The sequence below is a fragment of the Marmota flaviventris genome, chromosome 13, assembly GCF_047511675.1.
Source record: "Marmota flaviventris isolate mMarFla1 chromosome 13, mMarFla1.hap1, whole genome shotgun sequence".
NCBI lineage: Eukaryota > Metazoa > Chordata > Mammalia > Rodentia > Sciuridae > Marmota > Marmota flaviventris.
The window spans coordinates 101,779,678-101,836,967 of NC_092510.1; the positions used below are offsets into that span (position 1 = coordinate 101,779,678).

At 56.7% G+C, this 57,290-nt stretch overlaps 2 protein-coding genes across 4 annotated transcripts; one reads left to right on the forward strand and one right to left on the reverse strand.

Annotated features, from left to right (window-relative positions):
- Positions 1–3,559: 3,559 nt before the first annotated feature.
- Brd3os (BRD3 opposite strand) lies at positions 3,560–5,462 on the forward strand. The gene has a single exon (XM_027942216.2). The coding sequence runs from the start codon at positions 4,301–4,303 to the stop codon at positions 4,553–4,555; it is 255 nt and encodes an 84-aa protein (XP_027798017.1). The 5' UTR covers positions 3,560–4,300; the 3' UTR covers positions 4,556–5,462.
- A 1,420-nt stretch (positions 5,463–6,882) lies between these two features.
- Positions 6,883–37,410, reverse strand: Brd3 (bromodomain containing 3). Of its 3 annotated transcripts, none has more exons than XM_071601132.1 (12): positions 37,324–37,410; positions 25,991–26,316; positions 24,911–25,048; positions 23,636–23,783; positions 22,716–22,930; positions 20,586–20,957; positions 18,487–18,615; positions 16,203–16,394; positions 14,845–15,077; positions 11,802–12,094; positions 10,747–10,872; positions 6,883–9,832 (listed from the first exon to the last, which is right to left on the reverse strand). In XM_071601132.1, the coding sequence occupies exons 2-12, from the start codon at positions 26,201–26,203 to the stop codon at positions 9,717–9,719; spliced, it is 2,175 nt and encodes a 724-aa protein (XP_071457233.1). In that variant the 5' UTR covers positions 26,204–26,316; positions 37,324–37,410; the 3' UTR covers positions 6,883–9,716. The 3 variants fall into 3 exon arrangements, with proteins under 3 accessions (XP_071457233.1, XP_071457234.1, XP_027797970.1); XM_071601133.1 differs by lacking the exon at positions 37,324–37,410 and adding an exon at positions 36,894–36,912; XM_027942169.2 differs by lacking the exon at positions 37,324–37,410 and adding an exon at positions 36,619–36,832.
- Between the last annotated feature and the right edge of the window lie 19,880 nt (positions 37,411–57,290).

The following is a 57,290-nucleotide window of genomic DNA, read 5'->3' on the forward strand; positions in this document are numbered from 1 at the left end:
TTTTCCTCCTGTCCCCCTTTGTGGGAGCTTCCAGATGGAGTGGGGAAGCCATCCTGATACCCAGAAAAAAGTATTTCCATGTCTGTGTGGTCATTTTGTGTCACCTCAAATTCACCCGAGTGATCCCGGTGTAGCCCACGCTGGACAGGGCTCCCATGGGAACACTGTCATGGAGCATCTTCGAGGAGGTTGAGTAAGGGTGTTGCTGGGCCAGGCTGGTTCTGCCCCTGCACAGGCGGCCATGCACTGAAATTAGTTTTGCAAAAGACAGTTTATGTGCAAGTGGCCACATGTGGAGGGGCGTGGAGTCAGGTGGGTTTTTTGTCTTGCAAATTCAAGAATGAGATTTGCAGACAGCAGAAGGTGAGAGAACAGAATGAGTATTTATTAAAGTGGCCTCAAGCTCCTGTGGCTGGAGGGAAGCCTCAAGGTTGCCAGTGGGTGCTGTGGTCTAGGGGTTTCTAGGTCTAGGGTCAGCCTGCCCAATCCCAGGTTAGATCCTTAGCACCGCATAAAAATATAAAATAAAATAAATTAAAGGCATTTTGTCCATCTGCAACTATTTTCAAAAAGATTTTAGAAATCCTGGCATTTGAAACAACAGAGAGGAACCTTGAGACATGCTCATTGAAAAAGCAAAACAAACAGGAAAAAAAGAAGACATTATGCTCAGCCAATCAAACCAGACACAGAAAGACAAACACTGCATGGCTTCGTTGGTATGCAGAACCTAAAAATGTAAGCTCATAGCAACCAGAAGCAGAATGATGGTCATCAGGGGCCAATATTAATCACACCCTATAAGTTTTGATATATGCTGTTATAAATCAATAAAATATTTTGTGGTTGTGGTAGTGTGCACCTGTATTCCCAGCTACCAGGGAGGCTGAATCAGGAGGACCACTTGAGCTCAGGAGTTGGAGACTGGACTGGGCAACATACTGGGACCCTATCTCAAAATCAATAGTCTCATCCGGGCTGAGTGGAGCACGCCTGTGATCCTAGAGGCTCAGAGGCTGAGGCAAGAGGATCCTGAGTTCAAAGCCAGCCTCAGCAACTTAGCCAGACCCTGTCTCTAAATACCTTTCTAATATCTTTATTTTGTTTATTTAGTTTTTTTTTTTTTTTTTTTAATGTGGTGCTGGGGATCTAACCCAGTGTCTCACAGGTGCTAGGCAAGTGCTCTACCACTGAGCCCCAGCCCCAGCCCTAAACAAAATTTCTAAAAAGAGCCGGGATGTGGCTCAGTGGTTAAGTGCCCCTGGGCTCAATTCCCAGTACAAAAAAAAAAAAAAAAAAAAACAACCAACCAACTGTCCCTTCCTCCTTGACATCACATCCTGGGCCGCTTCCCTCTGGAGGCCCTTCCTCCATGATGCTCTGCCTCTCCTTGGGCCCAGAGCCATGGTGTCCACCAGCTATGGCCTGGACCTCTGCACCTGCTGGGAATTCAGCCAGGACTCAGGCAGGTAAGCAAGCACTCTACCTCTCAGCTACCTCCCCAGCCCTCCAGGAACACGAAAACACTGGAATGTGATTCTCAGAAACCTTTGCTCCAGACACAGAAAATAAAAGAAAGACAAAATTACCCAGGTGTACTCTGGATTCAAGACTCAAGAAACAATCTATTTTCCTTCAGATTTAAAAAATGTAAAATATGAACAAAAGTAAGTGAAAATTTAAAAACCACTAAACATTTTCTATTGAGTCTTTGACCCATGAGAGATTGGGAATATCTTTTTTTCCTCTGAGGTTATTGAGGTTTCACTGTCAAAAGAGTATAATGCAATGTTTCCATATATGTATGAATAGTGTGCCACACTCACGCTGACCCCCATACCCCTGCCCCACAGCCTCCGTGTGTGTGTGTGTGTGTGTGAGAGAGAGAGAGAGAGGCAGCGAGCCCCACGCAGACCTCCTCTCAGCCGACTGCAAGCCTAGGGTGTGCTGTTGCCCTGCTTCTGCCAGTTCTTCTTCAGTGCTTACTCAGAGCTGAAGGTGCCAGTCCTCCCGCCAAGCCTCCCAGCACCCGCTCTCTTGCTTGTTCAAGCTTCTGTGTGGTGCATTGCATGGTCAGTTCTGGTCAAGGTCTTGGGTAGTTGTGAAGACGGCCCATTTACAGTTGCGGGTTTGATGTTCTGTGGGCGTCCGCTATGTTTTCTTAATTGGTGTTGGAAATCCTAATAAGCTGGCCACGGTGGCGACGCCTGTAATCTCAGCCGCTCAGGAGGCTGAGGCAGGAGGATCGCGAGTTCAAAGCAGCCTCACCAAAAGCGAGGCACTAAGCAACTCAGTGAGACCCTGTCTCTAAATAAAATACAAAATAGGGCTGGGGATGTGGCTCAGTGGTCGAGTGCCCCTGAGTTCCACCTCCGGTACCAATCAATCAACTGATCTTCAAGAAGGAAAGGAGAGCCTCACCAGGGTCCAACTGGAGGCTCGTGCAAAAGGAACAAGCTGATTTTCAGCAGCACTTCCAACAAGCAGCATGCGGGCGGGCTGGCTGGGTGATGGATGGGTTTGCCACTTTTTTGTGGGTTTTGGTACTGGGTATTGAATCCAGAGGAGCTTAACCACTGAGCCGCATCTCCAGTCTTTTTTATTTATTTAAACACAAAGTCTCTCTAAAAGTTGCTTACGGTCTAAATTGCTGAGGCTGGCTTTGAACTTCTGATCCTCCTGCCTCAGCTCCCGAACGGCTGAGATTACAGGCCTGTGCCTCCGCGCCCGGCTGACACCCTTTTTTGAAACAGTATGCCTCACACATTTAATAAATCAAAAATACCTGAACCATTACTAGGGTGAGAGGATAATAGAAATACAATATTTCTGACAAAAGTAACTACGCGAGCAGCCATACAAAAACACCACCAGAAAAATGACAGGACCTAGGGTGGCGGTGGCTCTGGGCTCCTCCCCAGCTCCTCTAGCTGGACTTTCTGCTCTCTCCCAGCTCCTCCTCTGGCTCTCTCCTCCTCCCCGCCGGCGGCTCCTCTTCTAGTCTTCTCCTCCTGCCTCCAGCCCCTCCTCCTCCCCGGCTCCTCCTCCCCTCCCCAGCCGCTCCTCCTCCCTGGCTCCTCCTCCCCTCCCCAGCTGCTCCTCCTCCCCGGCTCCTCCTCCCCTCCCCAGCCGCTCCTCCTCTGCCTTCCCCTCCCCGTCTGCGGTTCTCCCCAGCTCCTCTTCTTTCTCCTCCATTACTCCTCCTTCCCCAGCTCCTCCTCCCCTCCCCAGCCGCTCCTCCTCTGGCTTCTCCTCCCAGTCCGCTGCTCCTCCCCGGCTCCTCCCCTTCCCTGGTTTCTCCTCCCCCGCATCCGACCCAAATCCTTCTCCCTCCTGTCCGTCCCCTCCTCGTCCCTGGATCCTCCCCAGCCCCTCCTCTAGCCTGGCCCCCTCCTCCGCACCCAGAGGCGCACGCGCGATCTCCTGGCTGGTCCCCGCCCCGTGGAGGGATCGATGGTCCGAGCTCGTGCGCGCCTGCTCGCCCTCGGCGCTCGGCTCGCCGTGCCTGCGCGTTGCCGTGGCGACGCGGTCGCGGCCCCGCCCCCGGCCGCTGCCCGAGCGCAGGAGAGGCGCCGAGGCGTGGGGGGCCAGCCGGGCGCGCGCCTGCCGGGCGGCGTGGGGGTCCCGCCCGGCCGCCCGCCCAGCCCCGCGACCCGGGGAGCGCGAGGTGGTGCGGAGCGTGGCCGGCGGGTTCGGCCCCCGGCCGGGGCGGCCCCGATGCGCGGCCGTGGAGCCTGCCCCTGTGGCCTCGGGCCGGCGGCGCCCACGGCCTCTGGCCTCTAGCCTGGCCGCGCGGGGAGCGGCGCGGCGCGGGGCCCGAACTCCAGCGTATGGGCGCGCGGCGGCTCTTCCCGGGCCTGGAGGACTGGTCAGTGCGCGGCTTGCACACGCCGCCCCTCCCCGCGGGTCTGGCTGCATCGCGCGCTTGTGCCCGGGCCTGGAGTTGTCTCCCGCACAGCTGTCCAGGCCGCGGCGCGGAGGCACGACGCTCCACAGGCCCCAGAGTGGTGCCTAGCCCTGTCCGTGTGGGCACACCACCGTGCCTGGCAGCCGTGACCCGTGGGCCGTCCCGAATGGCGCTGCAGGTGGCTCACCAACTCCCAGAGGCACATCTCCTTTCCTCGTCATGCCGCCCTGCTAAGGATGTGTCCTGCAAACAGTCTGAACCCCTAACCTCCCCCAGTGCGTTGGACAAGGCATCCTCAAACCTGGCTGCTGCGAGAGTTGTTCGTTAGTCCAGAGTGGAGCAGCCCGCAGCCCTCCGCACGCGAGGGCAGCCCGTGCAGGAGCCCGCGCTGGGATGAGTGGCAGAGTCCCGCTGGCAGAGAAGGCCCTGTCGGAAGGCTACGCCCGCCTAAGGTACAGGGACACTTCCTTGCTCATCTGGCAACAGCAGCAGCAGAAGTTGGAATTTGTGCCACCTGGGACATACCTGAGCAGGAGCCGAAGCATGTGGTACTCACAGTATGGAAACGAGGCCATCTTAGTCAGAGATAGAAACAAGCTTGAGGTCTCCCGAGACACTGGGCAATCCAAGTTTTGCATAATTATGTAATTCCAGTGTGGAGAGCTGCACTCAAGTGCCAAGCCTTGAGGAAAAGGAGACTAATCTGTTCCATGGTCCTGTTCATTTCTTGTTGGAGATCTTAAAGACCGCGAAGATTGAGCTCCTGTGTAAGAACCCAAGAAGCCCAGCTCCAAGCCCTTTAGCACAGATCAGTGCAACTGGTACCCAGAGATTGCTGGGGACCTTTGTAGCCCAACATTATGACATGCCGCTGCACCAGGTGCTGCAGGGAATAGAGGGCCTGGGCACTGCTGGTCGCTGTGTTTCTGTTTCCAGACAAGACCACCTTGCAACCCCCCTTCAAGGTTTTCGTTTGCTGGTTTGCTTTGCTGGGATGGAACCAGGCCTCATGTGATAAGCAAGTGCTCTGCCATGGAGCTGTGTCCTCAGCCCTCAAGGTCTTACAGGTTATTTGAGTAGTAACTTCTGCCTGGTGAAGAACAGGTGAGATCCATCAGCGTGCATGTCGTGGCCCGTGGCCAGCCCAGCAGAGGTGGCACCTTAGTAGCCATAGTCCAGCACAATCCTCACTGGCCCAGACCTTGGCTCACAGGCAAGTACATCCTGAACCCCTTAAGGAAACTCCCAAATTTTAAGCCCCACAGGAGTTGCCTACAGGGCTTTCAAACATAGTCCCATGGTTGAGAAAGGCAGGTTCCTCCCTGGATGGAGTATTTTGGTCTTTGTACTCTGAGCTGCAGCTGCCCGACGTTTGACTTGTCATCTCTGCACACGGGCAACAGTGCCCACCTCTGTGGGCAGTTTCCTCAAGTCATTTTGAAAGAACTTGCCCCCTGCTGTCATGACCATTCCCATGGCGGTGCAGATGTCAGGTGTGCTTTGTCTGTGGATTCTCTCATCTAAATAAACATCCTTTAGGATTCTCCTTCCCTCATTTTTTAATGTGTTCTTGATCTTACTTGGCTTTTGGTTTCTTGGTGCTACCTGAGGACTGCTAAAGCCCTAGTGCCCCAGAGAGCATCGCTGTCGCCGTGGGGTGCACGTCTCCACGCTCATACTTGGAGGGCGTCCTCTGCCCATGCATTCCCTCCACTCAGCTGTTCAGACAGGGCCTGTTTCTGCCTGTGACACCTGGCAGGTGGCCAGCGGTAGCGCCCAGCTCGTCCCCATTGCACGCAGCCTGTCCTGAGCACAGCGTGCTCACTGTGCTGGCCCCCTGCAGCCGTGCTGGTGCGCTGGCCAACACCACAGGTCAGCTGCAGCCTGGGCCTTTCTGCTTGGCCCCTGGTCTGCTGGCTGCCTCAAACCAGAAGGCTTAAGGTGAGACTTCCTGAAGTGCCACAGTCCCACAGGGGATGCTCAGGGCTGGTGGACTATCCATCTGCTAGAGGAAGACTTAGCAAAGGCTCACCTATCAAGGGGACCTGGTACTTGGGAACTGTGCCAAGACTACTAGGTAGTTTCTGTCAACGGGTTTTCGGTTCTTGTGTAATCCCTGCTTGGGAAGAAAACAAGCCCACACTTATCTGCAGTACCTGAATGCCACCTGCTCACTGCATCTATGACTAACCTAAGGACAGGTCAAGGTCAGGTCAGTATGGGACAACACTTAAATGGGTTGGGGTCTGAGGATACATCAGCACAGGGAGGATAAGACTCACTGGGCCAGTCTCTGGAGGGGTCAGCGGATGCAGGTGACAAACAGGCCTCCACCCATACATGGGACAGCTGGTGCTAAGCTGCTTAGGCTGCAGGAAGGTGGCATCTGCCTGAGGTGGACAGGCCAGTGCTACGCTGGAGAAGGCTGGTCTGAATGTGAAGATCAGTGTCAGTAGGAGTGACAATCGGCCTGACTCAGCTGGGGTGGGGGTGGACATGCTCCCTGGCCTGTGCTGGGGCCAGTCACTTGAGTACCTCCTCTCCAGGAAGATCTGGGACCACTCTCCATGGCCATCTTGAGCAGTGTTGGGACCTTGTCCAGACCTGTTCTTGGTGCACTCCGATCATGCCTGGCCCGCTGGACCCAGAAAGAGGGCTGGATGCCTGCACCACAGGCAATGGCCTCAGTGTAGCTGAGGCCCGAGGGGCAAGTGCTAGGGGAGGCCCAGCAGGGGGAGTGCCCGCATCTCTGAAGGCAGCCTGGGGTGGGGGCAGGGGCGCAGGAGACGGGAGCCTGGTTCTCCCCCTCACACACAGCAGCCTGTCCCAGAAGCCGGTACTAGGAAGGAGGGCGGAGCTCTCGGGGAGGCCAGGGGGAGGGCGGGAGCTGTGGGATGCTCTGGGTGCTCTGCCAAGAGCTTCACCATGCGGCCCGAGTCGGGGAGCCGCCGCAGAAAGCACAGGACAGCACACAGTTGGCCTTTTTCTTCTTCTTTTTATTATGAAAACAAAACAAATGCCCCAGGAGAAGGGTCCATGATTACCAGAAACATCAGAGTACTCTCTACCATTTTTATTCTGTGGTGTTGAGGCCAGCATTGCAATAAACAAGCTAAACTACTTACACCGGACTCTTTTTCAGTAACTGACATTTACAGGAATATACTAGAAACGGCACTAAAAAGTTAAGAAAAGTTACGGTAAACTTGCATGCACATCATACAGAAAAGTAACATTTTAGATATAAAAAGGAAAATGTCCTGTGTTAGTGTCATCAGGGAACAGCGGTACACAGTGGGTGTGACAGCCTTGAGGCGGCATTGCTTTTCCCAGTGACAGTAAAAGGCTGGACGCTGAAAAGAACAAAACCAAACGAACAAGAAAACGCATCTCGGTCTGTGAGCAAGCCTGTGGGGGGGGCAGGCCAGCAGGAGGGCCTGGGCCCGGGGCCACCCGGGCCTGGCCTCCAAGGCTCCTCCTGCCCTTCCTGCACCCTTGCCAAGGAAGCCTGCCGAGAGCTGCCCTACGGCTCTCCGCAAGGGACAATCTAGTGGAGCCACTGCAGTCCTCCCCACATAGGTGAGTGGGGCACCAGGCGCCCACAGCTCACACCAAGGGTCTCAAGGGAGTCGCTGACCCTCCAAAACTGAAGAGAAACAGTGTTGAGTCTGGACAGAAGGCCTGAAGTTACAGCACCAAGAGCTGTGCGCTCAGTGTGGCCACAGCCCGGGAGCCACCAAGCCAGGAACCTGCGAGAAGGGCGGGTGGCGGTTGCGTCAAACATGGTGGACAGCGGGCCACTGCACCAACTCCAGCTGCTTCTCCCGGGCCAGCTCCCACGGGCGACACCTCACTACCTGCAGCTCCCCCCAGGGACCCTGGCTGGGGCCTGTGCCTCGCCCAAGAGTGCACTCCTGGAACGTCACCACTCAGATCCTGTGCGAAGACCTGTCGATCTCGTGTTAATTCCTTAAAATCACAGTTTAAATATTCTATTAAAGATCTATTTAGAAAATACCTTTGAAAAACAAGGGTAACTTTTAAAAATGGAACTTTAAAATCCATTTATATTTTTACTATAAACAAAACTGACTTAAAAGTTTAACAAGCCAAGTGGCAGAATTGCCAGCAGCCCACCAGGCACTCCCACACCTGCGGAGGGCCAGGGACTGAAACGTCACCTGCCCAGGGATGCCCACGACCAGTCCTATATTCACCCAGGCGTGCCTGTGGGGACCACGGACCACCAGACCAAGCCGCCGAGGCATGGACCCCACAGCCCCTGGGGCCCTCATCTGGGGGTCTGTGAGGACGCCTAGGGCAGGCATTTCTCCAGCAGGCAGCACTGTGTGGACCCCAGGGTGGCCTCCATGCCTGGGCAGACCGGCCAGGCCCCTGGAGGCTTGGGTGAGCAGGGGGCAGGCCGGCCAAAGCCACGGTGCGCAGAGCTCGGCTGGGCAGAGCTCAGCTGGGCCAGACGGCAGCCTCCAAAAAAACAGAACCGAACAGAACCTTCCGTTAAACTCTGTATATTATTACTTTTTACAATAGAAAGTTAAAAAGAGCCTTTGATTTACTATACATTTCTTCTCTCTCAGATTACAAAGCTTATGTTATAGAACTGGGGTTCCCTAAGTTGATTTTAAGTCTTAAAGAGACCGTAAGTGAATATGAGAGAACTGAACCAACGTAAATACCTAAGTGTGCTGTAGCTGAGAGGTGTCCCCCTTAGTAAGTCTCCAATGTTACAAAAACAAAAGCAGAAACAAAGTAACCCACGAGAAGAACCAAAAAAGCCACCGGACTCAGGAGGAGCACACAGATGGATGAGCACCAGCCCGGCAGGCGGGGAGGCCGGGGCCCGGAGGCCGGGGCCCGGAGGCCGGGGCCCGGAGGCCAGCGTCTCTGCGACTTCTCCTAATGCACTTCTTTCACGGTTTTGTTTTTCTTTTCTTTTTTCTTTTTTTTTTTTTTAAAAAAATGACCAATGATGTTAATAAATAAAGTATTTATATATACATAAACTAGGGAAGTGGTTCCAGAGTGTGCGGCAGCAGCCAGGGCAGCACTGACCAGATGGGGACACACGGGCTGGACTTTTATAGAAAACCGCTGAACCTTACAAAAAAGTCTCTCTTTTTTTTAATTTTTTTTTTTTTTTTTTTTAAGTTGAGGTAAAAGTTTCAGTGTTGGAAACCCGGACGCCGCACATGCAGTAGCTGTGTTGGGTCCCGGAAGCTCCTGCTGCTGCCGCTGTGGCCGGAGACCAGACGCCCGCCCGCACACCCGCCCCACGGCACACTCGGCTGTGGAGCTGCACAGCGCCTCACTAGGCCCAGCGGGGCCTCACTGGCAGGCACACCTGTCCTTGGCCCCGGCAGGGGTGACCGCAGTGGCACGAGGGCTGCAGCCCAAATGGCAAAGATACCACACGCTGGCAAAGCTTTCAATACAGTACCCACGTCAGTCTCCCTCCGAGGACAGCCCAGGTTGGGCTGGGAACAGGGACTCTGCAAGGTCCTTCAGATCCTGCCTCGCAGGGGTCCAGGGGTCGCTGTCAGGTTAGCATCTGAGGCCGTCGTCTCCAAGCAACTGAACCGAGTTACGAAGAAAAGACTAGCGGGGCCACACCTTCTGGAGTCCGATGCACGCACGCACAGGGAGGACCTCTGACCTACTGGAGCAGAACTGGAAGATACCGTAACACTGAATCAAAGAAGACCTGCACACCATGGAACAAAGCAGTGTATTGACCACGGGCACCGCAGGGCTCGCTGTGGGCATCCTCCGCCTGCTGCTTCCAGTCCCGTCACTCGGAGTCGCTGCTGTCGGAGCTGGACCCGCTGGAGCTGCTGCTGCCCGACTCCGAGGAGCTGCTGCTGCTGAGCCGCGATGGTCCCCCAGAGGGCGCGGAGCCGGATTTCTCTGTAGGAGACACAGGGCGGGGAGCTGGGGACAGGCACTGCACAGCACGTTGTGTCACAGTTCACCCCCTTCTTGGCCTAGCGGTCAGTAAACACCCGTTGAGATGAATTCACGAGGGCAGTGAGACCACTTCAGCACGCTCCAGACAACGGACAAATGCAGTCTGCTAAGGGGAGCTGGGGAGGGCGCCTCGAGAAGCCTCCCGTCAGGGCGCAGCCACCAGCTGAGGGACAGCGGTGCAGGCCCTCCTGGAGCACCCTTGCTGCCTTCCACAGTGCTGGCAGGAGCGCTGGCCGTCCCAACACGAGGCAGAGGGGCCTCTGCAAGGCTGTGGCTCTCGATGGGTGTCCAAGCAGGCCAGACTAGCCAGGGACTGGGCTCCTGCGATCAGCCCCCAGCCCATACCATCCCCCAGGTGTGTCTCAGCGGCCTGCTCCTGGGGTGTTCAGGGAAAAAGACAGTTGCTCTTTCTTCAAGGCCCCAGAAAAGGGAGGCAAGGACTCAAATACTGGCTCGCCTAGCCACAAGTCTTGGGTGTGCACCAAGCAGAAGGCCCGGCTGGGACAGCCCCCTGCTCTCCCCGTGTAACGCCCCGTGGAGAGCGGGTGCCTAGCTGTGGCGGTCAGGAAACTTGCTACAGAGAGGCTGGGAGGCTGCCCAACAGACTCCAGGCTCTCCCTGCCAGCAGGGCCATCTGCCTCTGCCTCTGGGAACGTGGGGCTTGTACGTATACCTCACACGTGAAACCCCCCGGGGCCTGGGCTGGGGCCACACAAGCCACAAGGACAAGCTGAGGCTTCAGGGGCTGAGTGCCCCATCTCAGAGCAGAGCTCACTGGCGAACCCAACTGCACGCTCGCACCCCTGGTGACCACTGCCCTCCAGACAGAGGGCACGGGGCCACCCCGTGGGTACCTTTCTTGGTGGGCTTCTTGCTGTTTAGCTGCCCACTGACGTCCTGCAGCCGCTTCTCCAGCTCCTTCTTCTTCTCCTGGGCCAGCTCCTCCTTCGACTTGGCCGCCTGCTTCTTCCCGCTTGTTGCTGTGCAGGGACAGATGAGCACTGAGAGCCAACCAGGGGCCGCAGCCAGCCCTCACCTGCTGTGCACCACTGCCTGACCCCAGGCCAGTGCATCCCCTGCACAAAGCTGCGCCCAGACCCCGAGCCACAGAAAGGACCAGATGACATGGAACCACACCCTGAGCCCTCGCCATGTGCAAAGCCTTGTTTTTAAGGCTTTTTTCGAGGATTCTGAAGGGGAATGGGCCCTTTCCACCCACTACTGGGTGCACAGAAGAGGCGTGCCACCCGCTTGTGGGAAGGACAGGGCAGTCCTGAGGCGGAGCCCCAGGCAGCCCTCCCTCATGGCGACACTGCCTATCCCCTGCCTGTGCTGCAAGGCTATTGTGTTCTGAAGTCTGGGCTCCATACCTGACATGTCACTGCCTCCAAGTGGACAGGTGACTTACCTGGTCTAATGTGCTGTGGCCACACAGGCCACATGGATAGGCCATCCAAGGGAAGGAGGCTGCCTATGCAACTGCACGCAGGTCACGTGAGCTGCCACCCTGCACAGCCTACTGTGGGACCACTAGGGTCTGTCCCCAACCTGACTCCAGCACCTGCAGACCCAGTGAAATCACTGACTTTGTAGGAATGTCTGGGGGGAGGGCTGGAGTCCACCCTGTGGACACTGGGCCCCAGGCCAAGGAGGGAAGTCCGCCCCTGCAGCTGCTACACAGCCTCAAAGAGAGCCTCGGGAAGGTGTGTGATGACCCCAGCCAGACGCTGAGTGAGTGGTGGCGGGCCACCTGGGATTCTGCCTTCCCTAGGCAAGGCTGAGGCCTCAGAGCAGGGCAAGAGGGCTGCAGAGGCTCAGCCCCTGCCAGATGCTCTCAGGGCACAGCGTGGGGGGCCGTGAGGACAGAGGAGGGAGGAGGGAAGGGGCTGTGACCCTCCAGGTGACTTACAGAAGGGCTTTCTCTGCTTCTTCTGTAAGCAAGACTTGACATATCTCTCCAGTTCCCTTAAGGTGGTGGGTTTCAGAGTCTCGAAGTCGATCTCGATCTCATCGGGGTTGGAGTCCCTGAGGGAGGGCTCCCGCGACTGGATGATGTGCACCACGCGGCCCAGCTTCTCCCCCGGCAGCCGGTTGATGTCCAGGCTGAGCTGGCGCTTCTCATCGTAGCTCATGGGCAGACCCTCCTCCTCCTCTTCGGAGTCGTAGGACGCCGACGCCTGCTTGCTGCCCTTCTTCAGCTGTCTAAGGCACAAGACGGAGAGCATGGCCTCCAGTTCCCAGCCACCACAGGCTGGATGACCCCTGGGGGCAGAGCTGCTGGGCAGACCCTGCTTCAGGGTCTCGGTCATGGTCAGGGTCAAGACAGCTGGCCTGGCCTACAGCCCGCTCCCCTCAGCACCCCACAGCACTCTCAACCAACACCCAAAGCAGGTGTCCACGGCCAAACCATCCAAAAGAAGGCAGGGAGGGGGACAAGAGGGTTGGGGGCATCCAGACCTGCCACCAACTGCAGGACCACGCATGGCCCAGGCACAGCCTGCAGCAGGGAGAAGGACAAGAGCAGGCCTGTACCGAGTGCCACAGGAGCAGGCTCCGAGGAAACCCACGGCCACACCTGCCTCAGAAGTGGGCTTCAGAATGAGGGAGAGCCTCAGGGAAAGGGTCGTGACCAGCAGTCTGCTGACCGAGGGGTGTCCAGGAGCCAGGCCTCAAGACGTGAAGCCAAGCTGGGCGACAAGGGAGGCAGGCCCCACACGACATCAGACTTGCACAGTTCCCCCAGGCCAGGAGTGACACGGGAGCCAGCCGCCAGCCACCCAGATGGGCACACTGTGCCCGCCTGGAGCTTGGAGACCACCCACCCTAGGAGGACATCTGCCCTCAGAGACACGCCATGTGAAATTAACCCTAGCAAACTCAAAAAGTGTCGGAGTCACAGAGCAGGTCCTGGGACCTAATGGACTTAAACAAGAACCCAATCACAGCAGGAAAAATCCCCAAACGTTCAGAACTTAGACGACCCAACTCCAAATGACCCAGTGGTCAAAGATGGCGTCTTTGACCGAATGATGCAACCAGAGTCCTTCTGTAGCCTGCAGCCAAGCGGACGGCGCTCATGCGAGGTCAGACTGCCAGGAGCGCCCATCAGCAAGGCCCAGGGGAGCACTCTGTGACCGTGTCCTAAGAGCCTGCAAGGAGAGCGGACCAAGTCTAAAAGGCAGAGCAAGAGCAAAGGCTGGAGGTGAGGGCAGGAGAACAGCTGAAGGAACCTCGACGCGAGCAGTGACACCCACAGTGTCCATGCAGACTCCCAACACAGGGATGGAGAGGCGCATCACGCCTGGTCTGCAGGTGCCAGGGGAACATGACACACAGCCTGCGTGCAGACACGTCCCAAAGGGAACATGGGAAGACACACAAGGGCCTAGTGAGCTCACACGATTCATATCCCAGATCATGAAAACACTTGAATTTGTGCTCAGACTATCCAACAATCAGAACCTTTAGGTCCAGACGGTTTTGCTGGTGAATTCTACCAAACGTTTAAGAATTTATACCAATCCTACAAATCTACCCCAGAAAAGAGAAGAGGGGGTGCTCTCGTTTTCGTAGTCCCTGACCACTCTGAGTGTTACAGTCCACTTTTTTCCTTGGGTACTGGGGATTTAACCCACAGGCACTTAACCACTGAGCCACATCCCCAACCGTTTTTATTTTTAGTTTTTTTAAATTTTGAGACAGGGCCTTACTCAGTTGCTAAGGCTGGCCTTGAACTTGGGATCCTCCCGTCTCAGCCTCTGGAGGTGCTGGGATTCCAGGTGCGCAGCACCACGCCTGGCTTTTATGTGTCACCATTTTTGCAGCTGGCATAATACTGGTACCAAACCCAGAAAGCACAAAGAAAGCCAGAATCTGCAACCCCCTCCCGAAGACTGGAAGGGAAGGAGGGAGGGAGGGAGGGAGGGTGTTGAGAGCCACAGCCAGTCGGAATGGCCCCTGGCATTTTGCCAGAAGTAATGGTTAAGAGGCGAGCCATTAAGATGCTGCTGGATTGATTCAACTGTACACAGACCCCTGCTGACCGACTCTGGAGCCCGCTACTTTGGAGTTCTTGCGGGGATTTCCTGGGGAGTTCGTGTTGGTTGGTGAAGTTCCGGTGGAGGGAGTTCCGGTTGGTGTGGTGTAAGGGAGAGGGGCCGTGTGGGTGGCATTCGGGGAGTTTCCAGGGAGTGTGCGTGGAGTGCTGTTGGAGTTCAGGCAATAAAGTCTCCTGTTTGAACACACAAGTGCTTTGTGGCGGCTCGGTGATTTGTGCCCAGCCAGACTGCGGCAGGAGGGGAAGTTGGAGATAGGAAAGCACCCCCCAGACTCTCCCACTCACCAGCTCCATCTCCCCCCAGCCACCAAAGCCTGACCCCGGGATCCACAGCCCTGCATCCACACCAAGGCCTGCCGCTCGGACTCCCAACAGCTGGCAACTGCTACACCAGCTGCTGCCCTCACCCACAACCAGCTCCAGTGAGGTGCCAGGGTCTGGCCACTTCAGTCCTTGCTCTCGGCCCAACCCCCTTCTCAGCTTCCTCAGCAGGACAATTCTGCCCTCACTCCCAAAGGAACACACCTGCTGGCCTCCAGGTGCTGCCCAGCAGGGGTTGCCCACCCCCCACTCCCGCCACAGGGCAAGCATCCTGCAGCTCCTCAGGGCGGCCACGGCAAGAGCTCATCAGAAGGCTGGGTGCTGAGGCACCACCCATCACACCGACCCCTGCCCTACCGGGTGGGCCAGAATCCGAGAACACAAGATCCCCAGAAAAGACCCCTAGCCCAGATCAGGAAAAGGCCCCAGGTTCTTGACAGGTGGAGGTGGACGCATTCCAGAGCTGAGGGCCCTCTGGCAGGTCTGGCTGTCCAGGAACCCTGCGTGCATTCCCAGGCAGCAGAGCCCAAGCCCCTGCCCCCCGCGCCCCCCACCCCCGGGCCGCAGGGCCCACCTGCCGGCCGTGGTGCTGCTGGCCTTCTTGGCGGGGGCCTTCTTCTGCGGAGCCTGCTTGGCCGGCGGGATGCCCTTGGCCTTCTTCTCCTCCTCGGGCTTGGCCTTGTGCTTCTCCTTCTCCCTGTCCTTGTCCTTCTTCTTTTTCTCCTTCTCCTTCTTCTCCTTTTTCTTCTTTGGTTTGTTCACGGGGGCCTGAGACAGGGCGGCCAGCTGCTCATGCACGGCCTTCAGCTGGAAGAGAGTGGGCGGCTGAGTAGGGCTCTCTGCAGGCCCTGGGCACAGGCTGGCTGTGCACCGGGGACAGCCAGGCAGGGCAGGAAGCTGTTCGGACCCTCTTCCTGGCTCCAGGAGGCTGCTGGCTGTCACCACCACTCTGAGGCCATTTCTTCACCTACAGGGCACGGGGCACCATTGCCCAGAGCAGGCGGGATGCAAGAGTCCTCAGCAACAGCAGCTGGTGTTATTGCTACCTGTTTTCATTTTGTGTGGGTGAGTGTGGTACTAGGGATCGAACCCCAGGGTGCTCTGCCACTGGGCGACACCCAAGCCCACCTTGCTATTCTTTATTTTAAGGCAGGGTCTGAGTTGCCCAGGCTGGCCTGGGACTTGCCGTCCTCCTGCCTCGGGCTCCCGAGTGGCTGGGATCACTGGTGTGTGCCAGCACACCCAGAGACTATTACTGCCTTCAGGTGAGAATGATGCTGGAGGCAAAAGTGCCTGAGCAAGACCACTCATGCAGGAGACATGCAGGAGGGGCAGCACCTGGAGGCCAGCTTACATTCCCTGTAGCCACCCTGCAGCCCGCAGAGCTGTGAGCTGCACCCTCATGTCAGCAGCCTCCTCTAAGCCAGGGAAGAGGGGCACCAGGTCCACGCCCTGCAGGTGAGCAGATGGCCTATCCCATGGCCTCTCTTCATGCCAAATCAAATGTCCAGCCCAGTTCTGGGGAGCAGCCCTGTGCTCACAGCCAGTGTTCCCTCTGACGCGACGCCCCCAGGGCTGGCTGTGCAGGGCAGGGGAGGCAGGGCTGGGAGGGGAAGGAGGGCAGAGCTGGCCAGACACTCAGGGGCAGCAACCTTTCTGCTCAGAGCCAGAGACCCCACCCCAAGGCCCATCACGTCTCCGAGAATGTCCAGGGCACATGTGCCCATGCAATGCCACGTGCTCTTGTGGTCAGGCTCTAGCTGCGCACACGTGGAAGGCGCCTGGCCCCCCCAACCAAGTCTTCCAGCAAAGCCCACTGAAGGACCACTGGGCTGCACTGATGGATGCCCAGTGGGTGGGACGGGAAGCTATGACTGCAGCAGACCCTGGGCAGACAGGCCTGAGCCCACAGTGGGCGCAGGGCGGTCTCACCTGCTCCTGCAGCTCTGCCAGCCTCGTGGCTCGCTCCTCCTCCGAGTCAGAACTGCCCGAGTCGGAAGAGCTCTCCTCGCTGCTGCGGCTGCTCTCGGTGCCCTTGCTGACCACGGGGGCCGTGGGTGTGGGCAGTGCTGGTGCCTCCACCGGCTCATCTGGCATCTTGGCAAACCTCATCTCAAACACGTCCTGGGAAAGAGCAGGGGCCACCTTGAGTATCTGGCACCCAGAGGCAGTCCCTCGCCATGGCCACCATTCTGGAGGCCCCCCTGGACACACACAGCTGCCTGGTGGCTTGGGATGAGGGTCAGGGTCTGCTTGCCTGGAGTGCTGCGTTAGCTCCCAGCTCACCGCCCTCCTTCCCAGGTGGTTTCTGAATGTAGGCCTGGGAGCAGAGCCAGAGCCAGCCTTCCAGAGTGGGGCACACAGCTCTCCTGGTTAAATAAATCTGCAAGGCTCTGTGGTCAGGTCCCAGAACCGCCAAGCTAACCCACTGTGGACCAGGGAGAGTGCCTTCCTTGAACCCTGCCTGAGGCCCTCTAGTCACAGGGATCTGGGGCCTCCTGCCCCTGTCACCTTCCCCTGGTGTCAGTGCAGGGCCTTGTCTCCTAACGATTAGCTCCAAAAACTGACTCAAGAGCAAGAACCTTGTCCTTTCAAACTTGGCTTTGAGGGCAGGCCGTGGCGTGTGGTAGAGCACATGCTAGGCCCAGCACTGCAGAAGAAAAAAAGGTGGGGGAAGCTTTGGAAAGCTCCTCAGTAGCTCCTACAAGAGGACCTAGGCCCTTGCAAGCCCCTTGTGGTGAAGGGCGCCACCCAGATCGGTGTCCCACAGTGAAGTGAGAGCCCCCTGCCGAGTGCACACTGCCCCAGGCTGGCTCACACAAGATGGCCCCACCAGGCTGGGTCTTGCTTCCTCAGCAGCCCATTCTGAATTCTGCCTCCCAGACCTTCTCTTCGGGGGAGCCGTCCCCAGAGTAGGCTGCCCTCAGAGCCCTGGCTGGGGAGACAACCAGCCTTGGAGGCCATTCCAGGCGGGCAGCTTGTTAAAGGTGCTGGGCTCCAACCCATGGCCTGACTGAACAGCCCCCTCCAGCAAACACTAAGCAGGTGCAGCTGGGAAGACCCTCAGCTTCCGGGGCTGGGCTGCTGACAGCCCGATTCGGGAGACAGCGGCAGAGCTGCAGCCTCTGCTGAGCACAAGCACAGCTGGCTGTAGCCCAGAAGCGTCCCTGGTAAGGAGCAGTGTCTGGCAGAGCCTCGGGGTCCAAAAGAGTGAGCAGGGTCTCGGCACAGTTCTGGGGTCTACAGGGACCTCTGGGGTGGCTCTGCCCTGTGCTCCAGCAGGCACAGCCCTGTGGGGAAGGGCCTCACCGGGCCACCGCACAGAGGGCCCAAACAGCTTGCTGGCAGCGTAACCCAGGACGCCACCTGGAGCTCCCCCACGGGGCGCCAGGATGGGCCTAAGCCAGGGAGTCAGAACGGCTCTCAGGACGTTCTGTACAAATATCAGCCATGATTTGTTTTCCCCACCAAAAGGGCTGTTGATCATATAAACTTGAAACTCTTCTTTATTTTTTTCCATACTTTTTACTGCTGCATTATGATCGTGTACAATGGGATTCACTGTCACAGGTCCATATGTGCACACAACTGGGACTGTTCTTTAAAACGGCAAACAACCTGCAGCGGAGCCTGGGAGGTAAACAGGGCAGGTCCGGCCCAGGCACAGGCCTCAGGGCGAGGCCCAGGCACATGCTCCTGGCAGAGGCTGAGCCCCCCGCCCCCCCCGCCCCCCCGGCAGGCGGTCTGCAGCTCCCATGCTCAATCCAGTGCTGTGGCTGCCGCCAGGGGAGGTACAGTAAGGTGGCCCTGGCCTGACGATTGAGCCTCAGGAGCAGGAGAGCTGCACCCCAGTCAGCCCTGGAGGGACAGGCCCTCCGACAGCAACACCCTGCGAGGCCTGCAGGTGGGCACAAGATCCTGCAGCCATGAAGTCACTGCTTGCTCGCTGGCCATGTCCCCAGCAGCCCGCGGCTCCTGGAGGTGGAGGCTAGCCTGTCTACCACAGCATCTGAACACCAGGCTCCAAGCCTGCCTCAAGCCAGCCTCAAGCCAGCACCCATGGAAAATGGGTTTTGAATGATGCTCCCCCAAGACTTCCTAGCTCGGTATCTCTGAGACACTTGTGTCCCTCCTGGGTGCCCATCCTGTATCTGGGGTCCGGGTGCCCCCAGTGCCAAGTCAGCTCTAACTGCTCCTATGCCCAGCCTCAGGTTACCTGGAGCTTCCTGGCCATGGCCACCACCTCATGGTCTGGAGGGTTGTACTTATAACAATTTGAGAACATTAACCGGACGTCGGCGGCGAAGCCCTGTGCGTCTGGGTACTCGCGGCTGTCCATCTTCCTCTGCAACACACAAGCAGTAGGCATGAGTGAGCAGGGTCTGGCGAGCACGCACTCCCAAGCAGACCCTGCAGGATGGACTCAGGGTCACACAAGCCCAACGCAGCACCAGCCAGGACACCCCAGCTCTCTGGAACTTCAGGTGTGGGCGCCCACAGGGAGGGAGGGGAAGGGACTCGATGGCTTAGAAGGGCAAGTGGAATGTGGAGACAGAGTCCCTGGCTGGAAGAGGCACTCTGCCAGGAGTCGCGGTCCTCACCACCACCCAACCCTCCCTTGTCCGGAGTTCCTGACTCCATGTAGCAGTCAGCACCCCACACAGAAGGCTCTCCTGTGAGGTTCCACCCTGCCGACCACAAGAAGCCTGCTCAGCTACAGAACAAAACATCGCATCTTTTTCACGGGGATTTGGTCACTGTCACCCAGGTTGTGGCTTACAGAAGCAGCATCTCAGAGCCCAAAGGCAGTCATGCCCCCTCCAGGGAGCCTGGGGCCAGCAGGGAGCCACAGAGCCCCTGTGGCCTAGGCCTGGAGGGCCCCGGTGGGTGAGGCTGGAGGCACAAATCTGGGGAGGGGCAGCTGGGCAGGGGAAGACAGGAATGGGACCACCCACAAGGGGACATCTCAAGGTCACCATGGAGGACAAACTGATTGTGGAGGCCAGAACTCGGGGCCTTGAGGGGAGAGCAGACAAGGGGTGGCCCAGGAGGCTGTCAGTCCAGGTGCCAGTGAGATGGAATGGCTGGGCACCAACTCCCAGGGGTCAGAGCAGCCTCCTCCAGGAGCCACCCCGTGCCTCTGGGTCACGCACCCTCTACAGAGGACTGTCTGGGGACATGGGAAACCAGAAAACCTTCTGATATCGGGGGAAAAACCTGACGTCCAATTTCAACAGTGCCAGGATGAGACACGCCCAGAGCTCTACTTTCGGAACCCGGGGCCAACCGGGTACAACCCCTGTGGTCGGGGACACGCCCCTGTGGTGTGGGGCATGGCCTGTTACTGTCAGGTGATGTTAAGAGCTGTGGCTGCCTTGTGCTCTTTTCTATTACAACCTGCTCGTGAAGGACACGGCAGTGGTGGTGAAGCTGGGCTCAGCTGTGGACAGTGCATCTAGGCAACCCTGCTCTGCCCAGCGTGAGGGGCCCGGGAGGCCCAAAGCATGCTGTGACTTCAAAGTGGACCAAGCTTGCAAAATGACTTTACTCTGGAGAAGAGCAAACCAGCCCCTCTGAACCAGCACAGCAGGTCAGGTCTTGATGCAGCCCACATGCCAGACCCCCAGCCTCACTCCGGAAGCTGCCACTGCAGCCTGTGCAGACACAGGGGCCCAGCCACAGCGAGCGGAGGCTCCTGACACCTCTGGGCTGAGGCTCTGCCCTCAGTGTCACACCCAGGGCACTTTATCCAAGTGAACACAGGCCTTCCAGACATCCACTGCCCACCGGGCAGGATGTCCTCACCGGACCTGCCCTGGGCTGTCATTACTGCGAACGGAGGCTGAGGGCTAAATCAGCCTCCGCAGACGAAATGCCAACAACGGACAGGACCACTACCCGCACATAGGAATCGTTCCAGGGCCCAAGAGGTGGGCCACGCCTGTCAGAGCTGCCCTGCCCAGGAGGGCAGAGCACTGTGGGGACCTCGGCCCAGCCCAGGCTGCACCCTCTCTCTACGTCATGGCCCACTGAGGCCCACTCGGCTGAGACCCGCCTGGCTCCACCTGGCAGAAGACACACAAGCCCAGCAAAAGGCAGGGTCTGGAGAGACCCTGTCTGGGGACGGGAACTTGGGTTCACCTCCAGCGGTGGCCACCCAGCTCTGGTGCCTGCTAAGGACCTAGACCTGGGGCTCGAGGGCAGCACCGGCAGCTCTAAGTCGTGCCTGCCACAAGGTGGGCCATCGTGAAGGCCTCCCTGCCCGAGGGACAGGCAGCCACAGGCGTGGGACAGCTGGCGGGGCACCCCGCCCACCTTGACGGTGCTGAGGTCCATGGGGTGCTTGATGATGTCGTGGTAGTCATGCAGCTCCAGCGCCTCGGCGTCCACTGGCTTGTAGAAGGGCCAGGCGTAGGCCGCGTGCTTCTTGGACAGCATCTCTCTGAGGATGCTGTCGCAGTGCCGCAGGTGCTCGGACAGCTTGCCCTTCTTGCCCGCGTGCTGAGGCACCTCGCCATCCTCCAGGTCCTTCTTGGGTGGCTTGATGGGGCGACCCCCACTCTCGCGCCGGGCCACCACCTTGGCCTGCTTGGGATCTGCCAGCGGCGGGGGCGACTCACTGCGGCTGGCGGTGATAGCCGCCGTGGTGGGCGTGGTTGTGTCTGCTTTCCGCTTCACGCCCTTTTTCTGTGAGAGCAAAGCGACCAGTGAGCACCCAAGGTAAGGCCCTGGCGTGGGCACGTGTCTCGAGGCACACACTTCTGGAGCGCAGACCTCACGCAGTCTCGCTGCGAACTCCCTACCGAGGACACCGAGGCTCAGAGTGGCCAGCTGCTGGCCATGGTCACACAGCTGGCAGTGGTGAGGCTAGGACTCTGAAGCCTGCCCTTGCCAGACCTGAGGGCCTCACCTCTCTCCCTGGGTCCTGAGGGCCCCGCCGTCCAGGTGGGCTCGCTCACTACCACCCTGGGTGGCATGAGGAGCCACACACCACCCACCCAACACCTGAGGCCCACCTCAGCCCAGGCCCAGCACCAGGGGCTGCACAATGGGGGTCTCCCTGCTTTTAAAGACCAACAGAGAGCGCCAGAAGGGGACCCCGAGCTGGGCTTCAAGAACAGACACAGTGGTTGGAGCAGGATGAGGGGGGCGGCAGGAGCATTCTGGGCTAGACAGGGGCAGCCCGACCAGGGGACGTGAAGCAGCCACAGCAGGTTTGAGGACAAGGGACTCCAGGAACTGTGGGGTTGGCACATCTGGACTGTCCAGAGGCATGGGCAGCCACCATTGGCTGTTCTAGGCCAGGAGCCTGATGCAGCAGAGTGCTGTGTGGCCAGGCCTGAAGCAGAGCCGGTGGCAGCACACAGGGCCTCCATCACAAGCAGCTCTGACACTCACGCAGCCCAGGTGCGAGGGTCTCTCCCGCAGCCTGCAGGGGCAGAGGGCCCCGGGCATCACGGGTGAGTCAGGGGCAGGGCTCGACGTGCTCCGAGACCAGCTTGGTGGAGCCGTCAGCTCAGATGAGGTGGGAGGAGAAGCCAAAGGGAGCCACAGCTCCCCAGCGGGCTGCCAGCTGCCCAGGGGTCTGCTGTCAGAGTGGCCCACATCGATGCCCAGCTAAGCTGCTGCCCTCAGGCTGACGGGGGCATGAGCCGGCTTCCACAGACAGTTAACAGGCACCCACAGGATGCCAAGCACAAAGCGCGTGCCCCAGAGGGCCCCGGGGAGGGGGACAGGCTCATCTGGCTCTGGCAAACGGGACATGCTCCAAAACAGCCCCGCGCTATGGGAAGTGGCCTGGCCAGGCGCCACCCAGAAGTGCAGGCAGTGAAGGCCACGGGGAGGGGAAAGCGACGGGGGTGGCGTTTTACCTTGGGAGAGCCATTAAACCCTGACGCCCGCTTCCTCATCTGTAAGAGGGGGGACTACTGTCTGCCCCAGAGGGTAGCTGTGAGGATCAAATCGAAGAAGACAACACGTGTCAGTGGCTGCATGGGCCTCGTGAGCCGCGTCCTGCGGGAGAGCCAGGCCTAGCCAGGAAGGGGCGGTGCCCATGGTGAAGAGCTCCCAGCAAGCAGGATGGACGGAGGCCCTCAACACCCAGCAGTGCCACTCACTGGCCACCGCTCTCCCCAGGCATGAGCAGGAGAGGGACTGCCCCCCATGCTGCTCTCCCACACCTTCCCACCTTGACCAATGGGCCGTAAGGCCAGGGCTGCCTGGCCAGAGAAGCTGGGGTTCAAGTCCAGCCCGGCCCTCACCAGCCGTGTGACCTCCAGCCCCTGAGCCTCGGTCTCCTCGTCTGTGCAGAGAGAACATCTCCAAACAGCCAATAGCCCCGGGAGGCGCAGAGCTCCCCTCCCACCCTGGACCTGCCCACTGCAGGAGCCCAACAGGTCGGCCCCAGCCACCTCACGACGACCACCTCAGGCCCCAGATGCTCACCTTGACAACAGGCGGCGTGGGAGGGACCACAGGGACGATGGGCGTCGTGGGAGGAGGCGGTGCAGCAGCGGGGGGAACAGGGACTGATGTGACATTCGCAGTGATGGTTGGTACGGGGGTGGCAGCAATGACAGGCGTCTGGGAGACAGTGGGGGGCACATTCTGGAAGGGGGTCGCTGGGGAGACTGAGGACACGGCCGCCACTTGCTGCGTACCTTCAAGACAAGGACAGAAACTCAGCACAGGAGGCTTCTGCTGCATCTCCAGAAGCACCCAGGACCATGCCTTCTAGCAGAGTGCATCCGGGGCCGGCTGTGAGAGCAGAGCCCGACCTGGCCAAGAGCCCAGTCCTGCACCTTGGGGCAGAAGCTGGGCTGGCTCACCTTGGCTGAGTGCTCACTGTGACAGCAGCACCCCTGGCCAGAAACCAGAGGAGGCTGAGGGAGGAGACCAAGAGAAGCCCCGCGGCCTGGCACCAAGAACCAGCTGTGCGGTCAAGGGACCTGGGACAGAACTTGGCCATCATCGGTAACCAGCCGTGCAGGCAGCTGCATGGCCGTCTTCCTCTACCTGGCTCCTCTCCTCCATAACCCGCCTGGTCAGCCCAACCCCAGCGCTTGTGCTACTCTACCACCAGGCTCCCCAACAAGGAGCAAGACAGATGACAGTGACGCTCGGGTCACCAATTAGACAGCAGAGAAAGATTTGGAAGGGGAGAACAGGGACACGTGCCAGCAAAAATGTCAATGTCCTCCTTGCCCCCAGGCTAGCCACCTCTCCAGCACAAACTGGCGCCTGCAGGCTCATCCCACCCATCCCACCCAGTGGACAGGGAAATGGCCGAGGGCCACAGGCCTGGCACCCCAGCCCATCTACCTGTGCGCCATGGACAGAACATCCCCCATCCCCCTCCCCTTTACCTGCACTCTGGGTCCCCGCAGCCGGCTTCCGGCCTTTGCCCTTTGGAGCAGGGGGTAATAACTCAACTTCCTCTTGGGGCATCTGGGCCACTTTCTGCAGAAAAATTTTCTCTAAGGCTTGGGCCATTAGCACTATGTCATCTGTGGGCTAAAGACAGAGAGCCCGGGTCACTTGCTGGGAAAGGAGCATGATCCTGCAAAAAACACTGTGGGTTGTGGCTCAAGGAAGCCTTTATGTAGAATCTGTTAAGAGACCTGGTGGAGAGGACACTCGACAAACATATTTCAGTGTGGAAACTCCCAGAGCCACCCAGGTGCGGTGGCATGCACCCACAACCCCCGTGGCTCAGGGAGGCTAAGGCAGGAAAGTGAAAAGCTTTAGGTCAGCCTCAGCAGACCCTGCCTCGGGATAAAAAATTTTAAAAGGCTGGGGTTGTGACCCAGTGGTAGAGCAGCCCTGAGTTCAATCCCCAGTATCTCAAAAAAATAAATAAGAAACAGCCGCCATGGGGGTATCATGGGGCAGAGTGCTTGCCCAGCATGCCCAGCATGCCCGAGGCCTGGATTCCATCCACAACACAACCAAAAAGAAAAACAACAAAATTGTAGCCTTCATCCCATCCCATGGGGACAAAGAGCCGCAAACAGCCCAGTACCCTTCACCTCTACTTAAGGTATGTACTAAAAAAAAAAAAAAAAAAAAAAACAAGCCAGGCACAGTGACCCACGCCTATAATCCCAACAGCTCGGGAGGCTAAAGCAGGAGGATCGTGAGTTCAAAGCCAGCCTCGGCAAAAGCAAGATACTAAGCAACTCAGTGAGACCTCGTCTCTAAATAAAATATGAAACAGGGCTGGGGATGTGGCTCAGTGATCAAGTGCCCCTCTATTCAATCCCTGGTACCCCCAAAAAATAAAACCAAAAAACCGCCACAAAACCAGGACCCCAGGCAACTTCCCTAAACGGCCCCTCCCTGAAACCACTCGGCCGGCAGCTCTGCTCAGCAGGAGTGCTCCCTGCTGTCCGGGCAGCCGCCAGGCGGGTCAAGCTCAGGCTGCACTGCTCTGAGGGTCGCTGGGGTAAGATGTCTAGGCCCAGGTAAGGAGGTCAAGGCTGCGGGTGGCCAGGGCCGGCTGTGCTCCGAGCCTGAGCACCTCCACAGTCCCCTGGCTTATGGGGAACCAGCCCTTGGGGCCAACCCAGCCAAGGCCACCCAGGGACTAGGCCATCCTGGGCCCAAACCAGCATCTGGAGCCACACTTGGTGTCTTCTTACCTTGTTGTAAATATAACAATTTGTAAACATGGTGTTGAAGTCCTGCATACATTCACTTGCGCTCCAGTAATAATTATTTTCTAGTCTCTTCTTAATAGTCCCCATATCCATCGGGTTTTTTATTATTTTATGATAATCCTAGAAAAGAGATTTTCAGAGGTATCACAAGAAATTCTGCATGACTACTTTCTCACTTCCCAAGTGTAGCAAGGGGTCATAATGAGGTCCTCGGGCTGGGTGCTAGAGCTGGGCCACCTGGGGGCAGGTGAGCACTGGGTCTGAGACCATCTACAGCCAGTCCAAAACTCCTACCTGGAGCTATTGCAGACCCTGAGCTGATCTACGTGCTACAGAAGGGGCCAAGCCCCATCCAGGTAACTTTTTTTTTTCAGTATCCGGGATTGAACCCAGGATTGCTTAACCATTGAGCCACATCCCAGACCTTTTTTTATATTTTATTTAGAGACGAGGCCTCATTGAGCTGCTGAGGCTGGCTTTGAATTTGGGATCCTGAGCTGCTGGGATTACAGGCGTGCACCACTGTGCCTGGCCCATTCTAGGCATTCTAAACCCACCAGTGGCCAGGGGCCAAGCTGGGCCAAGAATCCAGACCACCAAGTACAGGGCAGGGGATTCTCCTCGCAATTCTCAGGGTTTCTCTATTTGGGTCCAGACCAATACTGAACAGATGCTGGGGGCACCATCGCCTAGAGTTCAGGTCTTGGTGTGCAGCTGACATCGGAAGACAAGTGGGTGTGACGGGCGGACATGCACACGGCCCCAGGTCAGGCCTCAGTTGCACAGATCTGCTCCTGAGCCCCAACAATGTCGGCACCTCCTGCCTGCTCCCCAACTCCTGCACCCAAGACTGACCGCCCACTCTCCCATAAGCCCGTAGCCCTGCTGCTCCTTCCTACTGGGGGTCACAGGCCATTACCCTGGGGCTGTGGGCTACTGGAGGCACAGGTTGTCCTCGGCTTAACAGCACCTGCCACATCTCCAGCATCACCTGGCCAAGACACAGGGGCAAGGCTGGGAGCCCAGGGTGGGCAGACGGCCTTCGGGCGCAGGGCTACTCACAGGCAGATTGAGTTTGATTGCGTCCACGGGCTGGTAGAAGGGCCAGGCAAACTGATGCTTCCAGAGCGTCTTCACCACCACGTTCTGCATGTACTGCAGCTGGTTGGTCTTGCGGCCGGGCTTGCTGGGGTTGGAGACCTCGGGCGGGGGTGGGTTCACAGGGCCCGGAGCCGCCGGGATCCCCGCGGGGGCGGCCGTGGTGGTTGTGGACATCCTCCAGCAGCTGGCTCACTTGCCGTCACGGCTGCAGCTCCAAAAGGCCCCTGCGCCTTCTGTGCTCCCTGAAGAGGCTTGGCATCCCATTTCTGGGCCCAACCAGGCAACACCTGCAGGGGACCAAGGACAGAAACCCGTCACCCCAGAGTCCCCACCTCTGCCACCTCAATGAAGACACCGCCTGGTCCCAGCAAGGCCATTGGCCTTCCCACCTGCCCTGATATGTAGCTGTCACCTGTACAGAGGGCCTCTCCAGCCACTGTCTGTCAACCTGCGGGAGGAGGAGTGCCGGATGGTGGGGTAAGACAGCACAGGCCACCTGCTTGCAGGTGGGAACACGGCTAAAGACGGGTGTGCCGAGGACGAAGCCACTTGGCTCGCCGCCCACCAAACCACCACTTGCCAGGGCTGATTTGCTTTCCCCAAACCTTGCACTTTTCTTGGCTGTGGCAAGATTTTAAGGACAATCCACAAGCAGAGAAAGTGCAGAGAACTATAACGCAGCCCCAGGAGAGCCAGGGCCGGCGGGATCAGCAGTGACCGACAGGTGTCTACTACAAGAGTGGTGCGGGGCGAGTTCTAACGTAACCAGGAGAACGGCTCTGGGGTTTGTGATGGCGGCTGGCTGTGACACGGCCTGGCCCTCGGCCAATCAGGACAGCGAGGGAGGCGGCTCCGACCCTGCAGTCCGCCTCCTCTGTTCCTCAGGGCAAACAAGGGGCTGGGGAGCCGCCCCAGGCCGGGCTGGAGCTGCTGGGAACACTGGCCCTACCAGAGCCGAGGCCCTGGCAGCCCTACCAATGGCTGGGACAGCGGGAACCGTGGGGAAAGCAAGAGCCCTGGCAGCATGTGCTGGGCACCCGCACCCACCCTCACTCTCCGGAGCAGGAAGCTGGGCAGCTTCACTGTGTGCCCTTCACTCCAGGCCAGGGCTGGCGCTGCACCCCTGCCCTCTAGGTTTTCCAGGTAATGCCCATGTTGGAGAGGAGCCAGATTCTACTGGATGCCAGACAGCCACTGGCAAGTCTCTCCAGAGTGAAGATGGGCTGGGAGCCGGCTGATGTCCTGCTGGCCCCGTCCAATGCCACAGCGGGCGTATTTGCACCACAGTTGGCAAGGGCCACAAACCAGGGCTCTGCCCCCAGAACGCTGGTCGTTAACAGAACGTCTGCTCCTTCCCAGTCCAGCCACTCCTTGCCCACCAGGCCCCCACCCTGCTTGTCCCTCTTCAGAGAAGGGCCCCTGGCCATCAGGAGCTGTGCTGCACAGCAGCTCCCAGGGCGCCATTCTGGGGCGCCTCAAGGTCCTACATCTGGCCAACTGGGCACCTGCCCCGGCGGTGGCTCAGTGGGGAAGGCAGCCCCACCAGTATGGGCCAATCACCACAAGGCTGTGTCCTCACCTCCAGGAAGCTTCCAGAAAGAAATGACCTGAGACAGCGGCTAGGCACAAGCCTGGGTCACCCTCGGGGGCTCCTCCTACCCCCAGCCTACCAGGGCATTTCTGCTTAGCAGCAGCACTCTGGTCAAGACCTGCTCACCAGAAGCCAGGTCCAGGCACCCACTGTTCAAAACCCTCTGGGCCTCCCCTGACACCACACTGGCCAGCAGGGCCCAAAGTGACAGGGCTTTGGGACATGTAGCTGCTGCAGCCATGCTAGTCCTCACTTTTCCCAGGCCTCTCGGAAACTTCTGGAATCCCCTGGATGTGGAGCCGAGGCTGTGGCCTTCGGGCAGCTAGGACTGCCACAGGAGGCCCAGCCCCAGGACAGGAGGCTGCGCTGCACCCCAGTTGCCTCCCAGTGACGGGAAGCCTGCTCCCTGTGCAGCCAGTGTGTGGACCCCAGGACCCGAGACACAGGGGACACATGTGCCTGGAAGGGGTCCAAGGCCCTTCCACTCCAAGGCGTCCTTCACTCCAAGGCGCCTGGTAGAGATGGGCGAGGGACAGCAGGACATGGGCTGGGGAACATACCCAACCAGAGAGCTCAGGGAGCCCAGCCTCCAGGGGAGGGGGAGGGGAGGTGGGAAGGGGCTCTGGGACGGGGTCCTGGTGGTTCCCAAAAGCCCCAGGCAGCACCTGCTCTTCCAGGCACACCTCAAGCTGAGCCTGGAAGAGTGGCAGGTCTGGGGAAAGCCACCAACAGCCAGTAGAGTCCTGGCTCACTCTGCCATCCTGCCACCTCACCACCCTCCACCAGACCAGAGCTGCGTGAACCAGGCGTCGGCACACGCTGTGCTATGCCATACCATGCCACGCCACACCACGCCACACCAGCGCTGAACCCACAAGAATGAGGGAGGCCCAGAAACTGCCAGGACAACCTGGGGGCAGCAAAGCCTTGAGGGGCGCCATCACCCTGTGGCCCAAGCCACTGCCCAGCAGGCCGGGGGCCAGAAGGCTTCCAGAAAGAAATGACCTGAGACAGACCCTGGGACGGCACATTGCGAGGCCAGGCTGGGCAGTGGTAAGGTGGGCACAGGGCACCCAGGCAGGACCTTCAGCCCTGCTGGGGCGCCTCCTTGGCTCTGAGTCACCAGTGCCCCGTGGGCTGGGCCTGCAGGCAGGGCCCAGTAGGAGGACTGACGGAAATACCAAGGACGTGAGGGGATACGCCAGTAGCCCCCTTGCCCAGACCAGGCACACGTGTTCACAACGGAGCTGCGCGTCACAACTGTGACCCACCAGACAGACCGTGGAGCATGCAGGATGGGCATCGGGCCCAGGCCCTGTGTCTCTCCCTCCTGTGCTCCTGGAATGAGGTCACTGCAGAGCTGGAGAACCACAGCAAGGGGACGAGCAGGACACCAGGCCGTCCAGGAAGGTGTGGTCACCAGGCCATGCCAAGCCCCAGGTTGGGTGGACAGAGGGTGGGCCGCTGGCCGAGTGAGCAGCACATCTCCAACAGAGCTAGCTCGCCATTTGGGACCCAGAGTCAGGCCCCCTGACCCTAAAAGCTCTCAGCTCCTGGCCGTCACCCCAAGAGCTCTCCAGGCAGGCAGGGAGCCCCAAGGCCACAGCTCCCCACCTATGAGGAAGGGACGTTTGGGGGGCAAGGAGCCACCTGGCAAATGCTAGAGCTGGATGTGCCCATGGGCACAGGGGATGTGTCCCCAGTCACCCCAGGGGTCCCATGAAGCCTACCAAAGTGACATCTGGGGTCCTATCTGACACCCCACAGACTTTTGGCATGCTGGCCCCAAGCCAGCTCTGGAAACAGGAAGGTCAGAATTGCACTCAGTGGACCAGGACAGCCCTCACCCCTTGCCCCCTCCCAGCCCAAGCCCTGGCTGGCTTGCCTCTCCTCAGCCTGACCAGCCAGGTCTGCATTCCATGGGGCAGGGGTGTCCCTCCTGTACGCACACCTCCCCCAGGCCCGAGGTCACCTCCCATCCCAGACAGTCCTCAGCAGGAAAACAAACACTCTAAGGTCAGCCTTCCCTCTGCTGAGGGGACAAGTTCTACTGCAGAACAATTATGGGGGAAAACTTCATCCCAGAGCTTTGGGACCTACAAGAGAGTGACCTAGTGGCAAGGAAGGCCACCGTGGCTGGGGCTGGCTTCTATGAAGAGCCGGGAATCCCTGGGAGGGAGTGAGGGCAGGTGGCTGGCAGGCTCCATTGTACAGTCCACAAACCAGGCCAGTGTGACCAAGAGCAGGCCTGGAGCCCAGGGCCAGGGGTGATGCGGGGAAGCATGTGGGCTTCTGGAGCCTGAGTCTGGTGCTAATTTGCTAGAAATGCTTGTTGGAGAGCGAGCCAAGGAAGTGACCCCAATGCTGACCAAGTACCTGACCATCTTTTGGAACTGGTGCTGATAGATTCAGGTGAAGGTATTGAGGTTATGATTTTCTTTAATACCAGGGATTGAACCCAGGGGGCCTTGACCACAGAGCCACATCCCTAGTGCTTTTTATTTTTTTGAGACCAGAGTCTCACCCTGTTGCTTAGGGCCTAACTTACTTGTGAGGCTGGCCTAGAACTTGCGATCCTCCTGCCTCAGTCCCGAGTTGTTGGGATTACAGACACGGGCCACAGCCACCTGTAAGGTTTTGGTTTTTCAAAGGCCCTTTCAGAGACTCATGGTGGAAGGTGTGTGAGTGGGATGTGTCTGGGATTTGCTGCATGATGGGGGCTAAAAACAAGCAGGGTCTGGACAAAGCAGGACAGGCCATGAGCTCCCCTGCTCTGGAGGCTGAGCATCCTCTACATCCTGGTCTGCACCCTGTGAAAGATGATGCGCCTTCTCCTTGCCCCTGCCTGGCACACGTGCTCAGTTTCCTGCACCCCACTAGGTGACCTGGGGACCATGACCTTGCTCCCTGCAAGCAGCTGGAGCCAATGAGAGGGACTTATGTGGCATGGCCAGAGGTGTGCTGGAGAGGGCGCCAAAGGAACCCCAGACACAAGTGGCACACTTGAGGCCCACTATCCCCTGTATTCCACCTGCCGGCTGGGGAATGGGCAGCAGGGGGAGGTCTGGTCTTCTAGGTAAATGCCCCTTCTCCTGGGGGTGCAGAGGGTCCAGCTGGGACTGTGGTGGCAGGGCTGGATGCCAGCCTTCCTGACATGGCCTAAACCTACCCCGTAGAGGGGCTGGGTGCGCCGTGCCCTCCATGCAGCCCTGGCTCTGTACCCGCCAACAGTACCACCAGGAGCAGCAGCCCTCCCATCCTCCGCGGTCCTTGCAGACCAGGGCCCAGAAGCAGATGAGGTATGCCCGCTCTGGCCAGGCATGGCGAAGCAGGGGTGGACCCCATCTCAGAGTGGGAAACTGAGGCTCTGGGGCCCTTCCTGAGGCCCATCTCTCCCAGGCCTCCCCTGCAGTCCATAGTAAGGGCCCCCAGGTGCTCCCACCAGGGCCGACGGGGACTGCGCAAGTGTGGGTGAAAGTCCGCAAGAGGCAAAGCCTTGACAGAGGATCTGAAACCACAGAGCGGAAACAGACAGACCGCAAGTCCTCCAACACAAGAGAAAGCCCAGGTCAGAGGGCACCACGGAGGCCCAGGGCCAGGACGCCACAGGAGGCAGCAGCAAGGGTGGGGCCCCCACGCCCAGGCTCTGCCTTCCTCCTCCAAAGGAGCTGAAGACTGAACCTCGAGCAGAAATTCAGCCCCCCTGAGCTCGCAGAGGGCCAGCGGCAAAGCTAGGAGGCCAGTGCTGTTTCAGGGCCTGGACAGATGGAGCGGGAGCAGGGATCACCCCATGGAAGACCCCTCGAAAACTCAGTAGTAAGTCCCACTGGCCTCCTCCTGCCACACTGCCTGCCGTAAGCTCAGGATCCCCTCTTGGAGCTGGACACTGCTGGGCAGCAGGTACTGAGGGCCAGCACCACAGCCCAGCTTCAAGGCAAGGACAATGTCCACTCACCCAACATGGAGGGCACCTCCCTGGCCCTGGCTGGGCCAGCTGGAGGACAGCAGGTGGCATCTCTAGCCTCGCCTGGCCCCAGAGCAGGGACCCTTTTGGGGTGTTTCAGCAGACAGATGGGAAGGCTGCAGGAGCCATGTGGGGGTTGGGGAGCAGGGACCCTACAGGGCCAGGCAGGGGGCATGCTCATGGGGCTCCCACCTGGGGCACTGGAGGATCTGCAGAGACACAGCCCCGGGCGTGTTCAGGAACAGGTGGATGTGACAATGGGTGCAGAGGAGGGGCACGTGTCCCCAGCCACTCCAAGGGCGCACACACCCCAGAGGGCAGCAGAGCTCCAGAAAGGCGGGCTCATGGGCAGCAGAGTGGGAAGGAAGCTGGGCGGGGTGGTTCCTCTGGATCTCAGTGGCCCTGGTCTCCCCTATTGCTCAGATCCACTGTCCCCACTGGCCACAAAACAGCCTTCAAGGAGGCCAGCTCCTCCAATGGGAGGGTGGCCCGCTCTCTCCATCTACCTGGGGTCATCATTCTCCTGAGGACTCCTGTCACAGTATCTCCCACACCCCTGGGCCAGTCCTGGGGACCCCATACTGATGGCCTCCTGTACTCCGAGTGGCCGATGCTGCTCCATCCTAGTGTGGCACCCACGGGGTTCCAGGTGAGGAAGGGGGGGCTCAGGGTGGGGAGAGCCAAAGGGTGAGGCCGACCCAGCCAGGACGCCAGGCCCATGCCACCTCCGGGGAATTCCACAGCCATGCTACAGGCACTGCTGCCTTCTGCCCTGGCAGACAGAATGAGTGCCCCTGGAGCGGCCACCCTGGGGCCAGCCCTCAGGCTGCGGGAAACTGGATCCATAAGGGAGGGCCAGCTTCAGTGACAGACGGAGCCAACTGCTTCCACAAGCCAGGGCAGGAACCAGGGCCAGGGGCCTCCAGGCGGCCCCAGGGCGGGCAGTCAGCATGGGCGGGGCCTCCCTGTCCAGGACAGACTCTCCCATGTAAGAGGCGCAGGGCCCTTGCTGTCTAGGCGCCCCTGGCCAGCGCCCCATGCTTGTCGGGTCCACATCACACCTGCCTTGCAACAGCTGCCCAGCCCTGTCTGGCAGCCCTGGCCCCATCCTATGTGCCCTGCTCCACTGGACCCACGGGGCTGTCCCACGGCCAGGCATGCAGGCGCTCCCCAGGCAGCAGCTGCGGTCCCTGCTTCTCCTCCAACCACCCCCCCACTTTCTGGATCCAGGTTTTTTCCTCAGGCCACAGCAGCCCACCTGGGAGCCAGCCTTTGAAGGTTCCTTTGCTGCAGGGACGTCCACCTCAACACAGACCCTGACCCCCCACCATAGCCACAACAGCAAGGACAGGCGGACACCTTACACTTGAGTCCCTTCACACTCTTGCTGAGAAACCAGGACTCCTGGCCAGGGGCCCAGCAGGCCAGGCCCTGGCCCGTCCCTCTGGAGAGCTCAGTGGCCATGCACCCGGCCACCTGCTGCACTCAAGGGCCCCTGCATGGGTGGGGGTGACCACAGAGCCACAGCCCAGAAGGATATTCTCCCCAGAAGGACACAGAGGAAGACACTCGCCCTGGAGAGGGAAGGGGGTACTGTCCCCAGTCAGGTGGCCCAGCAACACTGCAGTGGCGTGGTGAGCACCAAGGCTCAGATGGACCAACACTCCCCTCACTCAGCACTTTCTGGAGCCGGCTGGAGTCTACCCAGCACCCTGGTCTGTGGGATCAAAGAATAATCACTATAATTGCTCCCCTCTAGGGTGGCCTGAAGAGCCCCACTCATACAGGAAAAAAAAGCTAGGAAAGGACCCTGCCTGGTTGGGTGCCAGGCCCTGCCTCTCTAACCTGCCCCTCAACCGCCTCCAGCAAGATCAGCGGCCAGGACTGCCGGGAGATCCCATGCTGCCCGCCCTCAGCTCAGAACCACTGACCTGAACACCTTCCCACCAGCACCTGATGCAGGAGCTGGCCAGAGCAGGGGAGGTGCCATGCACACCAGCTGTTTGCTCCAGAGCAACCCCCACCCCAGCCCTCCCCGCCTGCTGGCCCTGGGCAATGGCCCTAAGAAGGAGCCAGCTCCACCATCCCATTTAACAGATGGGAAGTGAGGCAGACTGAAGTCACAGGCTGGGAGGACTTGGGAACAAGAAGAACAACAGTGGTAGGAGGGCCAGGAGCTCAGGACTGCCACCTTGCCCTGCCCTGATACTCAGGGGCAGCCAGCCTGCCCTGCCCTCAGTCTAGCCACCCCTCAAGACAGGGTGCAGGCCAAACTGAGGCGGAGCTAGAACTCAGAGCCCAGCAAAGGTACATGCCTCATTTTAAGTCCGCAGCTCCCGAAGTCACAGTGGTCCACACCCACCCTAGTGTGGGGCGGGCACCATCAAGGGCCCCGTCATGTGGCGCAAGTAAGTGGTGAGCATCTTGGGGCCAGGCAGCACCCAGCTCCTGACTGGAAGACAACCAGGCCCGGACCCTTTGCATGCCACACTATATCCCCTAGATCTGCCCCAGATGGTCAGGCAGCACTGTCCAGGAAGGGAACCCACTGCATTGCCCAGCTCACTCCTCTTCCTTCTGCAGTGCCACCAGAGACACACAGTGACCACCATGAGGGCAGCAGCCTTCATGTGCAGGTGGGCGTTGCAGGTAGAAACGTACACACCAGACCTCTCTCAGTCCTTGTGAAAAAGCTGAGGACATTCTGCCCCCAGGACCCAGAGCTCCCAGCGACAGACTCCAAGCTCCTTGTGACATGGAGGTCCCCTCTGCCCCAGATTCCAATTCCACAGGTCCCTCCTCTGCAGATCACCCTGGGAATCCAATGGATATGGAGATGCCTGAGACATTCATTGTCATGCCCAACTTCCAAACACACTAGGAGACACCTGACCAGGGACACCTAGATGTTACTGCACCCGTATGACACGTCCCAAGAAGCTGAAGTGCCCTCCCAATAGCTCATTAGCTTCTGCGGATTCTGCAGGACTTTGAGGCTTCTGAGGAAAGGAGAACCTTCTCCAAAATGCACCTCCAATTCCAGGCTACAGGGTCCTGCAGAGGAAGTACCTAAGAACTGAATCCCTCATGAGACAGACACTGGCCAGAGACAGCCAACAGCTACACACACACACACACACACACACACACACACACGGGGGGGGGGGGGGGGCTCCCAGCTCCAATGTGAATTCAGACCTGAACTGGCTGAAAGACTCACACTCAAAGCCACCAACACATACATGATCCAAACGGGATGCTTCCTTTGATAAGAGCCCCACCACCCCAGGCAGCAGAGCACAAGGACTCCTCGGCTGCTTGGGTTTCACAGAAAAGAGAATGCTGAGGATATATGCTCCAGCCATGGGGACCTACGTGTGGCAGCAGTGGCCTGATCTCCTGTGCTCCAGCAAGGGGCAGAGCCCCAGGCTCACCCAGGTCAGCAGAACCCCACAAAACCCAGAGACTTTCTTAGGGGATGGAATGCTGCTGGCTGCCACAGTTTCTCATTTGAAGCAAGGATCAGACACAACTAGATACTGGCTTCCTCTGCAGGTATGAGAAGTCTGCCTATACCAATAACCAGTCCAGAGGGCAAGAGGGCCCCACTGCTGATCAGCCTCACCACTGAGCCAAATACCTTCATGGTTTCCAAAATCAAGACTTTCAGAGCAGTCAAGGCAAGCTCCCCCAGCTGCAGGGACTTGGGGAGGGCGACTGGTTCCTGACATATCCCCAGGGCAAATGTACCTGATGGCCTGACCATCCTGTACCAATCACTCCGCTTGGAAGCGTCTGGGCCCCCAGCCCTCCAGGAGAGCTCTGCCACAGTAAACCAGGAGAAAGACAAGGCAACCCTGGGAGGCCCAGGACACAGGACTTCAGGCAGGCAGGAGCCCCTGCCAAGGGGCCTTGGCCTTCCCTTGAGACACTCCCCCACTTTCACTTTCTGTGGAAGACTGCCTGGAGTCTAGCAAGGGAGAAGTTTTACAAATCTGTCCTCTATTCAAATCTCACTTCCAAAGCAATCACTCTACTTTCTAAAACCAAAAGTCAAAATGGTGCTTACTGTCCACCCTAAGAAAGCTTTTCAAATCCCTCCTCCCTGAACTTCTCAGTGACAGGGCAAGCACCAGATCTCTGCAGCTGCTTGGACTGTCTCTGCAGACACTCAGTGCCCTGCCGTTACCAGGAAGGTCAAAAATGCCCCTACCTCCTGACACCGTCTGGGCTGTGCCTTATCTCTCCTGATCAGTAACCACCAGCACACATCAAGGCCCGACATAAGGCAAACAGACCTTTATTTGTAAATGAAAAGCCTCACTGGGGCCCCTGGGGAAGAAAGGCAGCCTGCCCCCACACCTAGAAGGTCCCTAACCTGAGGCCCGCCCTTTCCTAGACCCCCAGCAATGTCAGTAAAAAAAAAACTCACTCAAAATGCTAACGCGGCATAGACTCAGGAAGAATTTCCATAGTAAAGGAAAGAGTAAGAAAAGGTCTGAAACAGCAAGGGAAGGAAACTTACCTCCTCCTGGGAGGAGAGCAGGGCACAAAGAGAACCCTCCCTAGCTTAGGTTTCTCCAGGCGTCCAGCCCTGTTGGCGGGTCTAGAAATGCATGCCCCCCCCCCACTACCATTAACTTCTGCAGTCAATAAGTTTAACTTAGAGGGGCGGGGGACACCAACTGTGCATTTCTGAGCAGAATCTCAACCAAAATTCTGGACCGCACACACTTCGGGATTGGGCACAACAGCGGGAAGTCACGGTGGACCACTGGTCCGCTTCAAGTGGGTCCTGGCGAACCAAGAGCGCTGCCCCTGGCCCTCACTGCGGCTCTGCCCCGGACACCGCAAGCGGGGGAGAAAGGACGTCCCCAGGCCCCCAGCTTTATTCACAGGGAGCCTTCAAAGCCCTCGTAGGAGAAGGTTTGGTGCGCACTACTCCGCAGATGGGCTTGCACCGTGTTGCCACGCCGGTGCCCACCCCAAGTAGGAAGGAGGGAAGCGCCCCCACCCCTCCCGATCCAACTCGACCTGGGCCGGATTAAGAGCTCTTCAGGCTGATTTCACAACGGGAACTCGGTCTTCTCCTGGCCTGGCTAAAGTAATCCAGCAACTGGTAGGGGAGCGAAGTCGACTCCGGGCCCACAACTCTGAGAGGAGGTCGCCCCCAAGGCCTGGCCGCCGCTCCTCTGGGCGGCCGCGCAGAGACCAGGCCCGGCCCCCCGCCCTGGCCACTAAGGTCCCCAGTCGGGCACGGGCGAACTGGTGCCGGAGCGCACTGCTGCGGCCCGAGCAGCCGCACACACCTTCCCCCGGCGCGTCCGCCCGGGTTCCCCCCTTCCGAAGATGGCGGGCAGAGGAAAGGGAAAAAAATCCCTTCCGCGAGGGAGGGCGCGCGGAGGCCGGGCTGGCGCGGGGCGCGCGGGCCGTGCCAAGTCCAGGATGCGCGCCTCGGCCGCGGCGACGCCCCCGAGCCCCGGGCAGAGGCGGCCGGAGCCGCGCGGCGCAGGGCGGAGGGGAGCGGGACCCGCGCCTCCGCCGCGACCCCGGGCGGCCGCCGCGCTTTGTTGCTTCGTGGCCGCGCACAAAGGCGGCGGCGGCCCCGGGCGCCGGGCTCCCCGGACGCGCCAACGGCCTGAGCGGGGCGCTCGGGGCCGCGCTGCCTAGCCTGGTCCGCCGCCGCCGTCCGCGCCGCCCGCCGCCCCGCGCGCGCAAGGAATCAAGAAAAAGGCGTACTTGGCCTCGGCGGCTCCGGAGCCGTCCCCTCCCGGCCCGCGCGGCCGGCTCCTCTTTGGCTCGCCGGCCCCGGCAGCATAATAGACGCGCCGGAGCCGAGCAGGGCTCATGCGCTGCGCCGCGGCGCCTGGCGGGAGTCGTAGTCCGCGCCCGGGCCCGCGCCGGGGCCGCCCAGGGGAGGCCGAGGCGCGCGGACTACATGTCCCGGCCCCGCCGGCGCCGCCCCGCCCCGCGCGCCCCCGCCCGCCCCGCCGACCCGGCCGCGAGCGGGCCCGGCCCGGGGGGCGCGCGGGGGTGGGGCTCGGTGCCCGCCCGCCCCGACCTGGCGGCGGCACAGGGACCCTCTGCGGCCTCCCCCGCGCGGGCCCTCGCCGCCCTCCAGTCCGCGCGCAGAGGACGTGTGCCCGTGGGCGGATTTCCAGGCGCCCCAGGGAGGCGTGGAAAAGGCGGGAGCGCAGCAGCCCCCGCGGCCCCGCCCCGCCCCAGGGCCCGCAAGGGCTGCCCTCGAACCCCAGCCGCGCTCAGGCGGCCGGCGCGCACCTGCCGGCAGCCCGTGTTTGTAAACAAACCGCGCGCCTAATTAGCCCGGCGGGGGCGCGCGGGCGGGCGGGCCTGCGGGGGAGGAGCCGCGCTCGGCCGCGCCCTCGCCTCCACCCGGCGCGCTGCGCGGGCAAAGTCCCGGCGGCGGGGCGGGGGCTCCCGACCCGAGTTCGCTGGCGGCGGAAAGGGCGCCAAGTCCTCGGCTGGGGAGGAGCACGGGAGGGTCTGGCTCTGTCCGGGGACCTTCTCTTTCTTGAGCCTCAGTTTCCCTATCTCTCCACCGAGAGACAGGCGCGAGAGAAGTCTCAGCCTAAGATTCCGGGACAGGGCCACAGAGATGAAAACAAGGACCGCTAGCTCCTTCTCCGAGTTTTGAAAGGCTCAGTTCACCGACATGTTTCGAAACTTGTTCTGGGTGAAGATTACTCGGGCATATATGTAAGTCAGCTTTTATCCAGCTGTACCTGAAGGTGCATGTTGCGTATGTCAGACCCTAATACAAAACGTCAAAAACAAAAGCTTTCCCTCGAGGCCCTCTGCCTGCCACCTGCAGGGTTCGCGTTTCCTGGTGGGGGCAGGACCCACCCCACGCCCTTGGGGTCACTGAGTTTGGTTCAGGTTGAGCAGGAGTTTGGCCAAGGAAATAGATCTTCACCATACTGAAGCTCGCTAGCGCACTGAGCGGTGCTCTCCCACGCATCCAGAGGCAGGCGAGGCGTTCTGTCCCAGGCTTGCAGGTAAGGAAATGGAGGCTCAAGCTGGTGAAGGGACTTACCCCAGATCACAGAGCCAGTGTGCAGGAGAGCTGAGACTCTAAAGCCTCAGGCCTTGAAAACCCTTCTGTGGAGAAAACTCCAAGCCCTTCCTCCCTGTGCTGGGAGCTCTGGAGCTTCTCAGCGAGGTGGGAGGCACTGTGTGCAAGGGGGAGGCCGGTGAGGGGGGCTTTGCCTTTTTAGTTTGCAGAGTGGAAGGAGAACATCCTGGAAGCAGGAGAGTTAGGAAAAAGGGACCCTAGGCAAGTCACTTAGAACCATCATCCCTGGTGCCCCAGCCTGATGTAATGCCTTGCAGAAGTACATACCTCTATCCCAACCTGCTTGGCGCCTACCCAGTTCCTGCTGTAGAAGGGACTCTCAGGGCTCTTTATAGTCATTAGGACAGGCTGTCATAGCACTTTAAGAAACACCAGTGCCATTCCCCCAAAGCTAAAACAAATAGGTCCTGAACCTGGTCTTACCCTCCTAGGGCTTGGGTAAAAGGCAAAGGGCACAGGGTAGGCCACTCTGACCAGCCAGGATGTCAAGGCTGCTGTCCAAACACCAACAACCCTGATGCCATCCTTGACCTCCCACTGACAGAAACCCCCAGCAGTAGGGCAGGACCCCTCTCCTCCCTGGGGCCTGGCTCTCCCTTCCCATGCCTCCCATTCATGCGTGACCTGGGTGGCTCAGGTCCTTTCCTGAGGCCAGGAGGCCACATCTGTAAGGGGGTGGTTCAGAAATTCATCTGAGCATCTAGGCCCAGTGCTGATACCTGGGCTAGTGTGGTGGCCTCTGCAGCCATGACCCTCCTTCCTTCCCAGGCTCCAGTTCTTGGAGTTCCACCACCACAGGCTTGAAGTCAGGCCTCCAGGGCCACTTTAAAGGGACAAATGCCCCAAGTGAAGCCACTTAACTTCCGCAGCCTGGTTTCTTCCTCTGTCAAAGGGCAGCTGTGGGAAGGGATTGGGCCATGCGCCCAAGCCAGGCTTGTGACATCCCCTCCTTCTATGTCACTCACCCCTCCCCTGGTATTTTATGCCTGAAGTATGTACTGTCTCCCCTCCACCTCCATGACTGCTCCATGCGAGCAGAGCCCTTGGTTGATGGTTGTGCCTCAGGCCTCCATCTGTAGACTTCACTGCAGCCAGACCTCCACCAGCTAAGACACCACCCTGTCCTCCTGCTGTTGAGACCCTCCTGGAGGCCACATAGCCATGCTTTGGCCAGTACAAGGCCCAGGCCCTCACCTGACTCCCCCAGCTTCATATACAGTGTTGGAGTCTGTAAACAAGTCAAAATAACACCTGGCATTTAGCCAGGGGAATGTTAGAGTTCGTAAACAAATCTGGATGGTGCCTGGCAAAATGCCAGAGGGAGTGGTTTGAGAAGTAACAAAAGCGAGCCATTAAGTGTGGAGATTCCTTATTGGTTGACTGATGTATCTAGTTTATGCTAATTAGACAAGCTGTGTGGAATGTATAAATACTGCTCCTGTCCTGCAATAAACGGCTCCTACTCCTGCTGTATCAACGTACACAAGTTATTCGTCACACCCCGGTTATTTTGCTGCAGCCGGACTGCGGCAATACAGTGCCTCTTGAGACACACAGCAGTGACATTACAGTTTATACCTCAGTTTCTTGAAAGTTCAGTTATCATGAGCCTTGCCCCAGGAAACTGATCACTCATAATAGTAATTAGTAATAAATTTCTATCCATCAAGCAAAGCCTGGGCTATGGAAAACTGGAGTGCTCAGGGAGCAGAGGTTTCTATGTATATAATTAAGGACTAGCTTCTGGGTGCCAGGCACTGTCAGTTTGCTGAATCCCTGAGCAGTCCTCCAAGGTAGGGACTGTTACACCCACTGTCCAGGTGAAAATGAAGGTGGCCTTGCAAACCTGGGCTGTGACTTGAGCCAGATGTGGGCTCACCTTTCTCCTGGGGGGAGACACGTTATAGTATCCAGAACATATAACTTGGTTCTCTTAGAAGAGGGCGGGTGTGGTGTGGTTCGGTGGCAGAGCACTTGCCTAGCACACGCGAGGCCCTGGGTTGCAGCCTCGGCATGGCAAAACAAAACAGCAGGGTGGGAGCCATGGAGCGAGGGACAGAACTTGATGAGCTGTCTCACACCCCAGTTCTCTCTGCCCCCCAGTGGAAGCCTGTTTGTGCAGAAGCAATAGTGAAGCCCCTAAAAGCCCTGAGTGGGAAGGCCTCTGGCTCAGCCTGGAGCTCAGGTGAACACAGAGTGAGCCATGCCACAGCTGGGAGAAGCTGGTCGCTGGAAGACAAGTGTCTCAGTGTCCAACCTGTGGGACTAGAACAGTAAGGCCCTGCCTCGAAGGACACTTGTGAGGCCTGAGTAGTTGGAGGCCCTCAGGCAGCCTTCCCTCTAATCACCCCCTGCAGCACACATGCACCACCCTCCTGATGCTGGGGGACCTGCTATGAACTTGACCCTCAGCTGCCACAGAGCCCACACACTCCCAGGGACAGACCGACATTCATAAATCAGCAAGACAGAATATCTTATAGTGGAAATCAAGCAGGGGGGCAGCCAAACATGGGCAATAGAACTGTGATCCATTTTCATTTATGTTTCTTTTTTGATTATGAGTATTTTCCATTTTTTCTGTAGCAGAAACTCTGAAAAGTAGTCAGTGGTTTGCAGAAGCCAAAAAAAACTAGGCGACATGGTGCACCTGTGATCCTAGCATCCTGGAAGGCCAAGACAGGAGGATCTCAAGTTCAAGACCAGCCTGGGCAACTTAGTGAGAACCTGTCTCAAAATTAAGTTTAAAAAGGGCTGGAGGCAGGGGCTGGGGTATAGCTCTATGGTAGACCACTTACCTAGCATGTGAGTCCCTAGGTTCAAGACCAGTACCACAAAAGAAAAACAAAGGCTATAATTGGTACGCTAGCAGTAGAGACTCCAAAATTGAAAATAAGAAAGCAACTCCAATTTACAAGAGAATAAAATACTTAGGAATAAATTTAACCAAGAAAGTGCAAGATTTGAACACTGAAGATTACAAAACATAGTAATGAGAATCAGAAATGAGCTAAATAAGTGGAAAGGCATTCTGTGTTCATGGATTGGAAGTCTCAATGTGATTGATGTGGCAACACCACCCAGCCTCACCCACAGATTTGATGCAATTTCTAAAAAAACTCCAGGTGCTTTTCTAAAGACACAGAAAAACTGATCCTAAAGTCCGTAGGGAAATGACCAGACCCATCACTCTTCCTGGTCTCAAAATTGCAGTTACTATGAGCAGAACAGTGAGGTACGGGTGAGGTACAGGCATGAAGATCCACAGGATAGAAGTGGGGATTCCTAAGAAACCTCAAATCAGCAGTTGTGGGTCGACTTCAGCAAGGGGGAAGGGGGTCATTTCAACAGGTGGTACTGGGGCAAAACGATATCCCCGTGCAAAAGAATGTCCTGGGGGTAGGGGCTATCCTCGGGAGGGTAGGAGAGTTCAGTGGGAGAGTGCTCACTCTCAGCATGCACCAGGCCCTGGATTCAACCCCAAAACAGTGCACCCCAACCTCATACCATATACAAAATGGATTGAATCCTAAAGATAAGAAAACATAGGGGTAAACCTATAAGACTTTGGTTTTAGCAGTGGATCCTTAAATCGTAAGGAAAGAGGGCTGAAATTCAACTTCATCAAAATTAATATCTTTGTACATCAAAGGACAGTATCAAGAAACTTGGACCAGGAAGGCAGAGCACTGGCCAGGCACATGTGGGGGCCCTGGTTCAACCCCAGCATGGAAAAGTAAATAAGTGGATAAGTAAAGATGTAGTATCCAGAACATATAAAAACCTCACACAACTTGGTGGCAAACGAGAAGAGCAAGCTGATTTAAGAACGGGAAGGACTTGGGTAGACAGGGAGGTTCAGTGTCATCGGGCACCATGGGCAGAGGAGCCACACGGGGGCACCACTTCACCTCTGCAGAGTGGCCGTAATTTAAAGGAAGGGAAAAGAGCAAGTGTTGGCAAGATTGGGGAAGAACAGGGACCCTGCGCGTCAGTAGCAGGACAGCTGCTGAGGAATGGAAGGGGGCAATTCTGAAGAGTCCAGCAGTGAGGTACTGCCTGACCCAGCAGCCCCGTCCGGGTGGACACATAAGAGGGCGGAGGCAGGCCTTCAAACACTGGCACATGGATGTGCATGGCAGTCAGGCATGGTGCCCTCAGAGTGATCCCAGAGTCTCAAGAAGCTGAGGCAGAGGGGCACAAATTCAAGGCCAGCTTCAGCAACTTAGCAAGACCCTGCCTCAAAATAAAAAGGGCTGGGGACATGGCTCAGGGTTTAGTGCACCTGGGCTCAATCCCCAGAACCAAAAAGAAAAAAAAAAAAAAACAGAACGAGAAGGCGTGATGAGCCAGGGAATCAGACACCCCAAGGCTTCTGCAGGTGAGTGGCCCATCTGCCTGCGCCAGGTGCACTGCAGGTCGACCCTTCAGTGACATGGGTCTGGTCTGAATGTCCTCAGAGGCCCACGCTAAAGGCTTTGTCTGGCTTGGTGCTGTTGGGTGGCAGGAACCTTCATGAGGTAGGTGGGGCCTGGTGGGCAGGAGTTAGGTCGCTAGCACATGCCTTGAAGGGACGCTGGAACCCTGGCCCCTTCTCTTCCTGCTTCTGCTTCCAGGCCTCTGTGAGGCAAGTGGCCTGCTCCACCATCTGCTTCCTGCTGTGATGTGCTGCCTTACCAGGGCCCCCAAAACTATGTACCAACAAACCATGGACTGAAACTCCAAAACCATGAGCCAAAATAAACCTTTCCTATCTGTGAACCAATGATCTCAGGTATTTCATTACAGTAATGAAGAACTGACTAACACAACCCCAAATACTCATGGTCCCTTGGTCATTGAACCCCTGATTTATGCACTGGGCATGAGGCCTCCCCAGATGATGATCACATTTCTCAGCCTCCCTTGCAACTAGAAGTGTCCAAGAGGGTGGGAGGAGGCCCGGTGCCTTCTGGGAAGGGTTCTTCATTTTCTCCTTGTGCTGCTGAGTGGGCCAGAGGGCCACCATCTTGGAACAATGCTCATCACCTGGACAGAAGGACCCACTGGCCAGCTCCTTCCCTAGGACTTTGTTTCCATGGGCGAGATGAAGATTCATTTTGTTTGTGGCGTGTTATTTTGGCTTTCTGCTGAAGCTGACATTAACCCCAACTGGTCTAACAAGTACGAGGGGGTAGGGAAGAGGTGACAGTTTCACATTCTAAATTCTCTCTACGCTCAGGGAAATGGGAGAGTCACTTTCATCTTTAAGGAAGTATGCCTTTAAAGTTTTAAAGAATACAGTAGCAGAATGGGTGACTTTGAAGTCATTAAAGGACACAGAAAACGCCCTGCTCTTGCTGGCTCTTGCTGCTCACATCCCCTGGGGATTAGGGGAGGCCCAGCCCCTCCCACTGCAGCTCCACGTTCACAGCTGCACCACCCCTCGCAGGATGGCCCACTGCACACCTGTCCCTGGGCAGGAGTCTACACTGCCCCGTGCTCAGCTCCGTGGGCTGTGGCTGGCTCTGCGCTGAGTCGGCCTGTCCCTCCCCGTGCTCAGCACAGGCGAGGAGCCAACCCTCCAGGTTCAGAGGCAACAGGGCTTTCCACTTGCCGGTGGGAGTGCCAGGCCAGGCTGGTCCGGAGCAGATGGAGTCCAGGGTGGTGTGAAGGCACCGGTCTTTCACTTTAACTGACAATTTTAGGAGACTTCAAATACTTGGAATTGATGCCTTAAGTGTTGGTCAAACAGTTATCCGTACCTTTCCTTAGTGGGAAAAGACATCATTGCTCACATTGCTTTATACCCCGTCAGTGTATCTGTATTTTCGGGATGGAGGGGATGACAATGAATTGACGAGTCTCTGGAATTATTAGGAAGATGAGATTGTGTGTGCAAAGAGAGAGAGATGCACCCGGGTGCTGCTTCTTGCAGCCCTGGGATAGAACACAGTGCAGACGTGCGGGGAGGGAGGGTGAAGGGGTGAGGCCTCGTATCTGGCCCCCCTTCCCAGGGCCCCCATTCCTATTCCCACCTTGCACACAGGCCCAGAGCACATGCCCTGGCCGGCTTGCCTGGCCACCTGGATGTGTGCATTCAACATGGTGGCAGTGTCACAGTCCCACCCTTACACGAGGAAGGGAGCTGAGGGGAGACGTGTGGCAGTCAGTGTCAGAGCCGGGATTGACCACAGGCTGACACCAACATCTGTGGGGTTGCCATTAGGTTCCCCTGCTTTGGGCCCACAAGGCAGGAAAGTGCTTAGACCCCTGGGTTAAGGAACAGATCAGAGTGGAGACCAGGCATAGCCATGGGGATCCTATAACTTCACAGGCCGGGGCAACATAGCAGAGGGGGCTGCAGCCCTGCTGGTCTTCCTGGGAGCCCGGGCCCCTCAGTCCCCACCTGTGCCCAGAGCCAGCCAGGCAGTGATGTCAGCTGTGACAGAGGACAGCGGGTGGATGTGCTTCCGTCTTTCAATGAGCAAAAGTCCTTCAAGATCTCTCCTGGCCACACACGGGTCATGCTCCCAATTCTTTTTTATTTAGAAATGATTTTATGTTTACAGGAAAGTTACAAAGATATTAGGGAAGTTCCCGTAGACCCTCCTCACCCAGCCTTCTCTCTAGTGACAGCTCGGACCTGGGCCCAACAAGCCCTTGTGCTGGACCCGGGGCGTGTGGGGTCTCCACCTGCTCTGCCTTCACAAGACGGCTTTGGCTAGTCTGAGTCCTTTGTGCTTCTTGTGAATTTTAGAGCTTTTTTGTTTCTGTGGAAAATGCCATAGGATAGGGATGGTGCTCAATCGGTAGATCACCATGGGTAGGACAGGCATTTAAACAATATTAAATCTTTCAGTCCATGAACGAGGAATACTTTTTATTTATTTGTGTCTTACATTTTTTTCTTTTTCTTCCATGTTTTCTAGTTTTCAGTGTATAGGTCTTTCATGTCCTCGGTTAAATTTGCTCCTAAGAATTTTATTGGTTTTGATGCTTTTTTGTAAATGAGATTTTCTTTATTCCTTTTTTGATTTTTCATTATTGTAAAGAAATGCAACTGATTTTTTGTATGTTTATTTTGTATCCTGCAAATTTACTGAATTCACTTACCGGTTCTAATAGTTGTTGTTTTTTTTTTTTTTTTCTTTCTGGAGTTAACATTTTCTACATATAGGATCATATTATAGGCAACAGAATAACTTGACGTCTTCTTTCCAATTTGGATGGCGTGGGCTGGGGATGTGGCTTGGTGGTAGTGCATTTGTCTGGTGCGTGTGCACCACACACACACACACACTGAAAGAAAAATTTTATTTTCAATTGAATGCTCTCTGTTTCATTTTCTTATATGATTGCTTTTGCTAATCCTTCTAGAACTGACTATATTGGATAGAAGTGATGAGAGTGGACATCCTTTTCTTATTCTTGTTTTAGAGAAAAAGCTTTCTGTTTTTCTCCTTGCTGACTATGGGCTTTATCATGTTTAGGAGACTGTGTTCTATACCTGAGTTGTTGACACTTTTTATCAAGAAAGGATGGTTAAACTCTGTCAAACACTTCTTCTGCACTTATGGGGTAATCATGTGGTCTTATCTTTCATCACGTGAGTGTCATATATAACAGTGATTAGTCTGTAGATATTTGGACCAACCTTGCATCTCAGGGATAAATCTCCCTTGGCCATGATGTGTGACCGGATTTCAAATTATATTATAAAACTATTGTAATCAGAGCAGTGTGGTCCTGGCATAATCAGAGACACACAGACCAAGGGAACAGAATAGCAAACTGAGAAATAAGCCCAAACATGTACAGTCCACTGATTTTCAACAGGGGTATCAACAAATGATGGGAAAGGTAGATTCCACATCCCAATGAATGAAATTGGACTGTCATCTAACACATACACAAACTTGACTCAAATGTAAGACTTGAAACTATTAAAATCCTAGACAGGAAGAAAGCCTCCTGACATTGGCCTTGGCAATGATCTTGTGGATGTTGCCCCAAGAGCCGAGGTGGTGGTGGTGGCAGGGCTGCTGCCTGGCTGAGGCTAGGTTCAGTCCCAGCAAGGTCAAAATGCTCAGCCCACCAAGGCAAAAGTAAGCAAGGGGGAGGTCAGACTCAAAGGCTGCTGCCCACCAGAGGAGACTGTCAACAAGACCAAGAGCCGCCTGCAGACTGGAAGGAATATTCGCAAACACCATATTTGGCAAAAGAGTGATACCCAAAATACAGAAAGAACTCACATAACTCGATATCAAATAAAACCAAAAAATCTTCCCCAGCACCACAAAAAATAAAAAATAAGTACAAACTTACAAAAAAAAATCGGATTAAAAAGTGAGCAAAAGACCTGAATGGACATTTTTCCAGAGAAGATGTAAGAATGGCCAACAAGGGCTGGGGCTGGGGCTCAGTGGTGGAGCACTTACCTAGCACTGGTGAGACACTGGGATCCATCCTCAGCACCACATAAAAATAAATAAATAAAGGTGGTGTGTCCGACTACAACCAAAAAATATTTTTTATAAAATGGCCAACAGGTGTGTGAGAGGTGACCCCATCACTAACCTGGTGCCCCGGGGGACAGAATTAGAAATGGGGTTGCCAGGGTGATTAAGTGGTGAGAGCCATTCTCCCCAGAGAGATTTGTGGCCATGTACAGGTTTGAGGGAATCTGTCACTGGGGCCAAGCCTGTGACCCTAGAGACTTGGGAGGCTGAAGAAGGAGGATAGCAAGTCTGAGGCCGGCCTAGGTTACTTAGGAGGCCCTATCTAAAAATAAAATAAAAAGAGCTGGAGGGAGGCTCAGTGGTAGAGCACCCTGGTTCCGTCCCCAGCACAAAAAGTGAAACAAACAAACCAAAAATACCCACCTAGAGTGGGGGCTGGGGTTGTGGCTCAGCCGTAGAGCTCTCGCCTAGCATGTGCGAGGCCCTGGGTTCCATCCTCAGCACCACATAAAAATAAATAAAGCTATTGTATCCGACTGAAAAATAAATATTAAAAAAAAAAAGCCCACCTAGAAATAAACCTGCCCGGGGTGGGGCTGTGGAGAGCTTGCCTAGTTTGTGTGAGGCACTGGGTTCGATTCTCGGCACCACATATAAACAAGTAAATAAATGTCCATCAACAACTAAAAAAAATGAAAAAAGAAAGAAATAGATGTGCACTACCATCCAGCAGCCACCTCCTGGGACACATCCAGGTGGACCGAGGCCAGCGCCTGGAGAGACACCTGCACTCCTGCTGGGGCAGGGCTACTCCTGGAGTCCCCCAGTGTCCACCTGCGGTGATGAGACTCAGGAGTGTGTGAGTAGGTCCTGGAGTATCACTCAACCCTGCCTCTTGTGACAGCATGGGTGAGCCTGGGGGAGTGTCAACCGTCTTGTCATGCAGACTGTAAGCTTTGAGAGGCACAGAAAGACACTGGATGGCCCCATTTGTGTGTGGCATCCTAAAAAGAAAAATCAGAAGCACACCCAGGGGGCTGGGGATGTGGCTCAAGCGGTAGCGCGCTCGCCTGGCATGTGTTCGGCCCGGGTTCGATCCTCAGCACCACATACAAACAAAGATGTTGTGTCCACCCAAAACTAAAAAATATTAAAAAATTCTCTCTCTCTCTCTCTCTCTCTTTAAAAAAAAGAAGAAGAAGAAGAAGCACACCCAGGAGCAGGTGTAGGACCACGTGGCCAGGGGCAGGGACATGGGAGGGATGCAGGCCCAGGGGACAGAGCTGTAAGTGAGCAGCTGAGGGAGTCTAGGGCTAGGAGGAGCATGAGGACCGCAGCTAACAAGGGCATGTCACCTGCTGGAAACCACCAGGAGCCACTTGAGGCCCTGCCATGTGAGGAAGGGGGCAGCTGCGTGATGATGGCCAGTGTGCTTGGCTAGTGTCCATCTCACTGGTCCCGAACGCCGCACGTGGCAGCCGAGGGGCGATGGCTGCAGGCACGGGTGCAGCTGGACAGCAGGAGCAACTCCTTTTTTTCTTGTACCAGGGATTGAACCCAGGGGCGCTTAACCTCTGAGCCATGTCCCCAGTTTTGCTAAATTGCTGAACTTGCAATCCTTCGGCCTCCGCCTCCCCAGCTGGGGATCACGGGTGTGCACTGCCCGGCGGGCAAGAGGGGCTACTTGTAACGTTTGTAGCCTGGTGGAGCAGCCAGGGTCGGCAGCAGTTTATCTACACTTTAAACAGGCAGTGCAGGGGGTTTGAAGGCTCCCAAGGCTTAGAGATAATCAATGCTTGAGGTGGCGGACACCCCAGTCCCCTATTCTGGTCACTGTGTACTTGTATTGAAATGTCACACCATGTCTCATTGATATGTGCAATTACTATGCATCAGTTAACATTCTAAAAAATATTTCTAAAAATAGTTATACACCTTAAATAGTAGGTATTAGGTATATATAAACAGCATGTGTTCAATCATTTTTAAAAAGAGACTGGCATCGGTACGTTGCCACTAACTAAGCTTGGAGTGCATCAGGACTGCACCACTGTCCCTGGGCGGCCTGCCTCTGGTCACAACCCCATCAGTACTGCTCACCCGTCTTGTCATCCAGACTGTCAGCTTTGAGAGGTGCTGGCGAGGCATTCTGGAGATCGGGGTTGGCAGAACTCTTCCCCACTCACCCCAGGGGAGAGGGCTTGGGCCACCTCCTGGGGGGGGACAGTGACCACACACGCTCTCTGGGACCCTCTCTGAGGGAGATTTGTCCTTCCTCCCTCATATGTTGAGCCATTTCTGTTTTCTTCAGTAGGGACTAATCTCTTTGTTACTTAGGGTCGTAACCCAATTCTGTTATTTATTTCATCTTTGCTTAGACGGGTCCAGCCTTGGCTGCTGGGTGCTCTTGAGGCTGGCTCCGGGGTCCCTGCGACTTGCTCTCCTCCATGGATTCCGAGCAATTCCCTGCTTCACTACGTGATGCTCCAGGCTGCATCAATCGCTGTCACACCAACTCCCCTGCCAATTCACGCCATTCTGTGGTGATCTCTGCTGAGCATCCCCGTGGGGCGGCGTACTAGTCAGTTTGTATCTATAAAAGGAAATTTAAAACTGGGCACCGTGCGGACGCCTGTGACCCCAGCAACCCTGGAGGCTGAGGCAGGGGGTCACAGGTTCCAGGCCAGTTTCAGCAACTGAGACCCTGTCTCAAAATAAAGAAAAATATAAAGGGCTGAGTGTGTAGCCCAGTGAGAGAAGTACCCCTGGGTTCAATCCCCAGTTAAAAAAAAAATTAGGGGCTAGGGCTGTGGCTCAGTGGTGGAGCACTTACCTAGCATGGGTGAGGCACTGGGTTCGATCCTCAGCACCACAGAAAAATACATAAATAAAAATAAAGGCATTGTGTGCACCTAGTTACAGAGGTGGAGAGGACTGAAGTTCATCTGGCTCATGGTTCTGGAGGCTGGAAGTCCAGGGTCAGGTGGTCACATCTGGCCGGGGCCTCCTGCCACTTCAGCTCTCAGTGGAAAGAGAGAGGGCAAGAGGCGGCATGCAGGAGGAACACCAGGGGCAGCCCTGCCTCCTAGCAACCTGCTCTGACAGGCAGCAACTGCTCAGCTGCGTGCGAGCGGCATGAATCCCTCTTAATACCTGTTCCTTCAAGGTCCCACTGCCTTTCAGCACAAGTACACTAAGGACCAGATTTCAACAGAGCTGCAGAGGGGATGAGCCACACCTGGCCACAGCAGTGAGCTCCGGTAATGCCACTGGGCACACAGCCAGCGATTCTCAGGCAAGCAGCCACCATTCTCCGTCCAGCCAAGGCCGGGGGTGTGGGGGTGTAGTGCACAGCTGTGGTCCCAGCTCCTCAGGAGGCTGAGGCAGGAGGATTGCTGGAACCCAGGATTGCCCATCCTGGGCAGCATAGTGAGAGCCAGCTCTTCAAAAAAACAAAAACAAAACCCCCAACAGTTCCCTAAGTGCTCCCTGTGTCCCCAGGATCAAACCAGGCTTGGAATTCTGGAGAACGTGATGGGCAATCACTGGCCTCCACATAAGGCACTCCCAAGGGGGGCCGAACCAGAAGACCTGAACTCGAAGAGCTGTGTGATCAGTGTCCTGAGGAGGCCTACCAAGGAGGGAGTCAGGGGCTCTGAGCCTTCTGAGGTAGTCAGAACCAGGAAATTTTGGCTGTGCCTGAACCTTTGGAGGGAGCTGCTGTTGGGGTCTTCTGGGTGGCTGCAAGGCACTTGATGGTGTGCAGACCACCTGCCCAGAAAGTTCTCTCATTCTGCAGCGGCCAGGGTGGGAGCGGGGCATCTCTCCCCACATCACACCCCTGGGGACACAGAGGCTGTGTCCAGGACCTCAGTGCCCTTGGCCCTCTTCTGGGGGGGCCTGGGTCCAGGTTTCCAGGCAGAAAGGCAGTGGGGTCAGCAGCCCTGGCGCAGGGAATGGCAATGACCATGGGGGTCAGAGCAGGTGTCATTCCTGACCCCAGACACACCTCCAGTTGACATGAGCTGGCCAGTGTCCCTGAGCCAGTGCAGTCAGACTCTCAGGCTGACTTGGAGACTGGCAAGATGGTGGGCTTGGTGCAGGGCGCCCTGGGCTCTGGCACACAGTAGGCACTCAGTGGGTGCTCTCTGTGTGGCCCCACGCACACTGAGGTAGAGGGAGCCTGTGTGTGCATCTGCTGCAGTGAACTTCCCAGGCACAGGCTGGCTCAGCAGCCAGATGGGTGTAACCATGGCAACCAGCCTCCTCGACAGTCCTGGGCTGCGAGTGGCCCAACCCCCAGAGCCTGAGTGGCAGCAGGCCAGGTCAGCAGAGCCAGCAGTGAGGGAGGCTAGTATCTGTGCCAGGCAGGGCAGTGCCTGGGCTCCCGGTGTCCACGCATGGGGAGTCTGGGTCACATGGGGCAGGACAGGTTCGCCCGTCTCCCCACCCCAACAGATGGAGGACTCTGGGGCTCAGGCCACATAAGCAATGTGGCCTTCGTCTGCACCATGCCAGGGGGCGGGGGAGGTGGGGAATGCGAAGGAGTGCGCACACATCTTTACTGAGAGCTGGGGAAACTGAGGGAGGGGGCTGCAGGCAGCCTGAGGACCCGCAGAAGAGCTGAATGCCGGCCTGGTGGCAGCTGAGCCTGCTGGGGACATGAGCGCACCCTGCAGGCACATAGGCAGGGGGGCCACGTGGGAGGGGCCCTTCCTCCCTGCTGGCCTGAGACTGTGACCAGAGCTGACACCCCCAGACCCTGGGCGTCTCTCCCGCTTCCTCCCCTCCTGTGGCCAGTGTCCACTCTGCTATCTGTCACTACTGACTGAATCTTGAGGACCAAGGGCTGAGTGTAGGGTGGGTTATAGGGTGGAACATCAGGAGGACAACAGAAGCCGGCTCTGTATCCTCCCTGAGGCCAGGGTAGGGAGGGGTGATTCATGCCCCTTGGTGTCTGTCTGTCCTGCTGCTCAAGACTGACCCCTGGCACCTGGCATGAGGCTCTGCAAAAAAGCAAGCCCTCGAGTAGCACTTGTCAGGTGCATTGATCCAGCATGTGCTCGACAGACGAGTGCCCAGGGTGCTCTGACTTTGGCCACTGGCTCCCAGCTTCCACTGCACTACCGGGTAGTTGAGTGACAGAGAGCTGTGCGGCCACCTTTGGTCCACTCCGAGGGCTCTGGGTTTGGATCCCCTGGGCAGTGTGTCTCTCTGTCCCTCAGCTTCCTCCTCCCCTGAGGAATGATGCCTTGTTGGAGGGTTGACCCTGATCTTGTGGTGGAATATTGCCCCAGAGTCTGCAGACGGGAAAGGCTCAGTAGCTGCTGCCTGCGTCACAGCCACTGCAGGTCTGGGGTCAGTTCCCTGCTGCTCCATCCACCCACATCCACTCATCTGCCCACCCATCCACTAGCTACCTGCTTCCATCTATCCACCAGCCACTTAAGACATTAATAATCCAGTTTTGCGGGGAGGGTATCAGGCATTGAACTCAGGGGCACTCAACCTCTGAGCCACATCCCAGCACTATTTTGTATTTTATTTAGAGACAGGGTCTCACTGAGTTGCTTAGCACCTCACTTTTGCTGAGGCTGGCTTTGAACTCGAGATCCTCCTGTCTCAGGCACCTGTGCCTCTGGGATTACGGGCGAGCACCGCGCCCAGCTATAATCCAGTTTTATTAGTGTTTGGATTTCATGCACTATGAAGCAGCCACGGGCCCTCTCTTCTTTGGCAGTGTTGGCATCCAGCACAGGGCCTTGCCACGCTAGACAGGGCTTCTGCCACTGAGCTACACCCCGCCCCGGCTACAGGCTCCTTATAAGGCCCCTAATTAAGTCAAGGAGTGGGGGTCTTCGTGCTGAGTGACCAGCGTTTTCCTTCCTGGGATTGGTAGAGACTCTGTTGGTCACTTTTGCAGTGGCCCTAGATGGCTGCCCTAATCCTCGAAGTAGCAGAATGTGTCTTCATGCGTAGGCGTGCCTTCCTGCAGCCAATGGGTCAAGCTATGCTCACCTGTTCCTTTGTGATATTACTCCTTGCCCTGTTTGGGATAGAATGTTCCATGGAATGCCCTTTGTGTGTCCTCTTCTCTTACTGTGCCCTTGGGTGTGGCCTACCCAGGTGTCAGTCAGCCTGCTGACAGTGGACTTCATGAAGATAGACTCAGCCCCCTGAAACCTGACCCCTTGCCTCATTTGAATAGCTTTTCCTCAATAAAAGGGGTCAGCACATGCTCTCGCTCTATCTCTTCCTGCGGACCCTTAAGGTCAGAGGAGCCGTCACAGGACCCCCCAAAGAAAAAGGTCTTTCTGTCTCTTGTGTGGTTATTTCGCACAGCCCAGTTCCCCTGGAGTGACCCTGAGTGTTTTTGTCGCGAGGAATGTGACATCAAGGAAGTTTTTTTCTTTTTTTGGGGGGGTATTGGGGATTGAGCTCAGGGGCGCTTAACCTCTGAGCCACATCCCCAGTCCTATTTTGTATTTATTTAGAGACAAGGTCTTGCTGAGTTGCTCAGCACCTTGCATTTTGCTGAGACTAGCTTTGAACTCAGCATCCTCCTGCCTCAGCCTCCCGAGCTTCTGGGATCATGGGTGTGTGTTGCTGCGTCCGGCAAAGTTTCTTTCTTTATATCACCCATTTTAAAGTGCCTTTTTTTTTTTGGTCAGGAATGGATGTCACACCTATGTAACACGTCGATGAGTCAACACTGCACTGACAAAGCCCAGAGGCTTCTCCCTGAAGGTCAGGAATAAGGTAAGGTGGTCCGCGCTCACTTGAGGCAAGAAGAAAGGAGGTAAGTGATGCTGCCGGCGAAGGACCGCCTTCTGAGGTCGCGGCTTTCTCCCTGGCTCACCTATTCCTCAATGTTTTCGTGACTCTTTCTGGCCTAAATTCTTCTTTTTCATCATTTTTCAAACTAAAAATTCAACTTATTTAATAAATGCAAGAACTTTTAGGTTCTCTTTCCTCTCAGGTTAATTTGGGCAATGTGTGTGCTTTTTTAAAAAAATACTTATTTTTTAGTTGTAGTTGAACACAATACCTTTGTTTTATTTATTCATTTTTCTGTGGTGCTGAGGATCAGACCCAGCACTTCGCCCGTGCTAGGCGAGCGGCCTACTGCTGAGCCACAACCCCAGCCCAAAATATATGCTTTTTAAGAAAATCACTCATTCCCTCCACGTTGTTGGGTGCTCCCTCCCGTCGTCGCCGGCCTGTGGTCTGCAGTGCTGTCTCCCTCATCCCCATGTTAATGAGCTGTGTTCTCACTGTCAGTTTGACACAGACATCTCTCTCTTTTTCTCTTTATTTCCCTTGTTTCTCTCTTTCTTTTCCTTCCTTCCTGCCTTCTAGGTTTTGAACCCAGGGCCCATGCATGCTGGGCAAGCACTGACCACATCCTCAGCCCTTTTTACGATTTTTATTTTGACACAGGTCTCACTGAGTTGCGGGGGCTGAGCTTGAGATCCTCCTGTCCCAGCCTCAGGAGCAGCTGGGACAGTGGGTGGGAGTCACTGTGGTTGGCCTGTGTGCTTTGGTGTTGTCCTACCCTCTTTTTCTGCTCCTTCGGGAGGAACTCATATTGTTGATGGAGACCAGTCTGCATTCCTAATAGAAACACTCTGCGGGCTGGGGATGTGGCTCAAGTGGTAGAGTGCTCGCCTGGCCATGTGTGAGGCACTGGGTTCGATTCTCAGCACCACATACAAATAAAATAAAGATGTTGTGTCCACCGAAAACTAAAAAATAAATATTAAGGAAAAAGAGACACTCTGTGCCACAACATTCCCTCTAAGCCATGCTTTAGCTGCATCTCACAAAGTTTGATGTTTTATTTTAATTTTGTTACATTTTAAATATATCCTGATTTCCTTTGAGACTTTCTTTGATCCATAAGTTTAGAGGTGTGTTCGTTTGGAGGCTGGGGTGCAGTTCAGAGTACTTGCCTGGGTCCTTCCCCAGCACCACACACACAAGGTGCTTATATTCTGAGTATTTGGGGATTGCTGTGCTTTGGGTAAGTGTCCCCCAAAGGCCATGAGGTAAGGGGTTGTTCCCTGGAGGCGGGGCACTCTTTGAAATTGTGCAGCCTTTCAAAGGTAAGCCTAAATACACCAAAAAAAAAAAAAGATACACAGTGTAATCCCAGCTGTACTAGGAGGCTCAGGCAGGAGGGGTGCAAGTTAGTGTCCAGCCCGGACAAGTTAGTGAGACCCTGTCTCAAAATAAAAAAATAAAAAGATTGGGGATGCAGCTGAGTGGCAAATGTCCCCAGTTTAATCCCCATTGCCCCCCACACACACACACACAACAAAGATATATTGTCAAAATGGAGTAAAGTCTATAACCTGATGATACCAAGGTAGATTAAAAGGATGGGGAGGGGGAGGAAAAAGAAAAGGATAGAAAATGATACACTCTATGTGATAGCTGGCTTCCCTTACTGTGACAAAAGACCTGAGATAATCAACTTAAAAAGAGAAAAGATTAATCTGGCTCATGGCTTCAGAGGGTGCAGTCATGGCCACATGGCCTTATTGCTCTGGGCCTGAGGTGGCACAGTTTGTCATGGGGCAGAGGAGGCCTGGAAGCCAGCCAGGAGGGGAGGGGCGGGTCCCAGCATCCCACGCAAGGGCACCCCCAGTGACTTCACTTCCTCTCACTGGGCCCCAACTCCTGTAGGCTCACCTACCTCCCAGTAGCAGAAGGGGCAGGGACTGGGGACCAAGTCTTCAACATGTGGCCTTTGAGGAACATTTCAGATCCCAAGCATAGAGCTTATCAAGGGGACTCTGGAGTGGTAAGCTGGTAAGGGACGAGCAGACTTCAGAAAAGGCCCAGGGGCCACAGGACACCGCACAGTGATTGATGAGATTCAACTAGAGGACACAGCCGTCTTGAGTGTCTGTGCACTTAATGACTGAGCTTTGAACCACACAAAGCAAAGCATGATGCATGAGAGGGAAAACGTGAAAACCTAATCAGAGCTGGCTTCTTCAACAGCCCTATTTACACGGCAAGTGGACAAAGAATGAGAAGAGAAAGAGGCAAACTCAAAGTACCTCGTTCAACCTGACCCGGTCGGCGGCGTTTCTAGAACATTCTACCAGGGAGCTGGAGACACATTCTTCTAAGTGCTCACAGAACATCCCCTAGTGTAGATTATACCCTGGAATAACCGGACCTTGAAACATTATTAAAACTTGAAATCACACAACGCATGTTCTCTGACCACAGCGATATGGAATTACAGGTCAGTGACGTGCCCAGCACTGAACACACACACACTCACAGCAGAAGGGCCAAAGCCCTGCACCGGCCAGCTCTGTGTTGGTATAACAAAACGTACAAGTAAAGAGAGGTCTGTTCAGCTTACAATGCTGCAGGCCTCCGTCCAAGACCAGGTGGCCCCTTCACTGTGGGGCTCTGGTGACGGTGGCAGGAGTGCATGGCGGAATAGCCTGCTTACATTTCAAACCAGGAACAGAGGACAGGGCTGGGGTCCCCCACCCCTTTGAAGGCACAGGCCCCACCTTTCAAAGTTTCCAACACTTCCCAAGAGCACCCCCTGGGGAACCAGCTGTACTACACAGGTCCTCAGGGGCTGCTCATCCGAACCAGGGGACCCCCAAATCTTGGAAGACAAACACACCCTGGAACTGTGAGTCGAAGGGGAAGTCCCAGAGGAGCTCAGGACACACCTAAATGTAACAGAAACAAAGCAATTCAAAAAATGAAGACTCAGCACATCAAGCTTTGTGTGGTGCAGCTAACGCCTGGCTTCAAGGGCTTCTAGGGGCTTCCGTGGGAGCTGAAGGATGGTCCCAGGTCAGTTGTCCTGGTTCTTCTAAAGAAGCTGGGAAAGGGAGCGCAGGGTAAAACCAAGGCAGAAGGAGAGGAGGAGCACCAGACGCAGTCTCCCTGAGGGTGGGGTGAGGGTGGAGAGCTCCAGGGCAGGGTCACCACAGCACACAGGATGGGTGCCGCGTGATCTCACTGTGTGTGGAGCGCTGAGTCCACAGAGGCTGAGAGTCGGAGCCGGTACCGGAGGCCATGGGTCTGAGCTGCAGTCAGGCAGCAGGAAGAAGCCCCGTGAGCCGTTTGCATGGGGGCGACCCTGGGTCAGCACGATGCACTGTGCATTTAAAAACTGGAAGAAAGAAATC

Excerpts from the sequence above, each read along its gene's own strand:
- Brd3os (XM_027942216.2), top strand. The coding sequence starts at position 4,301 with ATGAGTGGCAGAGTCCCGCTGGCAGAGAAGGCCCTGTCGGAAGGCTAC.
- Brd3 (XM_071601132.1), bottom strand. The coding sequence starts at position 26,203 with ATGTCCACAACCACCACGGCCGCCCCCGCGGGGATCCCGGCGGCTCCG. Across the intron at positions 23,784-24,910 it reads ATTGTTATATTTACAACAAG|CCCACAGATGACATAGTGCT; the intron begins GTAAGAAGACAC and ends CTCTGTCTTTAG. Across the intron at positions 12,095-14,844 it reads AGCAGCACCACGGCCGGCAG|ACAGCTGAAGAAGGGCAGCA; the intron begins GTGGGCCCTGCG and ends CTTGTGCCTTAG.